The 51595-nt window shown below is 37.4% G+C and overlaps 1 protein-coding gene across 1 annotated transcript; it reads left to right on the top strand.

The window, feature by feature from the left end:
- Positions 1 to 12286: 12286 nt before the first annotated feature.
- Positions 12287 to 51290, top strand: RP2 (RP2 activator of ARL3 GTPase). The gene is made up of 5 exons (XM_069463725.1): positions 12287 to 12528; positions 23880 to 24545; positions 32658 to 32772; positions 49239 to 49324; positions 51207 to 51290. Exons 1-5 carry the CDS (start codon positions 12427 to 12429, stop codon positions 51288 to 51290), a joined length of 1053 nt encoding a protein of 350 aa, XP_069319826.1. The 5' UTR covers positions 12287 to 12426.
- The last annotated feature ends 305 nt before the right edge of the window (positions 51291 to 51595 follow it).

Raw genomic sequence — 51595 nt, 5'->3', positions numbered from 1 at the left:
AAATCTACCAAAATTCAAAAGTTCAATAGCATTTTCAGGCTGGGCATGGTGGCTCATGCCTATAATCCTAGTACCCTGGGAGGCTGAGGTGGGAGGATCACTTGAAGTTAGGAGTTCAAGACCAGCCTGAGCAAGAAAAAGACCCCGTCTCTACAAAAAATAAAAAAATTAGCAGGACATGGTGGTGCATGCCTGTAGTCCCAGCTACTAGGGAGGCTGAGGCAGGAGGATCCCTTGAGCCCAGGAGTTTGAGGTTGCAGTGAGCTATTATGAAGCCATTGCACTCTACCCGGGGTGACAGTGCAAGAGTCTGTCTCAAAAAAAAAATAGCATTTTCAGACCTCAGCTTAGAAAATCAAGTAAGCCAAAGTTCTCCATTTTATATCTACTGGAGAATGCTGCAATGGCATGAAATAGAAATAACTGATTGATCAATATACACTAGAAGTTTTGGATTGTCTAAACTTGGAAAGGCAGAGATGGAGTAAGACAGTACCATCAGTATACACACACACACACACACACACACACACACCCCATCAAACTACTGTGAAAGAAAGTCATCGGGGAGGTAACTCAAGTTGAGGCAGTTGTCACAGGCCTCCCATTGCCTCCTCCTACTTCTGAGGCCCTGGACACTAAGGTAGAAAGCTGGGGGAAAGGAGGCTTTGGGGGCAACCCAGGCATGGACTGCTCAGCTCTAGGGCCCTCTCCTTACTCCTACACACACTGCCCCTCAGGAATGCACGCTATTGGCTTGTACTTGTAGTATCGTTATCCACTCTTTTCCCTTATGCACTAGTTTGCTAGAACTACCATAACAGCATACCACAGACTGGATGGATTAAACAACAGAAATTTATTTTCTCATCATTCTGTAGGCTGGGAAGTCCAAGATCAAGGTGCTGGCAGGTTTGAATGCTTCTGAGGCTTCCTTCCTTGGCTTGCAGAAGGCTGCCTTCTCACTGTGTCCTCAGATGGTTTTTCCTTTGTGTGCACACGTCTATATCTTAAGCGCTTCTTATAAGGACACAAGTCAGATTGGATCTGGGCCCACCCATATGATCTCATTTTACCCTAATTACCTTTTTAAATTCCCTGTCTCCAAATAACAGTCACATTCTGAGGTAGTAGGAGTTAGGACATTTACATATGAATTGGAGGAGGTGGGGAGCGGGACACAATTCAGTCCATAACACCTTGTAAGAGTTGTCTATTTTATATACGAGGATGTCAGAAGTTTCCTGCCATCCTCTTCTTGACTTGACACTAGCAGCCTCCCAACGTTACGGCAATGTTGTGAAAGTCACAGCAGCTGCCCATTATTCTGACGCAAGGATGTGAGGGACCTTTTTTTGTGGCTTGTCAAAGTTAGAACCCTCTTAATATTCCTTGGTGTGTGGATCCAGTTCAGCTTTGGCTCCCTGAGATGAATGGTTAGAGAACTTTGTTGCTCTGGATCTGGGTATCTCCAATTAAGATTTGCTGGCAGGAAAGGACACCAATGATCCCAAGAAGGAAATCACTAGGAAGAAAGGAGATATTGGAATGAGACCTTGGCCCACCACTATGGGGCAAGGGTTGGTGAGGCTGAGGCCTCGCAGGACAAAACCATCCTGTTGTAGTGTTCCAGTGGAGAGGAGTTGCTCAGTCTGTGAATGTGAACCACAGAGTCATAATCTTTGAGCCTGTGGGAGGGGCATCACCTAGATATGTACAGGGACCCATCTGAACATGAGCTTACTTACTGAGAGGACAAATGTCCATGTGATTGGCCAGGACCAGGCTTCAAAAGCCACTCTGGGGGGCTTTGGAAACAAGAACAGTAGGTACCTGACCCCACTTTCCAGTTCTTGCTGGAGGCAGCCTATGTAGTGGTTAAGATCAAGCTCAGAGCCATCGTGCCAGGTTTCAGAGCCCAGCTTAGCCACTTACTATGTAACCTTGGGCAAGTTATTCTATGTGCTTCAATTTCCTCATCGGAAAAACAAGGATAATAAAAGTCCCTTTTCATAGAGCCTTTAGAAGGACTAAATGATTTTATAACTTGTAATTGTGTTTGGCATATTAAGAGTTCAATAAATAGTAGTCATTCTTATTATTTCTATACCTGGTTTCAAAATTGTTATTATTTCTGCCTAGATTTTTGCACACAGGACTGATACCCTTTAACCTGAGTAAAACTCAGGATCCTTGAAGAGGCGGTAGCTGAATGGAGGACTTAAACATAAGACCTGAAACTGTTAAACTACTAGAAGAAAACATAGGGGAAAGCTACACCACATTGGTCAGGGCAATGATTTTTTTTGGATTTAACCCCCAAAGCACAAATTTTTTTAAAAGTAAAAATAGACAAATGGGATTGCAACCAACTAAAAAGCCTCTGTGCAGCAAAGGAAACAGTCAACAGAGTGAAGGCAAAACCTATAGATTGGGAGAAAATATTTGCAAACCACACCTCTAATAAGGGGTTTAATATCCAAAATATATAAGGAACTCAAACAACTCAATAGCAAGAAAACAGCCCAGTTAAAAATTAGGCAAAGGATTGAACAGACATTTCTCAAAAGAAGACATACAAATGGCCAACAGATATATAAAGAAATGTTCAGCATCACTAATCATCAGGGAAATGCAAATTAAAACCACAGTGAGATACCACCTCATGTATGTCAGAATGGCTATTATCAAGAAGACATTACTCTTATAGAAAGAGAGACAGAGAGAGAGAGAGAAAAGATAACAAGTGTTGGTAAGGATGGGGAGGAAAGGGAACCTTTGTATGCTGTTGGGGAAATGTAAATTACTTCAGCCATTATGGAATAAAACATGGTAGTTCCTCAAAAAATTATCTATAGAACTACCATATGATCTAGCAATCTCACTTTTGGGTACATATCCAAAGGATTTGAAACTAGTATGTTGAAGAGATAGCTGCATTCCCATGTTCATTACAGCATTATTCACTATAGCCAAGATATGGAATCAGCCTAAGTGTCCATCACAGATGAATGGATAAAGAAAATGTGAAATACATACACAATGGAATATTATTTAGTCATAAAAAGGAGGAAATCCTGCCATTTGCAACAACATGGATAAACCTGGAGGACATGCTAAGTGAAATAAACCAGGCACAGAAAGACAAATACTGCATGATCTCACTTATATGCAGAATCTAAAACAATCAAACTCATACATAGAAGCAGAGAGTAGAATGGTGGTTACCAGAGGCTGTGGGGTGGGGGAAATGGGGAGATGTTAGTCGAAAGGTATCAAGCTTCAGTTAGGAGGAATACATTTTTTGAGAGCTATTGCACAGCATGGTGACTACAGTTATTAATAATATACTGTATATTTCAATATTGCTAGAGAGTAAATTTCAAATGTTCTCACCACAAAAATGGTAAGTATCTGAGGTGATGGATATGTTAATTTTCTTGATTTAATCATTCCACTTTGTATACGTCTATCATAACATCATATGTACCCCATAAATATATACAATTATGATTTGTCAACTAACAATAACAAATTTTAAAATACTTTATAAAAGGGAATAGACATTTTTAAAGCTCTTTATACATATCGCCAATTTGCTTTCCTGAAAGGTAGTACCCAGCACTTTATTCAATGTTGTTTTAGTCTTCATATTTTCATTACTAGTAAGATTAAAATATTTTAAATATTTAATGGCTCTTTGCATTTCCATGATTGTGAATTTTTGTTCATATCCTTTTCCCATTTATATGCTGCTCATTTTAATCAAATGCCACCAGTATAAAAACATTAAAGGTTGTAAGTGGAGGTAGGTTTGGGGGAAGAAAATAAGGTGCTCTGGTTCTGGAAGTTGGAGAACATGTTCTGATTTGCCCCAGGTAAACTTCTCCACATTCTCTCTTCCCCCAAGAACTTAGCCTTTGTACCTACCTGGATAGCAGGCAAAATGTGTGTCAAGCACAAGACAAGACAAGGCCTGACAGAGTCTACTGTCAAAGAATTAACAAGCCCTTTTTAGATTCAGGCAATTCATTACTTACAAAGACAGTGAAAAGAAGGGTAGCCAAAGGTGCCAGCTTCCCATGGCGCTTGAGCAGGGCAACATTAAAACAAAGGGGCCAAATGACTACAACACAAATGACCGGACACTGTTGCTGAGAAGCCCCTTCTAGACTACAGCAAAGTGGTTTTATGACCAGCAGGTATGTCCTAAGTGGGCGGGGCAGAAAGCCTCTTACCTCATCAAAATCCAGGAGGCTACAAGAAACTGTCTTATGACAGCCTTCCAGGCTAGTTTCTTTCAGGCTTCAGATAGTGGGGTGAGTGGGAAATGGCCTTGTAGCAGCTCCTCACAAGCCTACTATGCTCTCGTGTTCCAGAAGGATCACAAGGCATTCTGCCAAGGTTTAGATTCACCTTGTGTCCTATGTGGATACATGCTAGGTTACCAGAGCACCACGGTGGAGCCACTCCTCTATATTGTGCAGGTAAGGAGTCTTGGGATTCTGTCTAGATTTTTTCTCAACTTATGGAGTTTTGAGAAAACTTTTCTTCACTATATACAAGAAGATCAATGAAAAACTTGCATCTACAGCAATTATTCTATTGCCAGGGAGATTTTAAACGTGGTGGATCTAGCCAGACACAATGGCTCATGCCTGTAATACCAACACTTTGGGAAGCCAAGGTGGGAGGATTACTTGAGCCAGGAGTTTGAGACCAGCCCAGGCAACATAACAAGGTGCCATTTCTACAGAAGAAAAATTAGCCAGACGTGGTAGTGCACACCTGTAGTCCCAGTTACTTGGGAGGATCACTTAAGCTCAGAAGTTGGAGATTATGGTAAACTATGATCTCCCCACTGTACTCCAACCTGGATGACAGAGTGAGATCCTGTCTCTGAAAAAAAAAATGTGGTGGATCCGATACTTCTGTGCCTTTGCACCATAGTGTGGCCCCATGGGGCAGGTGCATATAGCCACACCAAGATTACCATATCATACTCATTGGCCTCACAAAGGCCTCTGATGTTATCAGTAACATTGCTGGGTCTTAGTGTACTGTTGAGTACATTGAGGATGTTAGGGCTTATCTTGAAGGGGATGGCACATGCAGATTAGTGTGGCTAATGTGCTAACTGAAACATTTTTCATTATAAATGGAGTGAAACAGGACTTCAAAGGTTGAAGTACAATCCTTATTGGCCGTTGTTTTTTCCAACCCTGTTTCTTCAGAGCTAAAAGCCAGTGCTACACTATGTTTCTTGTCCTTTGGGAAACTCTTTAAGCCCAGAAAGCTAGTCTAAAAGTTCCATAGTTACTCTTTGATAACTGTGTACTAAACCTCTCCCACAGGAAGATGTTGAATTCTGATCATAAGCCTAAACAAAACTAAATCATCATTCCACATGATTGCAGAAAGGAAATCCCCACATATAGTCTGGATTAGTTTTCTAGGGCTGCCACAGTTCAAAAGCCTGACTGCAGTGTGTTCAAGAGAAACTGGAAGGAGAGGAAGTCGGAACAATGACCATAACATGGAAAAGTTTAGGTTCATTTTGCAAAAACAAAAATAAAAACAAAAACAAAAACCATAATTTCCTTCTTGGTATGTTTTTCTTTATATTACATAAGTTACGTGTTAAGTTGTAAATTGCCATTAAATTGTGATCAAACATCTGGGGGGGCTTAAACAATAGAAATTTATTGTCTTGCAGTTCTGGAGACTAGAAGTCCAAGATCAAGATGTCGGCAGTGTTGGTTCCTTCTGAGGACCATGAGGGAAGGATCTGTTCCAGGCCTCTCTCCTTGGCTTGTAGGTGACTGTCTTCTCTGTCTCTTCACGTCATCTTCTTTCTATGACTATCTCTGTGTCTAAATTTCCCCTTTTTATAAAGACATTAGTTATATTGGATTAGGGCCTACTCTAATGACCTCACTTTAACTTGATTACCTCTGTAAAGACCCTATCTCCAAATAAGGTCACATTCTGAGGGTCAGAACTTCAACATATGCATTTTGAGGGGACACAATTTAACCCACAACAAAGTCTAAGATTTTCCCACTAGTTCTGTCACCCAGAGTCATGGCTTGGTTTGACTAACTTGGCAGTACACTCTTAGACCAAGAGATTTAAAAAATGAATCATGAAAGAGCACATTTTTTGTGACTCTGAAACCCACAGAAGAGAACCAACATGGCTTCAGTCTCCAGATTCTTGAGGGACACACTTATGTCAAACTTCAAGTCTTGTGATTTAGCTGTAGATAACTGGAAAATAGTAGCAATCACATTGCTCTGGGGTAATGTTAAGAAAAATTATACAAAACGGAAATAAGCAAGATGATTGCATAATCTTTTAATGCTGTTCTGGAGCACTGTTCAACAAGCCCGACTAAGGTTTAGCAGACTCTCTAAGGCTGCGGTCCCCAACTCCCAGGCTGGACCAGCACTGCTCTGGAGCCTGCGAGGAACTGGGCCGCACAGCAGGAGGCCAGCAGTGGGCAAGCCATCGAAGCCCACACTCCCCATTGCTCACACCACCCCCCAAACCCCGGCTCCCCACCACCCCCATTCCCCCACCACCCCGGGCTGTCAGATCAGCCTTGGCATCAGACCCTCTTAGGATCACAAACCCCACCGCAAACTGCACATGTGAGGGATCCAGGTTGCACTCTCCCCATGAGAATCCAATGCCTGACAATCTGAGGTGAAGCTGAGTGGGCAACACCCCCTGGCCCCCGTCTGTGGAAAAACTGACTTCCACGAAACCAGTCCCTGGTGTCAAAAAGGTTGGGGACCGCTTCTCTAAGGGAATATATCGTGTATGACATATAATTCACTATTGATTAGGACCTAGATATTGTATAAGTCTGTAAAGTTATAGAAAACTGGAAAAGTATAACTTTCCATCCAGTAGAAAAGATGATCCCAAAGCTTATGGTTTTATTGCCCTTTAGGACATTAACCAGTTTTGTATCCATGGTAGCAATCTTATTTCACCATTCCTTTTTCTTCGCTGACTATATAAAGCCCCACTTCTCATATCCTCTTTGAACCAGCTTCGTCACTGTTTTAGCTTCCTCATTAATGAATTAAGTCAATATTTGACACTGGCTCTCTGTCAATATGTATGAGAATTATATTTTTAATATTTTGAAAATTATACCTTGGTAGTACCCCTTTTCAAGCAAAATTTTTTTTATCAACTAGGAGGCAATGGGGCTGGGTGCAATGGTTCACCCCTGTAATTTTAGTGCTTTGGGAAGCTGAGGCGGGAGGATCACTTGAGGCCAGGAGTTTGAGCCCAGCCTGGGCTACTCTTATAAGTCTCAGGGACTGCCAGGCCTGCTTAGGTGTTGGCCATCTATATGATATTAACCATTTTCTTTTGTAAGATTCAGGAAATATTATTACATATCCTTTTACTAACACTTTTATCTTGTGGTATCAGTTATCTTGCTCAAATATTTTTTTTACTATTTTGGAATTATTTTTTTAAACTATATAAATGTTAATGAGTAGCAATTATGTGAGTTGGGATTGGGATCTTCTAGATGTCAAACTGAGAGCTTATTTTGATATACATAGAAAGAGGAAGCTAAGTAAATGTCTCATTTAGCTTGGGTGAAACAGGAAGTACCTCTCTTTTATTAATAAAGTCCTAAGGATAAAAACAGATTTTCTAACATACTCTGATTAGCTCTGTGGTTTAAGTGTTATCAGAGTTTATCCCTTTCCTGAAAAGTATTAAAATGAATGTTTAGAAAATGGAAATTCCACTAGAAAAAAAGATTTTTTTTCATCCAGAAACTATCTTTTTAAACTAGTTTCAGTTGGAACTACTTTGATGTAAAAAGCTACCAGAAATATTTTTATTTTACGCTACTAAAACCATTCACTTCTGAGAAGCCTTTCTTGACTCTCCTATCCTCCCCACTCCTGCCTGAGTTAGAGGTCTGTTTCCCCTGTTGTTCCTCTTTTGTACTAACCTCCAATTCTGTTATGTCTTTACTATAACATTGTACTGTAATCATTTATTTTTTGGCCCTTCTTTTCCACTAAACTGAAAATTTGATTCATTTTCATCTTATCACCTAGCATAGTGCCTACCACACAGGGGTATTCGTGAATTTTTTTATAAGAATGAATGATAGTGTTGTCAGACAGCCCAGTATGATAACATGGTCTATGGTGGTGAGTCAACACATACATGAGGGGATAAATTCACCAGTTAGTAATAGAATGAAGAGGGAAAATACAGGATCCAATAAAGGTTATACTCACATACTCAGAAAGCCAACTAGGAAGTCAAGTCATTGATGGATGAATAATTTTTACTTGGCCTAAATTAAGGCTTTTACCAACAACAGTGAACAAGCTATCCTATGTTTTAAAAAATACACTTTATATAACCTGATTACATACAATTTTTGATGCTTTTAAAAATAATTGGAACTGGTCAATAAGATGGTGAAAGAAAATTTGGGCAGGCGTGGTGGCCCATGCCTGTAATCCTAGCACTCTGGGAGGCTGATGTGGGAGGATAGCTTGAGCTCAGGAGTTCAAGACCAGCCTGAGCAAGAGCAAGATCCTGTCTCATTACAAAAAAAAAAAAAAAGAAAGAAAGAAAGAAAATTGGTAAAAACAATATAAAGGTTAAAGTGTGAGAAGAAATATTGGCCCAAAAACTTATGAAGAGAAAAAAAGTTATCTGCCTGTATACTTTTTTAAAACCTTCCAATCCTCTCCTTCAGAACATAGAAAATATTAACAGAATTGACTCCTGCTGTGGAAGCCAGCCACTGAGATGATACCTCAAAGATCTATGCCTTCCTGTATTCATTTCCCTTGTTTAGTCTCCTCCCTTAGCGAGTCAAGTTCAGCCTTTGGTCACCAATAGAATCCAGTGGAGGTGATCCTGGGTAGCTTCTGAGGCTATACCATTAGAGGTCTTGTAGCTTCCACTTTGGTCTCTTGGAACCCTCACTCTTGGAGCCCTGAGCATGATATATAGAGTCTGACTACCCTAAAGCTACCTTGCTGGAGAGACCACATAAGAGGCTCAGAGCTTTCATGTAGAATGATTCCTGGGCATTCCCCCAGCCATTTGAGACATCCCAGCTGAGGTTCCAGACATACGGTGAAACAGAATTGAGTTATCCCTGCTGAGCCTTGCCTAAAATGCAGATTCATGAGTAAAATAAATAATTGTTGTTATAAGCCATTAAGTTTCAAGTGGTTTGTTACTTAGCAATAGATAACTGAAACACTCCCCTTCCTTCCTCCTTCACTTGATGTGAAGTGTTTCCTTAGGTGAGTGCAGAGTGAGCAAGGATATGTCAGGTCAACTCATAAGGAATTTTCCAGCCATTGTTGCTGGGATAATTGGCTTATTCATGCTGTAGAAATATACTGCTTCAGGACTGTCTTCTGAGAAATAACTATTAATATATTACTTCTGTTGTCAAGACACAGGGGACCCAGAACCATCTCTGGAGCTTGTGCCAGGTGTAAACCCACAACCCAATATTTTAATATACATGAATATATACATCAAGCTGAATATGAAGGGCAGCCTTCAACAGAAAAGAAGTCACAAGAGTATAAATAACAGGAGGAGTGCAGGCAGAAGGAGCAATCAACCTCTGCCTGGACTCTGCAGAGTTAAAGCTGCTAGTACATGTTCCCTTTTCAAGACCCGTTCCCCACCCATGTTTGTAACATGGAACTGATCCCTGAAGCTGCAGAAATTAGACCAGGGATGCACAACAATCTATAGCCAATCTATTATTGACTGGTCAGAAATGTACCCAATTATCTCCCTTGAGAGTCTGAACTAAGATATAAAGAGGCTTTAGCATGTACTTGGACAGAAAGGCCATTAGGAATCATAGTGGGATAGCTGTTGTCAGCCACATTTATGTTGATGAGTAAGTAGAGAGCTGGTTTGCAGAAAAGAAGTAGTGATGAGAATTCATGAGGGGAGGAGAAAAAGAGAGAGAGAGGGAGAAAAGACAAAAAAGTGAGAAATAAAGAGGATGAGAGAGTGCTAGCACTAGCTCTGTTCATTGGCTTTTTAGTCCTCAGTTTTTTTAATTTAATTTAATTTTCCTTTTTGAATTTTATTTTTGGTCAGGGGTGATGGTGGGATAGGAATTAATAGAAAGGGGACTCTATCTTCACTTTTGTTTAAGGGTCCTTGAAAAGATCACTATTGGTTATGGGCTTTGTTGTAGGTTCGAGTTTCTCATTAATAAATACTTCAAAACAATGAGAGTTTAGAGATTGTTGCTCTAAAACTCGTTTGGGTATGTTGTTTGTTAATTAAGAACAGCATCACTATGGAACAGAGCTCCCATAGGCATCAGAAGGCCGAAGGAGATACTTCTTTACTTCAGATGAATTAGAAAGAAACAAATTTAAGGCAGGAGGAGGCACTGGGCAACACAGGCTCCGGGCTGTTCTAATCTCTGTTCAACCACGTTCATTGTAACCACAGATTAGTCCCTTCACCTTTCTGGATCTCTGCTTCTTCTGCTGCACTACGTGGTAGTCACAGTTTTAATATTCCATGAATATAAAATATGTAATGAGGGTCTTATCCAAAAACATCCTCACATAAAACTTTCAACTCACTCTGAAAAGGAATAAGTATGCACTGGGTAAAAGACCCTATTGCCTAAGATCTGGAACTTAAATTTGCAGTAATTTCTAATACTTAAGTACTTTTCTTCCTGATTGTGCAATAAAGGACAGGAAGTGAAAAGGGGAACACTCTTAATGTTCAAGTTAAGTCAGAGGCTCATTTAGGATACACAGTAGATGTGAATAAGTTTGGGAAAGTAAAAAGATAATCAAATTTGAAACTGAACTGATCCTAATTTGATGTCCTAAGATGTCGAAATACTGTCTGTCAGAGAAACCATCTTACCTTTTTTATTATATAAGCAGTGCATATGTATTGTAGTAAAATTCGGCCCTAGTATAACATGTGTTAATATTTGAGGTATGTATTTTTTAATATCTTCTGGCAAACCCTATACCATTGGCCTATTGTTTATATGGCAATGCTTATGTCCTCAACTAGGCTATGAACTCCATGAGGAGAACCCCTTTACCATAAATCCACATAGCCTCTCCCCACACACACATTTTAGCCACTTTCTTTGGGAAGGGATAAGAGAAAGTTTATAAATGTTTCCTTCGCTAGCACTCATGCATTCATTTGACAGATGTTTTATTGAGCTCCCAGTATGAACTTGGGCCAGGCCTAGAGAATTCAAAGACACATGCACTTTAAGACATGCCTTTTGCCTATAATCCTAGCACTTTCGGAGGCCAAGGTGCGAGTTGGGAGGCAGGACCAGCAGTTCAAGACTAGCCTGAGCAAGAGTGAGATCCCATCTCTACAAAACATAAAAAAATTATCTGGGCATGGTGGCAAGTGCCTACACTCCCAGCTACCCGGGATGCTAAGGCAAGAGGATCGCTTGAGCCCATGAGTTTGAGGTTACAGTGAGCTATGATGACCATTGCACTCTAGCTCCGGTGACAGAGAGAGACCTTGTCTCAAAAAAAAAAAAAAAAAAAAAAAAAGACATGTCATTTGGTCTCAAGAAATTCACAGTCCTAATAGGGAGTTCTAATAGGGAAATGATACACAATTATTTTACTAAGTACTTGCGCAACTTTAGAGCAATACGTGGAAGTCTTAAGAGAAAGTTCAGGAGAGGGTCGGGCAGGTTGTGGGGGAAGATTCCTGAGAGGGTGACATTGGCCAGGCGATGTGGGGGCGGAGGGAGGGGTGAAGAGGAGAGAAGAGGAATTAGGAATAAGAATTTCAGGGGCTTCCTGTGTCAGCAGGAATTTCTTTTCCCTCACGACCTGCATCATAAAACAAGTCTGAAGTTCGACTAGAGCTCCCACCCGCGCCCAGAACTTGGAAACTGAGAATCAGGGGCAAGAAGACCCGGATGCTAAGCCCGGCCTCCCACCAGCTAGAGAGCCCCTTCGAGTCCCAGGAGGGGCGGGGTCAGGGGCGGGACGAGGCAGAGCTGGGGGTGGGGTCAGCCTTGCGTCTGCCTGAGCCCGCCTGCCTCGCCGCTGGGGGCTGACGCAGGAGCTAGGCGTGGATTGGTGTGTGAATACGTCGAGCACTCTTCATAGGCCTCGCGGGGCTGCTGGCGAGGATTCGATTGGCTCACCAGGCGCTGAGCGGTTATTGGCTGCAGTGGGTTGTCAGGGCGACTGAGGGGAAAAGGAGAAGGGGTGCTGGGCCTGGCGGGCTAACAGAAGCTGCGGACGGCTGGGTGGTTCCGAGGGGCGGTGTCCGGAGAGCTGCGGGGCCGTGGCAGCTAGTGTTCACCCACATTCCAGGAGGTGCCCGAGCCAGTGGGCCGGCCAGCGAGATCTACAGTCCGGGACCATGGGCTGTTTCTTCTCCAAGAGGCGGAAGGCTGAGAAGGAGTCGCGGCCCGAGAAGGAGGAGGAACAGCCAAAGCAGTACAGCTGGGACCAGCGCGAGAAGGTAATGAAAGTCTTGGAGCCGCTGGTCTCAGCCCTCACGAGCCGCTCTGCAAGGGTCCCTTATGGCCCTGGAGAGCTGAGGGGGCCGACCCAACAGCTGCCGCTCTCTCCCTTGCGCTCTCTCATCGACGCGGGTAGCTGAAGTCTGGGTGTGTGACTTTTGGGGGCCTTGAAGAAAAGCGCTAGGGAGGGCGCCCCATAGGGCTGTGAAGCACTGGAAGGTGCTTTAGAGTTTGTTGTCCAGGTAGATGGACCCCCAGGAGCTTTCCCTTGGCTCTGCACCCTGACTTGCGCTGACTTCCTGTCCAAGGATGGACTCGAGGGAGCGAAGGAGCGGAGAATGCCCTGAATCTCCAATCACCTAATTTCACCGGTAGTGTCGAGCGGGATTTTGTCTAGTCGTCAAGTTACACATGGGACTGATTCTCATCTCTTCCTCAGCTTATGTTCTCTGGCTGTTTTCTCTTTTGTCTGCCCTCCACAGTAAATTTCTTCTTTGGTGCTTCATGATATATCCCACTGCTGAATTTTCTCAGTTACTAAGTGGACTGTTTACTGTACAACTTTACTCTCTCCCATCTTCCAGTTACCGGAAAGGAATAAGGAAAATCGAATCAGTCTTGGAATGTGTGTTAAGACCGTAAGGTGAAAATAACTGGCATAAATACCAGGCAGTATTTTACTGTTACTTTAAATGAATGAAAACGCCCTTATTTTTACTTTTGTATTTAGCCAGAAACCAAAGAACTTTGAAAACGTCCACTAGTCTTGCACAAAACACACTTAGTCATACATTTCATAATGGTTCCTCTTTCTACATAGTTCTCCATATGTGCTTACTAAAATGCTTTGATGGATTTGTCAGTTATTTTTCTCTTCCAAACAAAATGAGAGATTTTTAAATGGGTGTTGTGAACAGTTAACTCCTTGCTTAACACAACATGTCTTTACCCAAGAATACTTTATAGTAAATTTATTAACATTTTGATACCATAGACCTTTCTCCATGATTTCCAATCCCAGCAGAATTTATTCACATAAACTCTGGTGTCCAAGTGTCACAGTTAAGAAATTGAAAGCTTTTTACAGAGTTCTCAGCCCCACCTTTCTGCCCCTGGTTCTCAGATGCTTCTTGGGTCACATGGTGTATTTATTCTCTCTTATTCATACTTGATGGCAGAATTTTATAATGTAGGAAAAAAGAAAGTACTGTGCTTTTTGTTGTACAAGACGATTGCCTCTATCATTTAAAGTTATTTGATGGGTGGTTTTTAAAAGATTCATTTTCCTAAGGCTTGGGATTTCTGACAATGTTCTTTAAGCCTGGACTGTGTGCCATAGAGAAAGTTGTGTATTTTATTTTTACTTTAGCTTTTTGTTTTGAAATCACAGACTAAAACTAAACTAAAGTGGTTTTATTTTTTATGTATAGTAGTCTTGGTTGCCTATGATTCATTGTTTCACAATAAATTATTTTATAGTTAACCTTTATTAACAATATTTGGATTAGTTGGGATTTCATATGTTAATCCTTTTAGATAAGCGGTGAATTCTGTAATTTTTTTTCTTCTGCTCTTTGGCTAAGTAAACACACTGAAAATAGAATAGTGGCCATCAACATCTAAGCTTTACCTCCCCAAATGAGCGTGTAGTAAACTTTCAGTTACAAACACTGTTTTGAGTTTACAGAGAACATTTTTTGAGAACACTACTAGGTACTGTAGCTGTAGAGATGTAATAGTAATAGATGTTACTGGATGTGTAAAATAAACTGATGTTTCTGGATGTGTCTATAATAAAAGTTAATTTTTTTTTTTTGAGACAAGAGTCTCGCTCTGTTGCTGGGGCTAGAGTGCCATGGCATCAGCCTAGCTCACAGCAACCTCAAACTCCTGGGCTTAAGCAATCCTTCTGCTTCAGCCTCCTGAGTAGCTGGGACTACAGGCATGTGCCACCATGCCCGGCTAATTTTTTTCTATATATTTTTAGCTGTCCAGATCATTTCTTTCTGTTTTTAGTAGAGACGGGGTCTCACTCTTGCTCAGGCTGGTCTCGAACTCCTGACCTCGAGTGATCCTCCTGCCTCGGCCTCCCAGAGTGCTAGGATTACAGGTGTGAGCCACCGCGCCTGGCCAAAAGTTAAAATCTTGATCAGCTCAGCTAATCAAAATTTTTCTAACTAAATGAGCATTATATTCTGAAAACAACCAGTTTTAAAATCTTTTGGACTATTAAAGAGAATTATAGCTTACATTTTGAGACCAATGGAGATACCACATTTCCCAACATTTCTTTTTCTTTTTGGAATTTTTTCTTTTGGAGTTACTAGGCATTCCCTCTAGTGTGCCTCATTTATGATAGCTTGTCAAATTTTATGCAATTTTAAAGATTTTTTTCTAGTTCCTTGCCTCCCATGAGGTCAATTTGGGCTAGTGTACAAATGTTCTGTATTACTCCAATGATACTTTAACTGAGCATGGTCTTGCTTGCTCCTAGAAGATTTTAATAGTACCTTAAAAGGAATAGAATGCAAGTACAGACCAGAAAACATAAATGAGATATGCTGCATGTATATTAACAGAAATGGTTTGCATTAAAAGTTTAGTTTTCTGTAATGGTCATGAAGTATAGTATATACAGTTTTAAAGTTATATGAGACAATTACCACTCAACTTGTAAGACTTTAGGCATGAAAATAAAATAGGTTGCCTGAAAAGTTTCCTTGCAACTTGGAAAAGCAGTGTTTAAATTTTTCCTTAGGTTGTGTAATCAGGGTATCTTTATTGAGGAGCACCCCTTGGGTTTTGGGTATTGAGTTGTGTAATTGGGTTAGTCTTAGGGGACTGAAGCTAGGAGAAATTGTCTCAATTAGAAATAATGCAGACTAAGCAATTGTCAGAGCAACTGACATACTGTAGTCAACAGTGTAAGGGGCTAATTTTCTATTGCTGCTGACTTTAAAAAAAAACTTACTGTACAATTACTACACTGACATAATGAGAGATATTTTTGGATTGTAAGACTTGTGCTTAAACTGTTTGGAAAGAAATACTTTTATCCTTATCGGTATGGTGCCTCCTATAGGTAGGCAAATTATTCAATATATATGTACTCAAGTACCAAGGAAGGCTCAAAATTATAATACTTATCCCTGCTCTTCAAGAGCTCACTGGCTTTTGGAATTAAAACAGAAAACATTTAAGTACAAATGAGGTGAGGACCAGTGGTACAGAAAGTAGTTTTCATTTTCCGGTTATTCATGCCAATACTCCTCTTCCTAAATGATCAACAGTCCCCAACCTTTTTGACACCAGGGACTGGTTTCGTGGAAGACAATTTTTCCACAGACATGGGGAGGGGGATGGGGTAATGTGGGGAGTGACTATAAATACAGATGAGGCTTTGCTCCTCACCCAACGCTTACCTCCGGCTGTGTGGCCTAGTTCCTAACAGGCCACCTGATGGTGTGGTGATGTATGGTGAGGGGCTTGGGAGTTGGGAACGGCAGTAGATAGAAATGAGGATTAGTTCTCTAAACAGTGGTGGCATAAGTATGAAAACTGTGATTTGAGTATGGATAACACATTTTGTATCTGTTATATCTGTCTCATATTCGATAGAAATAATAGCAAACAAAAACCTTATACCAGAAATTCAAGTGTCTGTTGTGTAACTTTGAGTAAAGCAGCCAATTTGTGCATTTAATGAGGTAAAGGCCTGTTCTGGTCACCTCTGGGGAAAGAACTTGAACCAGAGTTTGGGCAGGACAGAACTGGTTTTAATATAAGGCAGATCATAATTCCCAGAGTTGTTCATCATTGGAAAGGGTGGCTTTGTGAGGAACTGATCTCCATGTTAGTCAAAACATTCAGAGTTTGGATGGTGATCTGCTAGAAAGAAGTGTCTGCTCTGAGTAGGAGGCTAGATTCTGTTTTTAGCCTTCTTTTAAGTACAGAAGGTATTCTAGTTATCCATTGCTGTGTCCATCCCAAAACTTAATGGTGTAAAACAATAGCAAGTATTTATTTTGTTCACAACTCTTCAATTTGTGTAAGTCTAAGCAGGGTTGACTCTGCTCAATGTGGCACTAGCTGTGGCAGCTTGATGGTGGCTGAAGGATCTGCTTTCAAGATGGCTTAACCACATAGCAGGCTGGCAAGTTGATGCTGGCTTTCAGCTGGAGCTGAGGGCTAGGCACCTCTCCATGCAGCCCTGGCTTCCTCACAGCATGATGGCTGGGTTCCAGGGGTGAGCATCCTGAGACTGGCAGAGGCTGCGTGGTTTTTTCTAACTAGCTTCTTAAGTGAATTCCTAAGTCATTTAATTTGACTTAAGAATGTGATAGCATTACTTCTGCCACATTCTGTTTATTGAGGCAGTCACAAATGCCTGCTCAGGTCCAAGAGGACCTCTTGATGGGAAGAGTGTTAAAGAATTTGTCAATATGTTTTAAATCCTCTACATAAGTTGTTGTTTAAAGGAAAAAACTAGTTCTTTGTTTATTAATTTTAAAAATAGCTTTTTGGAGATATAATTCGTATACCATACAATTCACCCATTTAAAGTGTACAGTTCAATATTTTTAGTAAGTTCACAGGGTTATGCAGCCATCACCATGATCTAATTTTAGAACCTTTTCATCCCTGGGAAAAGAAACCCTGTACCCATTAGTAGTCACTCCTATTTCCCCCTTCCCAGCCCTTGGAAGCCACAAATTTATTTTCTATCTCTACAGATATGCCTATTTGGGATTTCTCATATCAATAGAACCACAATATTTAGCCTTTTGTGACTGGCTTCTTTCACTTAGCATGTTTTTGAGGTTCATCCTTATTATAGCATTCATTTATCAATACTTTATTCCTTTTTATTAGTGAATAACATTCCATTTTATAGAAATACCACATTTTATTCATCAGTTGGTAGACATTTGGGTTGTTTCCACTTTTTGGTTATTATGGATAATGCTGCTATAAATATTCATGTACAAGTTTTTGTGTGGACATGTTTTCATTTCTCTTGGGTATGCACCTAGGAGTGGAATTGCTGGGTCATATGGTAACTCCATGTTTAACTTTTTGAGGAACTGCCAAACTGTTTTTCAAAGTGTCACAACATTTTATATTTCCACCAGAAATGTATGAGAGTTTCATTTTTTTTCTTTACCCATATAAAGTTTTGATGAAGGGAAAAAGTACAGGGAGTGAAAAGTGTATGAGACTGGCATTTTAGTTTTTATTCTGCACCCAACTACACCTTATTTGTCAGCTTTTCCAACCTTTGGTTTCCTCAGATCCCTTCCAGTTCTCTAATTCTTTGAGCAGCTCATGAGGGGAATTAAGCATTGCTAGAAGCATTCAGGCAAATCTGGGTGACCAAAGGGAATATGATAGGATATAAGGATAGATTAAGACTATATTAGATGATATAGAAAATTCTTTCTAATCCTAAAATTTCATAATTCTTGTTATACATTTAGCAACATGGTGAAGTAATCTAAATGTAATATTAATACTTCACCTTCTCTCATCATCATGTATATAAGCTCAAGGTACTGATCCTATTATTTCTATAATTATGTGGCACTGCCATTTTCATTTATGAAATAACCTTTCAACTACATATAAAGCCCTGAAACTGATTTTTTTTTTTTTTGAGGCAGAATCTCGCTTTGTTGCCAGGGCTAGAGTGAGTGCCGTGGCGTCAGCCTAGCTCACAGCAACCTCAAACTCCTGGGCTTAAGCGATCCTACCGCCTCAGCCTCCCAAGTAGCTGGGACTACAGGCATGCGCCACCATGCCCGGCTAATTTTTTTCTATATATATTTTAGTTGGCCAGATAATTTCTTTCTATTTTTTTTTTAGTAGAGACGGGGTCTTGCTCTTGCTCAGGCTGGTCTGGAACTCCTGACCTTGAGCGATCCACCTGCCTCGGCCTCCCAGAGTGCTAGGATTACAGGCGTGAGCCACCGCGCCCGGCCCGCTGAAACTGATTTAACAATGTTTAAATTTTAATATTTATATTTATTGAAGTGTAATTTATATACAGTAAAATTTCCCCATTTTAAGTGTACAGTTCTATGAGTTTTGACACATACAGCTGCATGGCTGTTACCAATAAACAGATAGAACAGTTCCATTACCTGCCAAAATTTCTTCCTTTGTCAATTTGCTCCTTTGCAGTCAGCCCCACCTCCACCCCGATCAGTTTTCTATCCCTATAGTTTAGTCTTTCTTAGAATATCATATAAATGGAATCATGCAGTATGTAATCTTTTCAGTCAGGCTTCTTTCACTTAGCATGATGCATTTAAGAGTCATCCATGTTGTTGCATGTATCAGGAATTCCTTTTTATTGCTGACTAGTATTCCATTGTATGGATGTACTACAGTTTGTTTATCCATTCACCAGTTGAAGGACACTGGGTTGTTTATAGTTTTGGTAATTATGAATAAAGCTACCATAAATATTTACATACAGGTTTTTTTTAGTGAATATAAGCTTTCATTTCACTTGGGTAAAGACCCATGAGTGAGATTGCTGAGTCCTATGGAAATTGTATATTAAACTATTATAAGAAACTGACAAACTATTTTTCCAAGTGGCTGTGCCATTTTGCCCACCAGCAATGTATGAGAGAGACATTTGCTCCACATCTTCACCTCATTTGGTATTGTCAGGGTTTTTTTTTTTTTTAAAACCTTAGCCATTCTAATAGGTGTGTAGTAGTATTTCATTGTGGTTTAACTTAATGATGTTGAGCATTTTTTATGTCCTTATTTGCTACCTAGATCTTATTGGGTAAAGTGCTTATTCAAATCTTTTGCTCATTTTTTGTTGAATTATTTGTTTTCTTATTGAGTTTTTGAGAATTCTTTATATATCCTCAATACAAGTCCCATGTCATATGTGTGTTTTGCAAATATTTTTTCCCAATTAATGACTTGTTTTCTCTTAACAGTGTTTCTTGAAGAACAAACATTTTCAATTTTGGTAAAAGTCCAATCTTCAGTTTTTTCTTTTATGGATTGTGTTTTTGGTTTCACATCTAGGAAATCTTTGCTTAACCAAGATTACAAAGATTTTCTCCTCTGTTTTCTTCAAGAAGTTTTATAGTTCTCGGTTTTATACTTAGGTTCTATGATTCATCTTGAGTTAATTATTATATATGGTACAAGGTACAGGTTGAGTTCTTTTTTCTATGAGATTTCTTTTTTTTTGAATATAGATGTCCAGTTGTTCTAGCACCATTTGTTAAAAAGACTATCCTTTTTCTATTGAATTGCCTTTGCACCTTTGTGTGTGTGTGTGTACACCTATTTTGAACTCTCTATTCCATTGATTTGTGCATCCAGTAAGCAGTTGTTTATGGTTGAATATGAAGAAGCAGCCAAGAGAATGTGTTTAGGAGCCAGACTGTCTGGGCTTCAGACTGAGCTCAAGCACTTACTAACAGTGTGACCTCGGGCAAGTTATTTAGCCTCTGTGTACCTCAATTTTCTCATCCATAAAGCAGATAATTATAGTATACAACCCTCATAGGGGTTTTTATAGATTGAGTGGATGCTTATAAAGCACTTAGTATGATGCCTGGCATATATATGTAGTGCTTTTTTACTCTTGAATCTTATTTTGTACTTTTATTCATATTGGAGTTCCATTAAAATTAACAAATTCCATTATTTTATATCAGATTATCATTATGGGAGTTTAATTATGGAGATGAATTTTAATGAAATATTTGTGTTGCTGCTCAAAGAATAAGATGTTCACTTTTGTTTTCTGTTGGGAAAATAATGCTTACCTTAATTTAATAGCTGTAAGGCATTAAATCAATATCAGATGAATTCTAACCCTTGAAATTTTTCTTTGATTTTGAAAGTATATCCACTACCTGTTAAGGAATGTAATAAGAAATGCAGCCTAAACTAATCTCATTTTATAAATAGCTCTTTAAAACATGACCTTTCCATGTTTATGATTTTAGGCACTTTATTTGAGAACTAGTAACTTTTGCAAAATTATTACGGGTCTAAGCTTCAGGTTGTTTACTATTACTTTTTGTTTTGAAAAACTGTCAGGAATTGTTGAGGAAGTACAGCGACATAAATCCTAAATTTCTCCTTAGAAGACTGTGTTGATAATCCAAATAATTTTATGCTATAGAACTATTAGGCTGTAGGATTATTTTCTCCCTATGAACTAGGAAAACTGGAGTGTCCAGAGAAAATATTTAGAATAGTAAATTACATTTAATTCCTTAGCATTGGCAGCTGCTATGGACTGAATATTTGTTAAATTCATATGTTGAAGCCCTAACACCCATTGGGCTGTATTTGGAGATGGGTCCCCTAAGGAAGTAATTAAGATTAGTGAGGTCATAAAGGTGGAGTGCTGATCCGATGGGATTAGTGTCCTTATAAGAAGATTCACCTAGCTTATACTTGCTCCCTCTCTCTCCCTCTCCACACAGAGAAAAGGCTTGGTGACAATGTAGCAAGAAGATGGCTTTTGCAGTCTGAGCAGACTAAAACAGGCTGCCATAACAGAATACCACAGACTGGGTGGCTTAAATAACAGAAGTTTATTTCTTATAGTTCTAGAGCCTTGGAAGTTCAAGATCAAGGTGCCAGCAGATTCGGTGTCTGGTGAGGGCTCTCTTTCTAGCTTACAGACAGCTGCCTTCTTGCTGTGTTGTCACGTGGCCTTTCCTCTGTGATTCATCCTTCTGCCTTACCTCCTATAGCCACTGAATTACCAATCTGCTGATTCTTTTTCCTCAATATTTCTCAAATTCATCCCATCCTCTTCTTCCCTATTAACTACAGTTCTAGTTCTAGCCCTTTCTGGATGCCCACAGTAGCCTCTCAGATCCATCCATTTTCCATGTTTCCTTATTCTTATTGGAGTAATCTTCCTGAAATGTAAATTTTGCTTATTTAAATCCTTCTGTGGCTCCTTATTGCCCGTGGGTAACTTCCAAGCTTTATAATATGGCCCCTGCCTACCTGTCTAGCTTCATCTAGTACCCTACTTGTAACACTAAACCACTTTTAGTTTTCTTACCACTTCCTAAAGAATTTTGCTTTGTTCATTCTGTTACTTTTGCCTGGCATGGGAAGGAGGGGCACCCCTTTTACCTGGTGAACTCTAGCTTATTCATTCTCATTTCATGCAGAAAGTCTTCCATGTCACACCTCCTCCCCACCCCAGGTGTCCCTCCTCAGTGTTTCCAGAATACTCTCAGCATCTCTCATTACATGGTCAGGGTTGTTTTTAAACTAGATGTTTAGGTGAGTATTTACTTCTTTTATGGAAAGCTGGTCATATTCATTTTAACATCTAGAACAATGTTGGATGCTTTTGGTATTAAAAAAATATTGAGTGTTCAAATGTTTGATTGAGTGACTGGAGATCCAGAAAGTTAAAGTGACCGCAAGATCAGACTCATAGGTAACAAAATTGGGACTGGAAAACAAGTACCTCCTTTATTGCCTCATAGTACAGACCAGTGCTCCTCCTTGTACAGTATGTAAAACTAGATAAGTATAATATTTATTGTGCAATTATTGAATAAGTCACTTTAAGCTTGTTTGCTTATGATTAAGAGGATTAAATTTTGCTTTGTAAATCAAATTTTTACGTACTGTATCAATGGAAGCTTATCTGTAGTACATGAATAGTTTAATATAAAATTTATATAGTCACATTCAAAACTGTGCAAGTAGATAAAAAGGTTACTTGGGCCAGGCATGGTGGCTCACTTCTGTAATCCTAGCACTTTGGGAGGCTGAGGCAGAGGATTGCTTGAGCCCGGGAGTTCAAGACCAGCCTGGGCAACATAGTGAGACCCCAGCTCTATAAAATATTTTTAAAAATTAGCCACGTATGGTGGTGTGAGCCTATAGTCCCAGCTACTTGGGAGACTGAGGTGGGAGGATCACTTGAGCCCAGGAGTTCAAAGTTACAGTAAGCTATGATCTGGCTGTTGCACTTCAGCCTGGGTGATAAAGCAAGACCCTGTCTCAAAAGGGGACAAAAAAGGTCACTTGAAAAAAATCAAAATAGGCTTTTAGTGACTATAATTTTATAGGTCAGTTAAAATAAAAAATTAATATGACAGATTCCAGGCATACTATTTAAAAGATTACATGAGCTATAGTTTAGACAATATAAGGATGGAAATGGCCAAATTTGAAAAATTATACTTGTAGCTCAATAAATGTTTGAATCAAATTTCTAGATACAAGCACTGACATATTGGGATTCTTTTGCCTTCAGGTTCCTCCACTTTCTGTAGCATATTGCAGAAATTAGTCAGAGTTTAGAAGTTGAGATCCATACATCAATTTGTGGAAGGATAGAGAAATATATTTCAGTCTGGGTACATTTCCAATTTCAGAATTTTTTTAAAAGTAGAAGTTTTAAAAGTGAAGCATCAAAAAAGAAAAAGCATCAGAAGGCTGAAATAGCATGTAGTGATTAAGATAGTTAGATACAAAGGATTTGAGTTTAATTTTTTATAGGCTCCTTTATTAAAAGGATAATTTTTAAAATAAATTCTTGATCCTGGTACTCCACAAATCTTAGTAAATTTTTTAGTTATATAAATTCCAAATAGGCTAAAAGCCTATTGACAGTAGCAGTGATGATGTGGGTGTCACCTGGGTTAAGTTACAAGAAGACTCAAACCATAGTGTCACAGAGGCTACCCTTTAGCTTTGCATGCCCAGAAACACAATTTGATAGGAAAGAGAGAGTGGCTATATCTCCTGGGAGGTATGTATGTTAACCAAGATCATAGTTTTATATTATAATGAGAGCTGTAGTTGCCAACAGAACCAGATACTCAAGTCTTCTGGGTGCATATCTTTTCTCCATAGATATACCATATACTATGGAAGGCTAATAATTTTTAAACATTTTAATTTTTAATTGATGAGGCCCTTTTCCCTCATATAAACACAATGCCATTATCACACTTAACAAAATGAAAAATTCCTTAATATCATCTAATATGATGTGTGTGTGTGTGTGTGTGTGTATTTCCTCAGTTGTCTCAAAAAAGTGTTTTTACAGTTGGTATATTTGAAACTGTATGCAGTGTCCACACATTGTATTTGGTGGATATGTCCTTGAGTCTTTCTAAGTTTTCCTCTCCCTTTTTCCCACTCATGCCTTTTATTAGTAGAAAAAATTTATCCTGTTTGTTTTCTTACTATGTCGCAAAGTCAGCGAGATTAGGAACTTATATTTTAGCACTAAGAACTGTGCCTGGCACCCAATAGGCACTTAATTGATATATGTTGAATAATGTTAATAATACTAAAGGTCTGTGTTTTGTCCCTGCAGGTTGATCCAAAAGACTACATGTTCAGTGGACTGAAGGATGAAACTGTAGGCCGCTTGCCTGGGAAAGTGGCAGGACAACAGTTTCTTATTCAAGACTGTGAGAACTGTAACATCTATATTTTTGATCACTCAGCTACTATTACCATTGATGACTGTACTAACTGCATAATTTTTCTGGGACCGGTGAAAGGCAGTGTGTTTTTCCGGAATTGCAGAGATTGCAAGTGCACATTAGCCTGCCAACAATTTCGTGTGCGTGATTGTAGAAAGCTGGAAGTCTTTTTGTGCTGTGCCACTCAGCCAATTATTGAGTCTTCCACAAATATCAAATTTGGCTGTTTTCAATGGTACTACCCTGAATTAGCTTTCCAGTTCAAAGATGCAGGGCTCAGTATCTTCAATAATACATGGAGTAACATTCATGATTTTACACCTGTGTCAGGAGAGCTCAACTGGAGCCTTCTTCCAGAAGATGCTGTGGTTCAGGACTATGTTCCTGTACCTACTACTGAAGAGCTCAAAGCTGTCCGTGTTTCCACAGAAGCCAATAGAAGCATCGTTCCAATATCCCGGGGTCAGAGACAGAAGAGCAGTGATGAATCATGCTTGGTGGTATTATTTGCTGGTGATTATACTATCGCAAATGCCAGGAAACTAATTGACGAGGTAAGGAAAAAGAGAAGGGAAAAATAGACATATGCCTAGACAAAAACATACCACTCTGGAGAACTATTCTTTTCAAATTGGGTATTAAAAAATACAGGCAAACCTCAAGTTATAGTTCTCTGCACCCCGCCCCCCAAGCCCCATTAGATTTGTCTGTAAGCCAGTTGCTTGGGACTCAAAATACTTTCCCAAAGGAACTTTTAAAAATTGTAATTCAATTCAGTAAGCATTTATTGAGCACCTATTATGTGCAAGTTACTCTGTTACCATATTTCATTGATTATAAGATTTAGTTTGTTTTCCACATTTTTGCTTATCTGAAATGCATCTTATAATTGATGGCAACTTAGAAATGATGAAATATAGTATATGCTGGAGATGGAGATAGATAGACAAGATTCTCCGCCCTCAAAGAGTTTCCATGCTTTATAATAAATGATTGCCAGGCTGGGCACAATGGCTCATGCCTGTAATCCTAGCACTTTGGGAGGCTGAGGTGGGAGGATCGCTTGAGACCAGGAATTTGAGACTAGCCCGGGCAACATAGTGAGACCCTGTCTCTAAAAAAACTAAATAAAAAAACAAATGCCAGGAGTAGTGGCACATGCCAGTAGTCCTACCTGCTGGGAAGGCTGAGGCAGGAGGATCCCTTGAGTCCAAGAGGATCCCTTGAGCTATGATTGCACCACTGCACTCCAGTCTGGGCAACAGAGCAACAGTCTGTCTCTAAAAAGAAATAAGTGAATGAGTGAATGAATAATTTCCAGAGAAGGTCACAAGAGTAGTGCTGCATAGTAAAGCATGGCCATTTATAATTATTTACTGAGAAAATTTCTTTGGAGTTCTAATTGGTTAGGGGGTAGAGAAGACATTTAGGAATACAACTTTTGGACCCTGTTGTGAAACCAACCTCCACATTGCATTCTTTATTTTTCTTTGCTTTATTGCCATAGAGGGAAGGTTAGTGAGGAAGAGTAAGATAGGAGCTGAGTTGGCGAAAGTTGTGGGCTTATGAGCAGCAGCTCTTGGTGAGCTTATGAGTAGAGAAGGGTCCTTTGGGTAACCATTTCTGCTTGAAAAATAATTGGGGATATAGAAATTAGGGACTCCAGAAGCAGCAATTCTTTGTTGGTAGGCGCTCCAATAGGAAGGCAACAGTAGGACGTATTGATTATCCATTAATCAATTGTTCTTCAGGAGAAATCTGTTTGAATTTTAAAAAATGAAACTTCCAGAAATGGAGAAATGAACAGAAAACTCTTAAAGTCTCTTTTAGAAAGGAATTTTTTAAAAGTTAGAACATATCAAAAGGAATGATTTTAGGCAAAAAATTAAAAATGACTACCTCTCTATAGCTATACATTCTACAGTGTATAAAACCCATGTCTGGAGTTTTCATTCTGAAGGTTCTCTGTTAAATTAAATACATTTGTATCTTCTCCCTACTAAAAAGAAAAGAAAACCCATGTCTGAAATCTACCCATATCTGAGGTATAGTTTTCAAAACAGAAGTCAAATTATAATTTTAAGACTTTGATGTTTTCTTTTTTACCTATGCCAGTCTGATAAAAGCATACTATGAATCTGGTAAGATAACAGAAAATTGTGCTTCTGGTTTTTGAGCTATCTAATCACATGTTAATCCAACATCTGAGGAGTAAATATTTTCATTATACTGTATAGTGATTTTTTTTAAAAATCTACATACAGTTTTCAAAAGATGTACATATTTAGGTTAAACTCCTTTTTGGTAGATAATGAGGAGTGGACACAAAGAATATTTTTCATGTTTAAAGAAAAAAAACATCAAAACAGTCTTTCTTCATGAATCATCAATGTTCTTAACCTTTTAATCTTTGGTATCTGGTGTGGGAAACGGCAGTGTTATGTGCCCTTGAAAGGAATGTGACCAGGAAGAGTGATGTTCTTTAGATGTCCTCTAGAATACAAAATAAAAATCCCACAGTAGTAGTAGTAATAGGTTATTAAGTATAAAATGTCCAATTTCTTTAAGTACTAAGTTTGACAGTTGATATCTCTGATATTTCACTTTGACACTTCTTGTTTTATTTTTATTATGAAGGTACATCCTCAGTCTTTCAAATGCATGTTTTGGCTTGTGATTATCTGTCAAATTTTTTTTAGAGCAATTTTTGTGAAACCATGGATAAGTAAAAATTTGTGTTATTTTCAAATATGAGTCCCGTCATGGAACCAATGCAGCGCAGACAGCTCGAAATATCAATGAAGCGTTTGGGAAGGATGTGGCTAATGAACTCACAGTACATCGATGGTTTGAGTTCTGTTCTGGTGATTTTGATCTTGAAAATGAGCCACATGGGTGACCTGAGACCAAGGCAGATAATGATGAGCCGAAAGCTATAGTGGAAGCAAATCCATCTGAACCTATGTGTAAATTAGCAGCAAGGTTTGACATTACTATTCCAACAATAAGGTAAAAAAGCTGGATAGATGGGTACCGCATGAATTAAACTAGTGTCAGAAATCATCTCGAAGCTTGCCTTTCTTTGCTGTCATGACATAAAGGTGAACCATTTCTACACCACATTTTTATGTGTGATGAAAAATGGATTCTATTTGATAATCACAAGTGTTTGTTTGGCACAGTAGTTGGATAAAGCCAAAGTGCTGAAACAGAGTCCAAAACCAAATATTCATCGAAAAAAGCTGATGGTGTCTGTTTGGTGATCCAGCACCGGTATTATCCACTACAGCTTCATGAAACCTGGTCAATTGATTACAGTGGATGTCTACTGCAACCAATTCTACAAAATGATGAAGATGCTTGCAATTAAGCAGCCAAGATTGGTCAGTAGAGACAGGCCAATCCTCTTGCAAGACAGTGCTCAACCACATGTCGCACAAAAAACGCTGCTCAAACTACAGAAGCTGGACATGGAAACTCTCTGTCATCCACCGTATTCACCAGACTTTGCACCAACTGACTGCCAGGCTTTGGACCACTTCTTGCAAGGAAAAATATTCAGTTCTCAACAAGCTGTGGAAAACGCATTTTGAGATTTCATTGCCACTTGCTCTCCAGGCTTCTTCACTGCTGGCATAAACAAGCTACTGTTAAGATGGCAAAACTGTGTTGATAGTTTAGGTGCACACTTTGATTAATTGTACTGATTCTTATTTGGGGTATGATAAACTACACATTTTTAAAATTTCAGAATATTATGGGGGTACACAGTTTTTGGTTACATAATTTGCTTTTGTACAGTTTGAGTCAAAGTTATGTGTGCCCTTCACCCAGATAGTGTGCATTGTACCTGTTAGGTGTAAATTTACCCATCCCCTGCTCCCCCCTCCCACCTGCTTGATTTCCATTGAGTTTTACTTCCATATGTGCACGTAAGTGTTGATCAATTAGTTCCAATTTAGTATCGAATACATGTGGTGTTTGTTTTTCCCTTTTTGTGATACTTCACTTAGAAGACTGGTCTCCAGTTCCATCCATGTTGTTACAAAAGATACTAGATCACCATCTTTTATGGCTAACAAACTACACTTTTGATTCGAAATCGGACATTTCATATTTAATGACCTTAAATAGCTAACAGTTTATTGGTGTTTACTATATGCCAGGCACTGTGATAAGGAATTTAAATGAATTAACTCAATGCTCAAAACAGCCCCTATGAAATAGGTGCCATTGCATTATTTTACAGATATGGAAAATGAACTGCAGAGAGGGTAAGTGCCCTGCAAAAGATTACTCAGTTGGTAAACAGCAGAACCATAATTCAAATCCAGACAGTCTGGCTATGTAGGCCACAGTCTTAACCCTTAAATGTGATATTGTTATACTGCCTCGGTGGTGCAGAAAAGCCTGGTAGAGTAGGAACGTGGCCTAAAACATGTGGACTCAAGGGCCCTCCAGCCTAGGGACTCTGGCTACAGTTATCCTATCTAATTCTGAAAGTACAGAAGTAAGGAATTAAAAGAAAATAAAAATAAATAAAGAAAATGCCAAGTACATGTGAAGATGGTATCAAGACATGCTGAAAAATGGTGATCTAGCACTTCTTGTATTATCCTGGATGGAGCTGGAGGCCATTCTACTAAGTATCATAACAATGGAAAAACAAGTATAACATATAGTAACCATCAAATTGGTATTAACTGATCAATACTTAAGTGCACATATAGTAATAACATTCATCGGATGTTGGGCAGGTGGGTGGGGAGAGGAGGGGATGGGTATATACACACCTAATGGGTGCAGTGTGCACTGTCTAGGGGATGGACACACTTAAAGCTCTGACTCAGGTAGGGCAAAGGCAATATATGTAACCTAAACATTTGTACCCCCATAATATGCTGAAATTAAAAAAAAATTTAAAAAACCCAAAACATGCTGAAAGACAAAATATTTACATATTGTTATATATTAATATGTTAAGAGTGATTACATTTTTTAAAAAATGAAGCTTGAGTTCTCAGGGAAATATGTTTAGAAACTAGTTAATTCCAAGATGAAAATAAAACTTCAGTCTTTCTCATATCATAACACAAATAAGCTTAGACTGGACCTATGATTGCTAACTCTAGTTTTGTTAAACCCCAGGAGTATCATAGAATTTTGTTTCACATTGTTTTTATAAATTAAACATAATGGTTTTTTGAGATAGGAAGTGTAAAATTGTGAGGGGAGGAAGTCCAGAAAGGCTGGGTAAAGCAGATAGCACATTCCATAGAGAGTCAAGAGAAGTTACTGGGCCTTGATTTTCTCACCTAAAAATCAGGTTTCTTGCTTGCTATTACCTACATCATAGATATGTACAGGGTAAATTATAATAAAAATAGCTTGAATTGTTTGGGAGCATTTTATAATTTAAATTGGATAGTTACCACTATTTTCAAGTCTTTAAAAGTAGAATTTTCATGAAAAGGAGTCTCTTCAAATATCTATAGTGAAATATTAAAATATAGTTTCATAGTTCATTATTTGTTTCAGGTAATGGTATATTTATCATCAAAATCTTGTCAGTTTGTGTCTGACTATAAAATGAGAGATGGTGAGCAATCTAGAAAATAAAAAAGGATTGTTTCTGATATTTTAAGTAACTTTATAGTCATCATCCAACAGTGATATCCATGTAATTTTCTGCAATTTTTTTTTTTTTTGAGACAGAGTCTCACTTTGTTGCCCAGGCTAGAGTGAGTGCCATGGCGTCAGCCTAGCTCACAGCAACCTCAAACTCCTGAGCTCAAGGGATCCTCCTGTCTCAGCCTCCCAAGTAGCTGGGACTACAGGCATGCACCACCATGCCCGGCTAATTTTTTCTATATATATTTTTAGCTGTCCATGTAATTTCTTTCTATTTTTAGTAGAGATGGGGTCTCGCTCTTACTCAGGCTGGTCTCGAACTCCTGAGCTCAAACGATCCGCCCACCTCGGCCTCCCAGAGTGCTAGGATTACAGGCGTGAGCCACCACGCCTGGCCTATTTTCTGCAATTTTTAAATGTATGTTTCTTTTTTCTGAAGCAGCACTGAGTGAGGATTCTGAAATAGGATTTGAGTTTAATCCAATTTGAGGGAATGATAAAGAATAATGTAGCCATAGGATGAAATACTATCAGCTATTAAAAGTGATTTTATAGTAGAATAGCTGAAAAATGTCACAATCAAGTAACTGAAAATTTGTGAAATATTATGTAACTGATTTTTTTTAAAAAACAGGTAAGTCTGGAAAGTTATATATACCAAAATGTTAACAGTTGTAGTTATTCTTAGGCAGTTGATTAAGTGCAGGGTTTTCTTTTCTTTTTTTGTAGTTCTGTGGATTTTACAATGAACATGTATTGTTTCTGTAATAGGAGAAAAAGAAAACTGGGAGGGTAAAAGGAAGTATACTTGTATGGCAGTGGCATCTTTTGAGTTATAGCACCTACATTGATATTTCTTTGTTTCTATGTTTTATTTTTCAAATGTTCTGTGTTGATTATAAATGTTACTTTTTATTATTAAAACCCAATAAGCTTTGCTTAAAAATTAAGTGGTTGGAATGACTTTGCATTTTTAAAACTGCCGTAATAATTACTTTTAAAATTAATATGTACTCATGGAAAACTAGAAATAAGAAAGAATAAAAATAAGTTTAAAACTCTTTTGTAATTGCACTGTACTTTTAATAGTCTTTTTAGGAATAATTTTTTAATTTATTTAGTCTATAATCAGATTAAATGGGTTCAAATTACAGCTCTGTCACTTAATAGTTACAAGATCTTAGGGAGGTTTCTTAATCACTCTGCCTTAGTTTTCTCATTTGTACAGTGAGGGTAATATTAATACTTCATGAGAGAGTTAAATGTATTATACATGTAAAGTGCACAAAACTGCCTGCCGCACATGGTAAGTATTTCATAAATGTGATCTGTCATTATTATTCTATACTATTAGGTCATTAAATATGAAACGTCCAATTTCAAATGAAAAGTGTAGATTATATCTCAAAGAACAAGCAGTACAATTAATCAAAGTATGCACCTAAACTATCGACACAATTTTGCCATCTTAACAGTAACTTGTTTATGCCAGCAGCGAAGAAGCTGCTGGACAGCAAATGGTGATGAAATTGAGAAAGTGCAAGGTCTGGTGAATACGGTGGATGACAGAGAGTTTCCATGTCCAGTTTCTGCAGTTTGAGAAACACTGTTTGTGCAGCATGTGGTCGAGCATTGTCTTGCAAGAGGGTTGGCCTGTCTCTAGCATCCTCATCATTTTGTAGAATTGGTTGCAGTAGACATCCACTGTAATCAATTGACCAGGTTTCATGAAGCTGTAGTGGATAATACCAGTGCTGGATCACCAAACAGACACCATCAGCTTTTTTTGATGAATATTTGGTTTTGGACTCTGTTTCTGCACTTTGGCTTTATGTAACTATTGTGCCAAACAAACACTTGTGATTATCAAATAGAATCCATTTTTCATCACACATAACAATGTGGTGTAGAAGTGGTTTCTCTTTTATGTCATGACAGCAAAGAAAGGCAAGCTTTGAGGCAATTTCTCTTCTGATGCTAGTTTAATTCACGTGGAACCCATCTATCCAGCTTCTTTACCTTGCCCATTTGTTTCAAATGGTCCAATATTGTTGGAATAGTAATGTCAAACCTTGCTGGTAATTCACGCATAGGTTGAGACAGGTTCACTTCCACTATAGCTTTTAGCTCATTATTATCTGCCTTGGTCTCAGGTCACCCATGTGGCTCATTTTCAAGATCAAAATCACCAGAACAGAACTTCCCAAACCATCGATGTACTGTGAGTTCATTGGCCACATCCTTCCCAAACACTTCGTTGATATTTTGAGCTGTCTGCGCTGCATTGGTTCCATGATGGGACTCATATTTGAAAATAACACGAATTTTTGACTTATCCATGGTTTCACAAAAATTGCTGTAAAAAAATTTGACAGATAATAACAAGCCAAACAAAACATGTGTTTGAAAGACTGAGGATGTACCTTCATAATAAAAGTAAAACAAGAAGTGTCAAAGTGAAATGTCAGAGATAGCAACCGTCAGACTTAGTACTTAAATTAGACATTTCATACTTAATAACCTAATATTAAAAATTTATATCATGCATTTTAAAATTAACATTATTACCTAAGCTTTTCCCTATCTTATTATAATGCCTTTGTTGTATTAATGAACTGGGATACATGTAATAAACTATGGTGTTTCATCATGTGAATGTAGCATAATTTACTTCACCTTTCTCCTCTCATTGGACAATTGCAGTATCACCAACATAAAGTATCCATCTGGTAGTTTCAGGCAAAAAAAATTTTTTAGTTATGTTTTAAATTTGAAGGATAATTAACATTTATATGTCCCTTAGTTTTAAGCATAGGGATTACAGTACTAATTCTTAACCAGAACCACCCATCTGGAAAAAGGAATCTTGTATATTTAGGAACTTATTACAGCAAGCACCCTGAATTAGAGCCAAAACTCAAACAAAAAACAGCATGCTGTGTTGCATTCTATACAGAAAAATACTAGAATAGGAAAACATTGTTTTAGTCTCAGAAGTTCATTTTAAAATCTAAATGAAATTTTATTTTTTACAGATGGTTGGTAAAGGCTTTTTTCTAGTTCAGACAAAGGAAGTATCCATGAAAGCTGAGGATGCTCAAAGAGTTTTTCGGGAAAAAGCGCCTGACTTCCTTCCTCTTCTGAACAAAGGTACCTTCTGGATGATTGGTGTACTTTCGTGGTTATTTTCTTGACATGCTTATTTGATTTACTCTTGCTTTTAACATTTCTCTTACATTGCCTTCTGCTTCTCATCTGTTCTACATTTTTTCCTATTACTGTTGAGAAAGTAAAATTTCACATCACTCAAGGAGCCCAATATAACTAACTAGAAATTAGGCATTAGTTTTATTTTCCTATCTTATGTTCTTAGTACATCAAATTGTACTTTATTATTTATATATTTTATTATTGTTGTACCTTTGTATTGTAGTAAGTGAACATTCATACTCCCCACCTAGAGTTGCAAAGCACTTGATAAAGAGTCTGTCTGCCTTCAGTGTGCTTTCATCATACTGGAAAAGAAATAAGAAGCATAAATAAAGTGTTATATTATTTTATGTATTTAATACTTTTTTTCATTTCAGCATATTATGGGGGTACAAAAGTTTAGGTTACATATATTGCCCTTACCCTTCTATTTAATATTATTGATTAACTTCCCATGTGCAATTATAACTATTTTCCCCAATAGGTGAATGCCACCAGTAAATTTCAGATACTGGGTATATGTCTGCAAAGAGGGGAACTAGAGTTCATGTGCCCTCTTGAAGGGTGGTTGTCTGTCTATCTGTATTTGAAAGTATACTGATTCTAGAGTACAGAGTACTATTTATCTTTTCAGAGTTGAGACATTGTTTGCTCAAGGCTCGTCAGGCTTTTCTTGACTAACCTTAGCAAATATGCATAGTAAATATGCTATACTGATTGGGTATACACTAGGGAGAGGCCACATCTGCATTTATATGCTCTTTATGAATAAATAAATTATATTAGATTGCAAAAACCTGTATGAAAATGTTGGAGGATTAGGATAATTTTAATAAGTAATGCTTAGTATAACTCAGCTGTCAAGTATTAATACAGTATTTCATATACTTATGTGGTTACTGTAGTAGTGTAATAATACTAAGGACTTGCTCCAACCCAGTGCATGAATCTATCCCAGAATATATGTAAGAATTTATAACCTGGCCCCTTTGATGCAACCATTTTGACATGGGAATATTCTGTTGAAACCTTGAAATGAACCTTAACTCTCAGCTGCTTTTGGAAATAATGAACATCCTAAAGTATGAGGGTTAGGAATGAATTAAGCCTATGAGCAGGTCTAAATTAATGACTTATGTACTTGTGTGATGTAAGTGAAGTCGCATCATAGAATTACTCCAACCTAAATATAATAGCTGCATTTAAGTAACAGAACATTCCACATGGAAGAAGTAAAATGTTCTGTTGCTGCAAAAAGTAGAACTGAAACCAATTAGCAGATGTTACAGGAATTTCAGCAAATAAACATAATAAAAACAAGTCTTAAAAAACAGAGATGCCTATAGAAAGTATTCAAAGATTGATGAGTTTATGTCAAAAGATCACAGGAGCCAGCTTGAAGGGTTTTCCACTGGCCAAATTTGGGACAATTTGACCATTAAAAAGAGTAGTGAAGGTAAAGATTTAACAACAGAAATTCATGCATCCATATTGATAAACAAAAAAGGGGAGGGGGAATAAAGGAATGCTCATCTGCCAATAGTGTGAGCTAATAAATGTAGAAGGAATGATTGACTTTGGAAATTACCATTTCCAACTCTGATGTAATAATTATTTCAGACAAAGATTATCAGTAGATGCTAAAACTATTGGGATAAAAGTTCCTAAGAAATAGAATATTTATACATTCTAATTCAAATCAGGAAATGTACCTCTACAACAGAAATTTGGTGATCACCATGTTAACCCAGTGATCAAACTTAACATCACTGATGCTTGACATTGTGTTTCTCTTAATGTGATGCAGTGAGAAATATACATTACCTGTGAAGTGTTCTTGCCAAAAGTATTTAACCTGAATCTAATTTAGCCAAGACTTAACTTCTAGTTTGTAAGAAAAAAAAGGAAGTATGTTAAATGACACCATAAGGAAACACTGAGACAAATACAAAATAGAAGGCAGTCTACAAGACAACTGGCTAGGTCTCTTCAGACAATGCAGTGGAAAACAAACAAAAAAGATTGGGAGGGGAACTGTTCTAAAAGGCATTTTTGGGACAACTGGGGAAGTTTCAAGATGATACATAATTGTTCATATCTTTAGATCTGATAATGGTATTGTGGTTATGTAGGAGGTACATGCTGAAGTGTCATTATGTCTGCTACTTTCAGTGACTCAGCAAAACAAAACAAAGGATATGTGTGCAGAGAGGTGGTGTGTATCATGTAATAAAGCAAATGTGGCCAGATATTAACTTTGGTGGGTGTAGGTGAAGGGCAAATGGATATTTACGCTTTTCTTTCAACTATTCTATAATGTGTAGAAATTTTCAAAATAAAAAGTTGGGGAGGCCGGGCGCGGTGGCTCACACCTGTAATCCTAGCACTCTGGGAGGCCGAGGCGGGTGGATCGCTCGAGGTCAGGAGTTCAAGACCAGCCTGAGCAAGAGCGAGACCCCGTCTCTACTAAAAATAGAAAGAAATTATCTGGCCAACTAAAAATATATATAGAAAAAATTAGCTGGGCATGGTGGCGCATGCCTGTAGTCCCAGCTACTCGGGAGGCTGAGGCAAGAGGATGGCTTGAGCTCAGGAGTTTGAGGTTGCTGTGAGCTAGGCTGACGCCACGGCACTCACTCTAGCCTGGGCAACAAAGCGAGACTCTGTCTCAAAAAAAAAAAAAAAGTTGGGGAAAAATGTTAAAGCTACTCAATAGTGCATTGATTGATGTGGAATAGTAAGCAGTGGAGATACTCTAGCAGAAGTTGGATGGACTGGGTCCTTATCTAAAAGTGGCCATCAGTAATTCTAAGGCAGGGTTTCTCAACCTTGGCACTATTGACATTTTAAGCTAGGTAATTCTTTGTAATGAGGGGCTGTCATGTCCTGTACCTTGAAAGATGTTTAACTGTATCTCTGTATCCACTAGATGCCAATAACACCCACCCACATTTATGGCCACCCAAAATATTTTCAGACATTGCCAAATGTCCCCTGGGGGGCAAAATTGCTCCTAGTTGAGAACTACTGTTCTGAGCTAAGGGTGGACTTATTCTTTTGAAAACTCACTTTTATCTTAAATAGTTTGTACCTCAGAGTCTCTAAATTTTCCTCTTCAACTAAAGTAGTTACAGTTATTTCAGTTAATAAAGCTATTGACTGCTTAATAAGAGAATTCATTGTTTTCCATCTTGAGAATCTTCTAAACCTGACTAATCCTCAGAACCATCTAGGGTGCTTTTAAAAATATAAATTTTCAATTCCTACCCCAGAAATACTGATTCAAAAATCTCTGAGATGTATCCTTGGAATGTGCATTTTTAATAGCTCCCCAGATGGTTCTGATGATTAGTCAAAATTGAGTTCCTTTGTTTTAGGGAGTCATTCATTCATTTATTCAACAAACATAGTAGATGAGATCTGAGAAGTAATAGAGGTAAAGTCAGATAATGTAAGACCTTTGGCTTCTACAGTAGTCTAAGAAGAAAAGTTACTGAAAATTTTTATTTTTTTGTTTTTTTAAATAAGCTTTTTATATTGGAATAATTTTAGGCTTAAAAAATTACAGAAATAATACAGTTTCTGTATACCCTTTACCCAGCTTCCCCTAATGTTAATATAACCATAGTACATTTGTCAAAACTAAGAAGTTTACATTGGTAAAATGCTTTCAACTTAAACTATAGACTTTATTCAGATTTCACCAGTTTTTCCCTCTTATGTCTTTTTTCAGTTCCAGAATTCAATCCAAGATCCCACATTGCTTTTAGTTGCCTTGTTTCTTTAATCTCCTCCAGTCGGTGACAGTTCCTCAGTCTTTCCTTGTTTTTTGTAATCTTAAAACTTTTGAACACTAGTGGTCAGTTATTTTGTAGAATGTCCCTCAATTTGGGTTTTTCTATGGTTAGACTAGGGCTATGGATTTTTGGGAAGAAGTGAAGTGCCCTTCTCATCACATCACAGGCACATGATATCAACATGAGGTGGTATCTGCCAGATTTCTCTACTGTACAGTTTCTGTGTTTCCCTTTCCATACTCTGTTCTTTGGAAATGAATCACTAAGAGCAGCCCACGCTCAAAGAGAGGAGAATTAAACTCTACCTCCTAGAGAGAGGAATATCCACATACATTATTTGGAATTCTTCTGTAAGAAAGATTTGTCCTTTCTCCTCCATTTATTCAATCATTTATTTCTATCAGTATTGACTCATGGATATGTATTTTATCCTTTGGGCTATAATCCAGTACCATCAAATTGTTCCAGTTTTAGCTATTAGGGGCTCATTTAGGTTGGCTCCTCTGTCCTTTTGACATGGCCCCATCCTTTTGATTTTTGAACACTTCTTACTTTCTGGTTCTCCAAGATGCTCCAGGCTCATCCTGTATCTTCCTTGCCCCAGAACTAGTATCAACCATTTCTCCAAGGATTCCTAGTTCCTTTTATTCCAGAATTGTAGTTAGAAACCAAGATCTGGGTGTTAGGTGTGCCTGTTACTACTGGGGTATCACTGGTTCTAGGTCCTTTCAACAGACAGAGGTAGGAAATATATGTATGAATATTAACCTATATACACATACACATATATAATTACTCTGTATGTATCTCTCACATATATATATATATATATACACACACACACACACACACACACACATATACCCCCTAATCTAGCACAACAGGGTTCATTCTAGCTTCCTTTCCCTTGCTTTTTTTGTGACTTATTCTAAAAGCGAGAAACCTGGCTCCCATTATCTACAGTTCACTTATTTGTTCAACCCTATTATACATGTAATGTAGTTTTAGAATTACTAACCCATAACCCTGTGAGAAACTTATTTACCAAGTAGAGTGCAGTTGATCTGTACAATTCTTTTTGTCTTTATTCTTACAATAGCCACTCAAAACATAGTCTTCGAAAGTTTCTAAAGTCAACTCCTTTTTCCCTCATCCTCTTCATTGCAGTTATGTCATACATTTATAATACAATTAGATTCATTTGTCACAAGCTGTATTCCATCCTGGGATCCCCTGACATACTGGTTAATTCTTTTTAAATTTGCATATAGTAAAGTTCAATCAGCATGGGTTTTGACAAATACATAGCGTCTACCACCTTATCCACTACTCCCGTACCATAGTAAAGGGTTCTCCCTAAAAATTTCCCTTGTGTGGCCCCTTTAGTCAGTCAACCACAGCTCCTGGCAACTGATTTGTTTTCTGTCCCTGTAAGTCTGCCTTTTCCAGAATGTCCCATAAATGGAATCATATAATATGTAGCCTTTTGGGTCTGGCTTCTTTCATTTATTAAAATGCATTTGTGATTCATCCATCTTGCTGGGTGACTTAATAACTTGTTCCTTTTTATTACTGAATAGCATTCCTTGTATGGATGTACCACAGTTTTTCCATTCGCTTGTTGGACATCTTGATTGTTTCCAGTTTTTGTCAATGATTAATAAAGCTTCTATAAACATTTGTGTATAGGTTTTTGAGTGTACATAACTTTTCAGATCACTTGGATAAATACATTGGAGTGGGATTGCTGAGTGGTATGGTAAGTATATGTTTAATTTCATAAGAAAAGGCCAAACTGTTTTCCAAAGTAGCTGTACCATTTTGCATTTCCACCAGCCATAAATGAGAGTTCCTGTTACTATGTATCCTCCCAACATTTGGTATTGTCAGTTTTCTAGGTGTGTCATGGTATCTCACTGTGTTTTTTAATCAACTTTTTATTTTGGAATAATTTTAGATTAACAGACAGTTCCCATCTACCTTTCAGAATTTCCTCTAAGGTTAACATCGTATATAATCATGGTACATTTTCTAGGTAATCATGTCATCTGTTAAGAGAGACAGTTCGATTTCTTATTTTCTAATCTGTATGCATTTTATTTCTTTTTCTTGCATTATTATACTGGCTAGGACTTCTACTAGCCAGTATAGTGAGGGAGGACATCCTTGCCTTGCTCTTGATCTCAGGATGCAACATGTTCAGTCTCACCATTAAAAATGATGTCAATTGTATGTTATTCATACATAATTTTTATTAGGTTAAGAGAATTGCTTTCTATTCCTAGTTTGTTGAATTTCTGTCATGCATGGATGTTGAATTTTATTGAATGCTTTTTTGCATTTATCAACATGATCATATGCTTTTGCTTAAAATTCATTTAATCTGATGAATGACTTTTATTGCTATCTGAATGTCAAACCAGTTTCATATTCCCGAGATGAACCTCCTTGATCATGATATATTATCCTTTAATATATTGCTGGATGTGATTTGCTAATATTTTATTGTAGATTTTTGCATCTTTGTTCACAATGGATGTTTGTCTGTAGTTTTCCCTTTTTTGTAGTATCTTTGGTTTTAATATTAGGATATTCAATAAAATTAGTTGGGAGGTATCCTTGCTCTTCTATCTCTTGAAGAGATTGTACAGATGTGGCATCTTTTTTCCCTTATGTGTGGTAGAATTCACCAATGAAACTATCTAGGCCTAGAGATTTCTGTTTTGGAAGGTTTTTAGCTATAAATTAATTTATTATATATAGGACTCTTCAGGCTTTTTCTTCTTGAGTGAATTTTAGTAGTTTGTGTCTTTCAGGGAATTGTTTCATTTCACCTAAGTTATCAAATTTATGGGCATAGAGTTGTTTATAGTATGTCCTTATTGTCTGTGGGATCAGAAATGATATTCCTCTTTCATTCCTGCTATTAGTGATTTGAGTCCCCTCCCTCTCACTTTCACTCTTTCACTCAGTCTTTCTCTCCCATCAGCCTGGAGAGAGGATTTTTTGTGTGATTTTTGTTTGTTTGTTTTTGTTTTTGTGTGTGTTTTGGTTTGGTTGGTTTTGTTTGTTTTTATCTTTTTCCAGCTTTATTAAGGTGTAAGTGACAAAATTGTGTGTGTGTGTGTGTGTACATACACACACACACACGCATACACACACTTTAGAGACAGGTTCTCACTCTGTTCCCCAGGCTGGAGCACAGTGGTGTGATCATAGTTCACTATAGCCTCGAACTCCTGGGCTTCAAGTGATCCTCCTGCCTAAGCCTCCCAAGTAGCTGAGATTACAGGTGTGTTCCACCATGCCTAGCTAATTTTTTTTTTCATTTTTTTGTGGAGATGGGTTCTCACTATGTTGCCCCGGCTGGTCTCAAACTCCTGGCCTCAAGTGATTCTCCTACCTTGGCCTCCCAAAGTGCTGGGGATTATAGGTGTGAGCCACTGCACCTGGCCAAAATTGTATATTTTTTTTTTTTTTTTTTTTTTTTTTGAGACAGAGTGTCGCTTTGTTGCCCAGGCTAGAGTGAGTGCCGTGGCGTCAGCCTAGCTCACAGCAACCTCAAACGCCTGGGCTTAAGCAATCCTACTGCCTCAGCCTCCCGAGTAGCTGGGACTACAGGCATGCGCCACCATGCCCGGCTAATTTTTTTTTTTTCTGTATATATTTTAGTTGGCCAGATAATTTCTTTCTATTTTTAGTAGAGACGAGGTCTCGCTCATTGCTCAGGCTGGTCTCGAACTCCTGACCTTGAGCGATCCACCCGCCTCGGCCTCCCAGAGTGCTAGGATTACAGGCGTGAGCCACCGCGCCCGGCCCAAAATTGTATATTTTTAAGGTGTACAACATGATTTGATATATGTATTTATTGTGGAATGGTTACCACAATCAGGTTAGTTAACACATCCATCACCTCACATAGTTACCATTTTTTTATTAACTATAGTCACCATGCTATACATTAGATCCCTAGAACTTACTCATCTTATAACTGCAAGTTTGTATACTTTGACCAACATCTCTCCCTATCCCCTGGCAACCACTAGTCTATTCTTTGTTTAAGTGAGTTCAATTTTTTTAGATCTAACATATGAATCATATAGTCTTTGTCTGTCTGATTTATTTCATTTAGCATAGTGCCCTCCAGGTTTATCCATGTTGTTGCAAATGGCAGGATTTCTTTCTTTTTATGGCTGAATAATATTCTATTCTGTACATATAATATATTCAACATTTCCTTTATTCATCTGTCAGTGGACACTTAGGTTGACTCCACGTCTTGGCTGTTGTGAATAATGCTGCAATGAACATGGGAGCGTAGATATCCCTTTGACATTGATTTCAATTACTTTGGATATATGCCCAGAAGTAAGATTGTAGATAATATGATAGTTCTACTTTTAGTTTTTTGAAGAACCTCCATACTGTTTTCCGTATGGCTGTACTAATTTACATTCCTACCAAGAGTTCACAAGGGTTCCCTTTTATCCACATCCTCACTAACACTTGTTATCTCTTGCCTTTTTAAGAATAGCCATTCTAAAAGGTGTGAGGTGATGTCTCATTGTGGCTTCAATTTGTATTTCCCTGATGATTAGTGATGTTGAGCACCTTTTCATATGAGGTTTATCATTTCATTGATTTCTGCTCAAATATTTATTATTTCCATCCTTTCACTAGCTTTAGGTTTGTTTTGCTCTTTAGTTCCTTAAGGTTTAAGCTTAGGGTTACTGATTTTAAATATTTCTAATACAGTCAGTTCTCATTATTCATGCTAATTATGTTCTGTAAAGTCACTGTGAACACTGAATTAGTGAATTGGTGAATTAGTGAATACCAAATGGCTGCTTCTAGGAGAAATATAGGGTTAGGTTTCTCCAAGTCTCCAGTCACATTTTCATCAACTGATAAATACATAACTTTGTTTTATGTGTGTTTCTATGTAAAGGTACCTTATTTAGTATATATTATTGATTTATAAACATTGAACTCACAGCCAACAGCACTATAACTCATGCCTGAGCAAAGCTTATCTAACACATATTTTCTCATAAGGCACAGTCTTCCTCAACTTAGGAACACTAGATAGCACTTCAGCTTTATGTTTGAGGGCCATTTTAAACAGGTGAAATTACCAACCAAAAGCACAAAAATGTGAAAAACATGGCACTACCTAGACTGCAAAAAGGACACTTGTTTACAGTATGAGAGCTGAAACAAGAAGGCAGAATAGAATGTTGCCTTGTTCAACCTCAGCTAGGAACATGCACAGCAGGCATCTCAAATTTTTTTGCCACTCTGTGCATGTTCACAAATAACCATGAAAACATTTCAAGTATTTGATTTCTGGGGTTACAAATGAATTTTAGCAAGTAGGCAGATTCATAATTAAGGGATCTACATATAACGAGGTTCAACTGTATTTGCATTTAATGTTAAAATTTTTCCCTTAAGCACTGCTTTAGCTGCATCCTACAAATTTTGATATGTTGTATTTTCATTTAACTTAGAGTTTGGCAAAATATGGCCCACTGCTTGCTTTAGTAAATGAAGTTTTATTGGAGCACAGCCCCACTTATTCTTTTATCTATTACATTTTGCTGCTTTTGTGCTATAATAGCAGAGCTGATTAGTTGTGACAAACACTGTAGGGTACACAAAGCCTAAAATATTTCCTGTCTGGCCCTTTACAAAAAAAGTATGTTGACCCCTGCTTTAGTTAAAGATATTTTTTTAGTTTCCTTTGAGACTTTTCACTTGATCCATGGATTATTTAGAAGTATATTGTTTAATTTCCAAACATTTGGGGATTGTACAGATATATTTCTGTTATTGATTTTTAGATTAATTCTGTTATGGTCCAAGAATGCACATTTGTATGATTTCTGTTTTCTTTAATTAAAGTTTGTTTTATGACCTAGAATATGGCCTATGTCGGTGTGAATATTCTATGTGAATGTGAGAAGAATGTGTAATCTGCTGTAGCTTGGTCAAATCTTCCTTAAATGTCCACTAGGTCAATTTGGTTGATAGTGCTCTTCAGATCATCTATATCCTTGCTGATATTCTGCCTACTTGTTTCATAAATTAATGAGAGAGGAATGTTGAAGTTTCCAACTATAATTGTGGATTTGTCTATTTCTCTCTTCAGATCCAATCAGGTTTTATATCATGTATTTTGAAGCTCTGTGATTAGGTGCATACACATTTAGGATTGTTATGTCTTCTTGGAGAATCCTTTATCATTATGTGATGTCCTTCTTTTTCTCTAATAATCTTCCTTGTTCTGAAACATACTTTGTCTGAAATTAATATAGCTACTCCAGCTTTCTTTTGGTTAGTGTTTCATTATAAATCTTTATCCTTTTTTTTAACTTATCAAATCTGTATATTTAAAATGAGGGGGGTTTTTGTAGACAGCATATAGTTAGTTCTTGTTTTTTAATCCAGTCTGATAATCTCTATCTTTTAACTGCTATGTTTAGACCATTCACATTGAAAGGGATAATTGATGTAGTTGGATCAAAATCTACCATCTTGCTAGCTGATTTTTCTGTTCCATTTGTTTGTTTCTTGTTACCTCTTTTTCTGTTTGAGCATTTTTATGATTCCATTTAATCTCCTCTATTGATGTATTATTTATACCTTTTTCTAAAACTTATATAGTAGTTGCATAGTTTTACAGCATACATTTTTAAATAATTTGAGTCCACCTTCTAATCATATACAACTTCACCTGTAGTGTAAGGACCTGATAACATCATATTCTCAATTCTTCCCTCTCATCCCTGTGTCATTATTCTCATGTATCTTACTAGTATATATGCTATAAACACCTAATACATTGTTAATGTTATTTCTTTGAACTGTCAGTTATTTTTAGAGCAATTAAAAATAAGAAAAATATAGATCACATTTTAGTAGAGGTTTTAGAACAGGGGAATGTCATAGTCCTTTTAAAATGTAACTACTATCACTGTGGTTGCTTTAAAAGGGGAACAGAGAGACCAGCTTAGGAGTCTGTTGTAATCTAATTGAGGCATGATAGTGGTTTGTTCCAAGGTCATGTTAAGTAACTCAGAAGGGTTCACTAGATAGGACATCCAGGAATCTTCACAATTTTTCATTACAGCTGAAATATTTAAATTTAAAGCTACTGCGAACTATTTGAATAAGATGTTCACATTAAAGCATTAAAAACATGACCAGTAATCCTTGTTCACCTCATAGTTCAGTTTGAAATAATCACAGTAATTGCAGTCATCATTGGATAGACAAATAGTACTGTTTAAAAAGTACATTGTCAACATTGTAGTTTTTTTTAAATGAAGGATTATCCACACATGTTAATCAAAACTGATTCACTTGTCCACCTTTTTTGCTGGTATTTCTTTGTTGGAAAATTATTAGGTCACTTATTGGAAGTTCATCATATTCTAGTCAAAGAATATCAACCAAGTTTCATGCCTGGGTAATTCTACCAAGATTGTATTTCTGAATTCTAGTTTATGTTCTCTTTATAGAAAACAGGAACTTTAATAAATGTGTAACTTTTAAAAAATATATGTACTATATTTCCTCATAGTAGTTCTGAATAAAAGCATATTCTACCTAATTCAAACTTTCTTCTTTGCAAAACTAACAAACTCTACATTTATTTTTATTTTTATTTTTTTTTTTTTTTGAGACAGAGTCTCGCTCTGTTGCCCGGGCTAGAGTGAGTGCCGTGGCGTCAGGCTAGCTCACAGCAACCTCAAACTCCTGAGCTCAAGGGATCCTCCTGTCTCAGCCTCCCGAGTAGCTAGGACTACAGGCATGTGCCACCATGCCCGGCTAATTTTTTCTATATATATTTTTAGTTGGCCAGATAATTTCTTTCTATTTTTAGTAGAGACAGGGTCTCGCTCTTGCTCAGGCTGGTCTCGAACTCCTGAGCTCCAGCGATCCGCCTGCCTCGGCCTCCCAGAGTGCTAGGATTACAGGCGTGAGCCACCGCGCCCGGCCCAAACTCTACATTTATTATCAACTTTTTCTTTTTAGTTCAATAGTTATTTGGTTTAAAATGATTTTTAAACTTTTTTGCAAATTTCCAATGATCCCATGTGTACTCATTCCCCAGTTTCATCAACTTTTTGCCATACTTTCAAAAATCTGTAATCTCCTTTTTTGGATAAAATATTTTAATCAAATTTTGATTTGTCCTATAATTTCATCCATATATATTTCAGTGTGTATCTTAAATAAAACAAAATTAAAAACAGATGTTTTCTTCAGTAACCACAATGCATTATCACATCTAACAGGATTAACAATAATTCTTTAATATCATCTAATACCCAAATTAATGCAAATTTCTAATTGTTTAAAGCAACTCTTTATGTGTTTTTACAGTTAATTTGATCCAAATGTAAAATAGGCTCACTCATTGTATTTGGTTGTCTTGTATCCTATAATTGCTTTTAATCAAAAACAGGTGTTCTCGCTCCCCTTTTTGTTTCATGCCTTTGTCTTGGGAAAGATGTTTGGTCAATTGTCCTGTAGTATTCATGAGGTTGTTAAATTTGTACCTCCATATTTCTGGTAGACTAGAAGTTAGATCAAAGCCTTGTTTACATTCAGGTTTAGGGGTTGGGTTTTTTTTGGCAGAAATACTTCATAGGTGGTACTGTTTACTATCACTTTAAATGAGAAGGCACATAATGTTTGATTGTTGTACTTTTAGTGATGCTAAGATTAATGGATGGTTTGTCTACCAGTGGGGTGTTAAAAAAGAAGAAGAAGATTGGTGCTGGACGCAGTGGCTCACGCCTGTAATCCTAGCACTCTGGGAGGCCGAGGCGGGAGGATCATTTGAGCTCAGGAATTCGAGACCAGCCTGAGCAAGAGTGAGACCCTGTCTCTACTAAAAAAAAATAGAAAAAAATTATCTGGCCAACTAAAAAGATATATATAGAAAAAATTAGCGGGGCATGGTGGCACATGCCTGTAGTCCCAGCTACTCGGGAGGCTGAGGCAGGAGGATCACTTGAGCCCAGGAGTTTGAGGTTGCTGTGAGCTAGGCTGATGCCACGGCACTCTAGCTTGGGCAACAGAGTGAGACTCTGTCTCAAAAAAAAAAAATTAATTAATTTTAAAAAAAAGATTGATGTGTGGGTTCAAGTGGTGATGACTTTATCTTTTTATTGTAGAGTTTCCTGCAGTCTTTCCTGTGGGGTGCTAAACCCATTGATGATTGTTGCCTGAACCAATTATTTTAATAGGAGTTGCAAAATTATCATTTTCTAATCATGTTACTACTTTTGCATTTAACGGATGTTAACAGAACTTCTCCTTGTACACCAGAGCTGTTTGGTTAACTTGAAATATACTTCATATCAGAAAAGCAGAATGAATAAAGGGAAAAATAAGCATTAATTTGGAGTAGTACCCTAGCAACTTCCATTGGTGTCCATTGAGTTTGTTTCTTTTTTTCTTAAATATCATTACAAAGTCATGACTTTTTATATATCCAGTATGTTTTAATAAATTGCAGTCATTATTTATTCCTTCTGATCTCAGTGTGTCTATCTTTGGCCATTGGGAGCCCTTTAGGCTTCTGTGTCCTTTTGGCACAACCCATTGGCCCTTGACAACTTCATTGCTTTTTGGCTCAACAAAATGTTCCAGGTTGATCTTAATCCATATCTGGCCCTGGATATAGAATCATCCATTTTTCTAAGATGACTTAGATCTTTTTAGTGGGGGATGACATTTAGAAATATATGTTAGGTGCTATATATTACAGGGTTGTCATTTCTTTTAGGCTTTCTCAGTGGACATAGCCATAAACTATATATTTTTAAAAAGAAGGAAGAAGGATCATGAGTTCACGTTGGTATTTCCAAATTAAAATTTAAGATTATAGGCTTTTCTTTTGTAAGTTTAGCTATGTTTTGTTACAAAATGTACGGGATGCCCCTCTCTGTCAAGACTTTTCTAACCAGTCAGATCTTTGAGTTTTAATGAAAAATTTTAAACATATAAAAATAGACAGAATAGTATAATGAACCCCCATACCTATTACCTAGCTTCAACAATTACCAACTCATAGCCAATATAAGGCTTTTTACTTAATTTTTCATTTTATATTTATAATATTTTTATTTTGAAAATCTTGGTTCCTTACAATATTATCAGCTCATTTGCTTTAACTTATGCATATAATGGTTTCAGAATAACAGCAAATTTTACTACTGCAAATGAGATTACTGAATGAAATTTTAAGATTTCTTTGCATCTTTTTGTCCTTAGACTATATCCCACTGAGGGTGTATAGGTAAAATATTGCCTAGAAAGGTTAGTTGGAATAATTCTTTTCTCTGTATGGTCATGTCGCTAACTTGACATACAGTTAGACTCATTTGTTTTAGTTTGTTTTTAATTTTTAAAGACTGCTTTTGCTTTTCTTTTTAATATTTAATTTTGAGTTTCTTGAGGCATTTACATGGTATCAATGTCAAAATTATATAGCAAGTTACATTCAGAGAAGTTTCACTTCCATCCCTATCCCCTCTACCTTGCCCCCTCTCTTCTTTCTCCGATAGGTAAACATTTTTCTTAGTTTTTTCTTTGCTCAATATTTATTTTTTTACATCAAACCTTCTAAACAGATCCATGGGTTGGAGTAGGCACTCATATAAGAACCTTTTCCTGTAAGCCTCCCTTTAGAATTTTTCTCCCTTGCAATTTGTTCATCTCTTGTTTCAATACCCTCTTATTACCTACCTCCTCCACAGAGCCTTGCTTAAGAGCAAGAAAATGTTCTCAGTTACCTTGTTTTCTTTATCTAGTACCTATCTTGATCTACACACTGTGATACTAGAAAAACTCATTCTTTAATTAATTCGTTCTCTGTATCTAGGTTTATAGTTGACTTATGCAATTGGCCCTTTGTATCCATGGGTTCTATATCCATGGATTCACCGAATCACGGATCAAAAATATTTAAAAAACAATAAAAAATAACAATACAATAAAAAACAATACAAATTTCAAAATACAGTATAACAGCTCTTTACATAGCATTTACATTGTATTAGGTATTATAAGTAATCTAGAGATGATTTAAAGTATATGGGAGGAGGCCAGGCATGGTGGCTCATACCTGTAATTCTGGTACTCTGGAGGCCAGGGCCGGAGGATAGCTTGAGGTCAGGAGTTCAAGACCAGCCTGAACAAGAGCAAGACCCTGTCTTTACAAAAAATAGAAAAATTAGCCGGGCATGGTGGCACGTGCCTGTAATCCCAGCTACCTGGGAGGCTGAGACAGGAGGATCGCTTGAGCTCAGGAATTTGTGGTTGCAGTGAGTTATGATGATGCCACTGTCCTCTAGCAGGGAGACAGAGTGAGACTCTGTCTCAAAAATGTATTAATATATGGGAGGATGTGCAGAGGTTACATGCAAATTATACCATTTTATATAAGAGACTTGAGCATATGCTGGAAGGAATCCCCCACAGATACCGAGGGATGAATGTATGTCCTGCCTTTTCTGTATTTGTTGTCTGTATTAAATCACAGGCCTTCCATTATCATGGTGTTCAGTGCAGTGTGATCTTTTCTTTCTCATTTATGTGGCTTGTCCTGTAGCAAATTACTACATTCAATTTAGTATTTTATGTTCATTAGTCCTAGTATTTCATTACTTAACTACTTCATTATTCTGTTGTTTTGTATTTGTTTAATGAGTCTATGACTTTTTTCAATACATTTGTAATTTCCTGGAGATCAAGACTTCTGTATCACTGTAGGAGATAAAAAGCAAATCTATTAGGAATATAGTGATAGCTGAATAAATATTAATTGAATTGAAGGATATATTTTGCTTGACTAACTTATGGCCATGCTCGCTAACAATTTGACAACAGTATTACCAATGCTACATTTTAAGCCAAGCCTGACCAAAGATTAAATCATGAATCTTTGCCCCAGTATTTAAAGCATGGGTGGTTTTTAAAGTATTCAAATTAATGTATGGGAAAGGAGGCACAAACAATTGATAGGATTAAAAAATAAAAACTTGGTCTTTGTTTCTAGAATGTAGCTTTAAGACACACTCAAGGAAAATACTTTCAGATGGTCACCACTTTTGGTGTCTGGCCTCAATTCCCATTTGGCTTAGCTCCATTATTGGTGGCCCAGAACTTGGCTGGTAAGGAGAGTTAGAAGCAAGGCTGGCTGCCTGGCAAAACCTGCTTATGTTGACTTGGATTGCTTTTGATCTTATTTGCTATTTTATCAACTATTCTTTGTACTGCTAAATGAGTGGAGTTTCAGTGGTTTTTATAGAATGAAAACCAGAAAAGCCAGACTATTTACAACACTTTAAAAATGTGACACTAGTCCTATAATAGCACTGAAGCTACTTGTAATGTGATGCAACTCTGTGTTAATTTGTTTTATGATTAGAGTAGGAAGAAGATGCTAAGGTGATGTGTCCCATCTGTCTACTTTTCCTTTTTTCTCTCCTTCAAAGAAGATGCTGGAGATTCTTCAGGGAAGAATAAAAAGATAAATTTTAGAATATATTTGTGTTCATGTTAAGAAAACATTTCTTGGTTTGCTTATAGGTCCTGTTATTGCCTTGGAGTTTAATGGAGATGGTGCTGTAGAAGAATGTCAACTTATTGTAAATGAAACATTCAATGGGACCAAGGTACAAGATTTTATTGACTATAATTCAATCTAACCTTTCATTTCATCTCCTTTTCCTTACCATCGAATAATACATTTATCCCTGGTGTTCCTTGGCATTTAAAATAAAATAAATAAAGCCAGACATGGTGGCCGACACCTGTAATCCTAGCACTTTGGGATGCTGAGGCAGGAGGATCGCTTGAGCCCAGGAATTCAAGAGCAGACTGGGCAACATAGTGAGACCCCCATCTCTACAAAAAGAAAAAAAAAACAAGAACATCAGATCATGATTTTTAGAACCTATGATAAATGGGAACTAAGGTTTGGTTTTTCCTTGCCAAACTAACACTTTAATTGTTTAAAATAATTACAAAATCAGAATCTACTTATTAAAAACCTTCAATAGTACATAACTTTCTGGGTGGGTACAGTGGTTCACACCTGTAATCCCTGCACTTTGGGAGGCCAAGGCAGGAGGATCACTTGAGGCCAGGAGTTCAAGACCAGCCTGGGCAACATAGTGAGAACCCATCTCTACAAAAAATTTTAAAAAATAGCCAGATGTGGTGCATGCCTGTAATCCCAGCTACTTGGGAGGCTAAGGCAGGGGGATCACCTGATCCCAGAAGTTTGAGGCTGCAGTAAGCTGTGATCACACCTTTGTACTCCAGCCTTGGTGACAGAGCAAGACCAACTCTAAAAAAATAAGTAATATATAATTGACTATTTTTTGATAAATATCTGAGAGGAAACTTTTGGTTTTGTCCTCGGATTTTGCCATGGCTCCTTGAATTTGCAAAATTTTAAGTACTTTGTCTTCTGTCTCATTTTATCATAGCAGTAGTACTAAGGGAGAGGACAAATACCAGATTGAATAGAGATAAAATCGTTACGTATTTGGACTTTTTAGAGCTAAATAATTTAGAAATTATCTAATCCAACTTTCTCATATTATAGGTGTAGACACTGAGCCCACAGAGGTTTATTAAATTGTTAGCATCATACAATTAGTTTATGATAAAGCTAGAATAGAACCCAGGTCTCCTCTATTTCCTGCCTGACATTTACAAAAGCTACTTTTGAAGGGTTCTACTGAGTACTGCTTTATTGATGTTTAGAAAATATTTCATTTATGATTAGTAATATATCTTTAGCAGTTTTGAAAAGAATAAACTCAAGTTTTATTTCTCAGACTATTGAGATTATTAGAAAATAGATGAAACTAAGAGTTTTTTTTTTTTTGAGACAGAGTCTCGCTCTGTTGCCCAGGCTAGAGTGCTGTGGCGTCAGCCTAGCTCACAGCAACCTCAAACTCCTGGGCTCAAGCGATCCTTCTGCCTCAGCCTCCCGAGTAGCTGGGACTACAGGCATGTGCCACCATGCCCGGCTAATTTTTCTATATATATTTTTAGCTGTCCATATAATTTTCTTTCTATTTTTAGTAGAGATGGAGTCTCACTCTTGCTCAGGCTGGTCTCGAACTCCTGAGCTCAAACAATCCACCCGCCTTGGCCTCCCAGAGTGCTAGCATTACAGGCATGAGCCACCATGCCCAGCCATCTAAAAGTTCTTTAAATGAACTTTCTTATTCGGTAGCTTCCATAATACTGAGTGTTGTACATTAAACGATAAAAATCTGGTGTAATAAAATAACAACTGAAGTATTATGAAAACAGAGACCTTAATTATACCATAAGCCCTTTTAAAAAAAGCTTAACTTTTATAGCTATTGAAACTATATTGCATGGATTCTAAAGAAAATCTATATATTAAATATTATAAACGATATACTTGAATTTCTTTCAAATAATAATCTTGTGACTTTGTTCTGTGGAGAACATGGCTTTGGCATTCTGGCATCACTAGTACTTATGTTTTTGTTTATTTTCTATTTAAAATAGATGTTTGTATCAGAAAGCAAGGAGACAGCATCTGGAGATGTAGACAACTTCTACAACTTTGCTGATATACAGATGGGAATATGAAATACAGTGTTGAACCAAGGACTTGGTATTAAGCCCTTTCCAACTTGTGTATTTAGAGTTTGACAATATAATACTTTTGTATATTAGCAATGGTTTTTATGATTAAATTGCTAAAAGTTTATTTTTTAATAAACTTGAATACTGCATCATTTACTTGAGTTTCAAAAATAGTTTACTTTAAATTAAGTAGTTTTAATCAACTTATTTAACCCACTTCAGTAAACTTGCAGTTTTGTTTTACTGAATGCTACTCTTATTAGAAAATAGAAGTGGCTAACAGTTTATGATTTTAATCCTATTTAAAT

Source organism: Eulemur rufifrons, chromosome 30 (assembly GCF_041146395.1).
Source record: "Eulemur rufifrons isolate Redbay chromosome 30, OSU_ERuf_1, whole genome shotgun sequence".
NCBI classification, from domain to species: Eukaryota; Metazoa; Chordata; class Mammalia; order Primates; family Lemuridae; genus Eulemur; species Eulemur rufifrons.
This window is presented reverse-complemented; position numbering and strand designations above follow the sequence as displayed.

Coding starts and splice junctions, on each gene's coding strand:
- RP2 (XM_069463725.1), top strand. CDS start 12,427: ATGGGCTGTTTCTTCTCCAAGAGGCGGAAGGCTGAGAAGGAGTCGCGG. Junction 32,773..49,238: donor CCTTCCTCTTCTGAACAAAG/GTACCTTCTGGA, acceptor GTTTGCTTATAG/GTCCTGTTATTGCCTTGGAG. Junction 49,325..51,206: donor AAACATTCAATGGGACCAAG/GTACAAGATTTT, acceptor TATTTAAAATAG/ATGTTTGTATCAGAAAGCAA.